Consider the following 71799-nt stretch of genomic DNA (forward strand, 5'->3'; position numbering starts at 1 on the left):
TTTCTGTCCCCTTCCCTTGAAATTGGGCAGGTCTTCATGATGGCCTCAACCAATCGAATGTGGTGGGATTAACAGGGTGACTCCCAATAGATCACAAACAGCACTGGCAGGCACTGAGGTTAAGATCAGAACGTCCCACGTTAAGCACAGGGAACCCCACAGTCCAGGCCTCTCTGCTCCTCTGCACCACGTTGCTCCTGTCATTGGGGCTGAGGTTTGTTGGGGTCCTCTTATGTCCCTCCCCCCAGTCCTCACCCCACCAGTCTGGTGGCTCCTTGCAGGCAGGGCTGAGTCTTCCATTTCCTGAGATCCTTGCAGCGCCTGGCAGGAACTGGAAAGAAACTGATATTTATTGAGCACCTACTATGTGCAGGCGCTGTGCTGGTTAAGCTGCACGTCTCCTCTCATCCCTGCATCAGCAACCCCAGGTGGATATTTTAGTCTTGTCTTGAGCTGAAAAAACTGAGGTTTGGCGGGGTGAAGTGATGTAGGCCACAGTCACCCAGCAGGAATTTAAGTCCAGGTCTGCAGGATGCCATTCCAAAACGCTGGTCAGGGCAGGCTTCTTTTGGGAGGCAACAAGCTGAGCAGAGGCCTCAGGGTAAGGAGCCAGCCTTTGGGAGGTTTTGGAGCAGGAAAGGCCTCACAGGTGCGTCCCCAGTGTGCCTAGGGGCCTTTGCTTCCTGGACCTCAGCCTGCCCAGGAGGGGAGGAGAGTGGGGGAGGACATTCTGGAGCACGAGGATCTTATGGGGACATAGATGTCACTCTTCCTCTGGCAGCAGTTTAAGGATGTCCCTGGCTGGGAGTCATTTGCAGGGGTGGGAATTTCCCACAGCAACAGCTTTTGGACCTTAGAGCTGCCACATGGCCCAGGCCTGGCCTCCATCCCTGCAGGTGCCCACTCCTGGCTAAGGTCCCTGCTGATGGCCCAGGACCCAGCAGAGGCCTCAGGAAGCAGCATGACCCCACTGCTGGTCAGAACCCCTTGGCCTTTCTCCTACCAGGCTGTCCATCCAATTCCACAAAAGCAACAGCTGCTACCACTCTGGCCACCACTCAGTCTTATTGCAGTGAAATAGGGACTCTTTTAACAAGGATGTTTATTGTGTTCTTGTGCAGGAGAGGGCCCCCAGAAATGGCAGTGCATCAAATGATGGACAGGCGATCATAAAACTGTCCCTCTGACATGATAAGTGGCCACGAATGGCGCCAAGAGGGAGAGGAATTCCCTAACAGATAGTTGACATCATCTGGGGCCAGCAAACCACAATTCCCTGGTAAGGTCTTAAGCATGAGCAGAAGGGCAAATGGTGGAGTCTGACTTGTGTATGACCTTTTTCTTGCGGCGACGGACCAATAAGGGAAGATCGCCCCAAGTGAGCATGCGCACGACCATAGTAAACACACTGCGCATGCGGCCCCTCCCCCGGGGTGGCAGGCCATTTCGCATGCAGGGATGACGCAGCAGCCCAACGAAGGGAGGAATCAAGGAGGAGAAGAAACCCCAGAACCAAGCCAGTGTATAAAAGCCCCGAGCCAAAGGTTGAGCGGGGCACTTGATCTCTCAATTGTACTTTGCTTCTTTCAATAAACCTTTGCCTCTGCTTTAAAACTTGCCTCCGTCTCTCAGTTGAATTCTTTCCTCTGAGAAGACAAGGGCTGGGAGTGTTGCGGACTCGCCACCAATAACATTCTTGACTACAAGTGTTACTGAACAGATTTTGAAAAACCCAGAATTTGGAATCCATAGTGTCTAGAATACTGAGCAGCAAATAGTAGATAATTGCCAAAGGAATAAACAAACCTTACGTTTATCTTTATGGACTCTGGGGCCAGATGGCCTGGATTTGAATCCTGACTCCCCCACGGGGTGACTTTGGGCACTTTGTGACTCAGTTTCCTCATCTCTACTTGGGTTCAGCCAGAGGGTGGCATGGCAGGAGGTCAGATGTCAGGGCACTTTTCCCTGCTGTCTTCTTCTCTTGATCACAAGTGTGGCAGTTGGCTGTGTCCGTCCTGATAAGCCCTTGTCCGTGGCTCCCATTACTTACCTGGGCTGGGATACCCAGATGCTTTTCTTTGCTGCTTGAGCCTTAGGAATAACAGTCCCTGGTTGGTTTCCTCAAGCTTGTCCCCCAACTCTAGAAATAGCCACTTTATTCAAATCCCAAGAACCATTGCAGTTGGATTCTCTTTTCTTGCCTGAACCCCGTTGGACACTAGCAACACTGAGCATTTTTTCTGCACGTATTCATCTTTTGTGCAAACGCCTGCCTCTCGCAGAGAGCTTTGAATCCTTTTCCAAAGTCTGTACAGGTTTTTGTCAAGGCTGCTCCTAATGGGCTGGGGGACCTCGAGCAAACTCCACCCCTCTCTGTTCCTCACCTTTCCCCCAAATGCAGATGAGGGCTGGGGACTAGGACAACTTTTCAGAAACAAAGACGTGCAGGCAAGTCCCCCAGGGATCTTGTTTAAATGCAAATCTTGATCCATTATGTTCCTCTTGGGGCTGAGCCTCTGCATTTTAACAAGCTCCCTGGTGAGGGTGATGCTGCTGACCATGGATTGTGCTTGGAGCTTCGGGAACAAGGTACTAAATGAGCTCTGAGTTCCCTCCAAGCTCAGCAGTTCTCTAACTCTTCACTCTCCTTTTAGATAGTTTTCTATGACGGTGCCCACACTCCTGAGAACACTGACTCTTGAAAGAGAATGATGTTATGAATTCCTGCAGTTCTGAATCTCTGCAGGGTACTTCAGAGTTGGGAGTTTAATATTTATGGCAGCCTCTCCCCAAGCCACATCACCTGCAGATCTGAACGTGTGCCTGTGTGTGCCTGTGTGTGCACACGCACACACACACACACGAGCCCTGAGACATGCGGGCTTACAAAATAAAAGTAATAATGTCAGTGACGATCCTTTGTGGCTTGAAGGTTGCGTGTCTTGAGATACCAGGAGCCCCCATGGAGCAGGGCTGGTCAGGTGGATAAACAGCTCCTTACTCCAGAGTGCCCTTGCTTTTACACATGGGGAAACTGAGACCTAGAGAGGGAGAACTGGCCCAGGTCACACTGTGAGCCTATTGCTGAACTGGAGAGGATAAATCCAGAGTTCTGGCCAGCCAGGGGCTCTGATTCTTGGGGTCAGGCCCATTCAGGCAGACAGCCCTGGATCATACTTTGAGAATCACTGGCATAAAGGTTTTGAGTTATGCAGATGTGGGTTGAAATCCCAGATCATTTTTAAAATAAATACTTATTGATCACCAACTATGTGGCAGGCATTGGGAATAATACTGTAGCCAGATATAGTATTTTTTTTTTTTTTTTTGAGAGAGAGTCTCACTCCATCACCCAGGCTGGATGGAGTGCAGTGGCGTGATCTCAGCTCACTGCAACCTCCGCCTTCTGGGTTCAAATGATACTCGTGCCTCAGCCTGCTGAGTAGCTGGGACTACAGGTGTGCGCCACCATGCCCGGCTAATTTTTGTGTTTTTAGTGGAGACTGGGTTTCGCCATGTTGCCCAAGCTGGTCTCTTACTCCTGGGCTCAAGTGATCCACCTGCCTCAGACTTCCAAAGTGCTGCGATCACAGGGCGTGAGCCACTGCACCTGGTCAGATATAGTCTTTACAGTATAGTAAGAAGAACTGCGTTTATTCAAATTAGAGCAAACTTGGATTACTCTTGTCAACCCCTGTACTGCAGATTTGACATGTATTTGATTCTCACAACAACTTTATGAGGTAGGTACTATTATGATGTTCCCTTTATAGATGAGAAATAGAAAACCTGAGAATTAAGTATACTGCCCAAAGTCATACAGCTGGTAAATAGCAGAGCTGGGATTTAAACCCAAGATATCTGGGATCACGGTTCATACTCTTAACCACTGTGCCACAATCCTATCAATCATACCTCTGATTCTTCCCAATAACCTCATGCCAAAGAAGACGGCAAAGTTTTAACTCTCCTTTTCAAAGGAGGAAATAGAGGGCCAGAGAGGTTAAGGAACATTTGCAAAGTCACGCAGCTCTTGAGGGGGCCGGATTTATGTTTGAAACCACCGCCAGGTGACTCCAGAGCCCAGGCTCTGAACAGCTAGCTTAGCAGGCCACACGACTTTTGTAGAGACTCCTCATCTGAAAAAAGAGGGCAACCTTGTCTACCTTTAGCGGTTGTCATGAGGATTAAATAGGATAATAAGCCTGAAGAGATAGACCCAGGGCCAGGGCTGCTCATGGCCACTTAGCGGGATATGGCAAAATGATGAAGACAGTGCTTAGTCTTCCTGTGCCCCTCCCCACCTTCTCTCCTTGCATAGGGTACTCCTCCCTCATATTTATTTAATAAGTCAGCATTTCCAAAAGGAACCCCAAGAAGGCAATGCTTATCCCAGAAAGGAAGCTGCTCTGTTGGTGAGCTTTTAGGCAGTTTGGAGTGAACACTTCTTTTTTTTTTTTCTTCAATTGTCTTCTGCCACTTTATTGACATGTATTTCATATACATGAAATTCACCCATTTAAAGTGTACAATCCAGAATTTAATTTTAGAACATTTTCAACATCACCCAAAGAAACCCTAAACACACGTTTGCAGTCATCTGCAGCAGACAACGCTTAGCCTGAAGGGAGAAGCTGCTCAAATAGTGGTTCTGTAGCCAACTTGGCAGAGCCTTTGGAGTGTGTTGGGGAACGCTGCTCAAACCCTAACCCCCAAGCAACTGCCTTTTCTCAGCCATTAGAGAGAAGTTCCCAGGCACAATGTGTTTCATGCACCAATCTTCAGGTCCAAGAAAGATGTAGGTTGATGGAAAAGTAATTATGTTTTTTTGCCATTAAAAGTAACAGCCAAGACTGGATTCAGTGGCTCACACTTGCAATCCCAGCACTTTGGGAGGCCAAGCTGGGTGGATCACTTGAGGTCAGGAGATTGAGACCACTCTGGCCAACATGGAGAAACCCCGTCTATATTAAAAAATATATGTACACAAAAAATTAGCTGAGCGTAGTGGTGTGCGACTATAATCCCAGATACTTGGGAGGCTGAGGCAGGAGAATGGCTTGAATCTGGGAGGCAAAGGTTGCAGTGAGCCAAGATCACACCACTACATTCAAGCCTGGGTGAAAGAGTGAGACTCTGTCTCCAAAAAAAAAAAAAAAAAAGTAATTGCAGTTTTTGCATTAAAAGTAATGGCAAAAACCGCAATTACTTTTGCACCAACCTAATAATTGCTTTTTTTTTTTTTTTTTTTTTTTTTTTTTTTTTTTTTTCTATAGAGCGTGGAGCAGGGGCTGCCTATATGTTACAGAAAGTAGAGGGCAGGTGTAGAAGGGGGCTAACTCCAAAGAGAATGAGGGTGGGGGATGGCAGGTGTGTGTCCATATTTACCAGCTAGTCTCCCCAGCAGCCAGAGGGCTCTTTTACAAATGTGAATTGGATTGTAACACTCTTCCGCTCAAAACTCTCCAATGGCTTGCCTTATCTTTTGGAACAAAACCTAGAGCCCTTAACAGTCCTCATGGCCTCCCAGTCTATCCCACGCTGTGCTTCCCTTCTCTCTCTTCCTTCCACCCTTGCTAGCTGCTCTTCTGTTCCTATTCCGGGCCTCCATAGCCCCTGGCTAGTGGAGAAAAAGATGCATCCTCCTGGTGGACAAATTAGAGAAAGACTTTTGTTTCCTCAACCTGGTACAACCTATGTTTTACAATGTACAATCTATGCCACAGAACAAAGAAGTTCTGCTTTAAACGTGCCAAGTCCCCCAGAACAGAAAATATTTTGACATCTGGGAGGAGCAAAAAAAGCATGGGCTCTGACGTGTGGGAATATATAAGGTGGGAATTCCAGCTCTGCCACCTGCTGGCTGTGTGATCAGGGGACGGTAACTCAATTTAAAATGTTTGAACAGCTGGGCTCGGTGGCTCACCCCTGTAATCCCAGCACTTTGGGAGACCCACGCAGGTAGATCACTGGAGGTCAGGAGTTCGAGACCTGCCTGACCAACATGATGAAACCCCATCTCTACTAAAAATACAAAAATTAGCCAGGCATGATGGCACATGCCTGTAGTCCCAGCTACTCAGGAGGCTGAGGCAGGAGAATAGCTTGAACCTGGGAGACAAAGGTTGCAGTGAGCTGAGATCGCACCACTACTCTCCAGCCTGGGTGACAGAGCAAGACTCTGTCTCAAAAAAAAAAAAACCAAAAAAGTTTGAGCAATTGCCATCTTGGGGGATGAAGAATGCTATCAGCATTAAATTAGATCATTCATGCCCTTCGAGTGTGTTTGATCAATGGCCCTCCCTTCTTGTGTGGCCCTAGAGCCTCTACCTCCATTTAACAGAGAATCAATGATGTTGGCAGAAGTGTGTACGTGTGTACACTTTTCTTTATAAACAAAATAAATACCCTTTATCTGCTTTTGTTTGCTACAAATGCTTCTCTTCAATTTTACCATCACCAACCTGGTTGAAGCTTGAATAACAACACATTCCTAATTTGTGCCCATCCCTTGCCCTCTTGTCCTTCTGATGCTTTCAGAAGTCACAATAAAACATTTTAAAAACTAAATCTGGTCAAGTGGTCCCCCACTCCACCATCTGCATCAAACTCCTCCAGTGTGTTGTTGCTCATCCTTATGGTCTCAGAGCAAATGTCAGCAGCGTAGAAAGGCCTTCCAGGACTCCTCAATCAATTTGAAGCACAATCCATAAAACCCCATCTAATGGGCTGAGATAGCCCCCTCTGATGTCCCATGGCAGGAAATGGCCCAAAGCCCCCAAGGAAACTCCCCAGAATTCCAAAGACAGTTTGGGCTGGTGATCTGGCTTCCACACCAGGGCTGGGAGAGTCATAGGGAAGTGCTAATTGCACCCAAAGATGTGACTGAAGCAGAAAACCCCAAAGGACTCTGTCACCTGGCCCATTGTTCTGCTTTTGGGGACAACGGATGGGCAGGAGAACATGGATGAAGTGGGGTCATCACCATGGAGCCCAAGTGTGGGGCAGGGAAGGTGGGCTGTGCAGGCTAGCTTTTCAACAGCGACACCGTGTGGTAGTGACGGGAGCAACAGTCCTAGTGGATGGGTGACTACGCAGGACAATGGGCTGTGCAGAATGACTGGTCAACAGCGACACCATGTGGTAGTGGAAAGAACAACAGCATAGTGGACTGACCCACTCTCCAGACCCTCTCTGTGTGACATTAGGAATTTGGACTAAGAAAATCCCAAGGACATTTGGAACAATGAGACTTTCTGTTAGTGGAGGCTGTGGGGATTCCAGAGATTAATTACAGAAATAAAAAGAGATGATTGTGTCTGTGCTATAAAATGGCATTGCCGGCCACATTGGTTACAGCCAATGAATAATAAATAAATGAACATAAAACAAGAAACAATATCAGCACACAGAATCCACAGGAAAAAAACCAGAAGTTTTTTTTTCGTGAAGCACAAATGGAAATTTCTTGGTTACAATTGAAACGCGATTCCTGGAGGAAATATCTCTGCAGCCTTAGCCCTTGAAAGAAGCTCATAATCCCTAAAATACACACACCATGCACTTTTCCAATGAATAAAGTTTCCTCGTGTTTAGATCATTTCTGAATCCGAGTTGAAGAAGTTTGCAAGGGGCTCTTGGTTAAGATCTGGAGAGGATTCCCTGGGGAAAGGCAGCCTGTGCCCCACAGCCCATCAGGAACAGGTGTGGCTGACAGCCCCCGGCACCCCTGGTGCCTTCATTTGTAGACAACATCTGCACCAAACAGCAGGAAGTTCTAGGGAGAGATGGGAATGTTGTCACCAGTTGAAGATGCACCCCTTGTTTGTGAGTGTGGAGCTACTGGAGTTTTAAGAAGGACATTCTGGGAGACTGCCTCTTGGGAAGGAGAAAGGCAGGGCCAGTGGGGGTCACTCAGTGTCTCACTGCCCGGATCTACACATCAACAGCTGCCAACGTCTGCGAATCTGTCAGCAGCTTCCCTGGAAGCTGCCTCCTTCTCAGACACGTAGACCCCCCGGGCCATTTTAGAGGCCTTCATTTGTCATCCCTGCCTCATGGCAGCTCAAGGGAGCACTTGTTCCAATCAAGGCTGCAAAACCACTTCTCTCTGCTCCTTTGTGTCCTTCACTCAGGATTTTTAGAAACGAAGAAATTAAATTGTGCCATGGGTCATTTTTTTTAAAGCACGGGCTTGGTAAAATGTGGGGAACATGCGGTATGTGTTTCCTATGCACTCTTGGCTATTTTTCTACAGTCTCTCAGCCCCACTAATTAGCTCCCTGGTCTAAAGAATTGAGGATTGATGGGTTGGACATTGGGGGAAAGGGAGAGGGAGGGATCTGCGTGATGAGAGGCTCCCCATGAGGTCCACAAGTTATCAGGAAAGCCTTTGACCAAGATGAGAAATGCAATGCTGGGTGATGGTTTCGCTGCTGAGGTGACAGCTTTGTGGGGACATGCTGGGTTTAAGAGGCCTCAGGGTGGAGACATTGAGGGAGACTGCAAATGCACAGGCTGAGAGTTTGGAAAAAATAGAAAGACTGGAAGCATGTCTGGGACATTGGGTGGCACACAGGTGGCAGCTAAGCCTGAAGAGGTTGACAGGAGTGACGAAGGCTAGCCATTGGCGGGGGAAGAGAAGAAGCCTGAGGAAGGGTCCTGGAGATCTCCAGCTTGCAGAGAAGGGGCAGGAGAACAAGTAGAGGAGGTGGCGGGTAGTCAACCAGGAGCTAGGGGAGTGCTGGAAACTAAGAGAAGAAAGCATGCCCAGTAAGGGCATCAGTGTCAGATGCAGATGGAGGTCAGCCTGGGCGAAAGCCACAAGGGAGCCTTCTGTGCTGTGTCTAAATCTGCCAGACAAAGACCACATGTTATACCCCACAGTGCCTAGTACAATGCTGGGTGCAAAAGGCGTGCAACATATATTCATTAAATATTTAAATGCACCTTGTGAAAGAGGCTCTTTGGCCCACAAATGCATTTCATTTTTGCCGAGTGTAGTATGGAAACGATGCAGTGATGGTTCAAAGCCGGGAGCCTGGCTTTGAATCTGGACTTCATTTAACACTGTGTGGCTTTTCTGAACCTTGGTCTTTCTTCTCTGTTTTTTAACAGCACCCACATCCCAGGGTTGTTGTAAGGGTAGAAGGCGCTTGACACAGGGCTTGGCATGCAGGAAGCATTGCAACCATAGGCTGCTATTGGTCACTGTCATTAGGGGAGATTTGTGGAAAAGACTCCGGGACTCACCTGGTGAGGCTGAAGCACCATGTTGTAGAGCTGGACTCTGGCCGGCATCGGGAGAGGGAAGCCTTTCTGCAGTTTCTCTGTGACAGAGACCAATGGTGAGGACCAGGAGCAAAGAAAGAGAAGGGCAAGGGAGGAGGGAGGGCCAGAGAGCCTGGGTAGACAGCCTCCCTGAACCGGCATGCCTGGCCCTAGGTAGGGACTGGCATGGGCATACATGCCTGAAAGGAAGGCTGCCCTGGAGTCCGTACCTCCCACCTGTTGTCCATCAACCCCAGGTCCACTTCTAGCACCTGCGTGGACTCCATCCCCATGATGGCCCTCCTGAGGGTGCAGCACCGCTGGTATACCCTAAACCAAAAATCCGCTGCTTGCAATGGTGTGAATAGAGCATGGTGTGTAATAGGGGTATTTATGCATGTGGGCATGAAACCCCTCAACATTTAGGATAAAGCCAGAGGTGGACAGTGGCCAGGGCAAGTGCCCCACATACTGCCACATTCTGACATGGAACTTTGGAGAACTCTAAATTAGAATGTGGCCTCCCAGGTCATTACGAAGCTACATTTGTCAAGGTAGGAGGACAGATCCCAGGACTGATGTATCATATTTCATATGATAATTTGTTGGATTAATTGGTAAGTTCTAAATATCCTAGTCACAGGTTATATGGGCCTCTATTTGTACTTTTGCCCCTCGCTCTCGAAGGTCAGGGGCTGGCCTGCCTGAAGCTCTTACCAGCGTGGTGATCTAAGCTCTGGGAGGGGTTATCAGGGAATCCCCTCATCCTTCTTCCAGAGTTGGAAAAAGACCATAGGATTTGTTTTTCCTGCTAGGATCAAACCCATGCCCCACCTCTTGCCTGCTCTGTGACCTAAGTCACTAAACCATTCTGTTCTTCCACTTCCTCCCATAAAAGTTGGAGATGTTAATAATCCTTCATCTCATGGGGGTTTTGTAAGGGCAAACTCATGCAATAATGAATCAACCCATGTGTAGTAAGTCAACCCATGTGAGTTCCCTTTTTGTTCCATCCGTTTCTGGGTCGGATGCCATTTGAAGTTCACTTGACATCACCACTGCCCAGACCTCATACCTGGGGCCAGGTATTAGGTGGCTGTAGGTAATCAACCCCATCCTCTTCCCCCATGACTGAAAATGAATGGTTTCTTCAAAGTTCCTTACCGTTAACCCTGGGCAGCACAAGAATGGGTACCATGTAGTTCATGATATCCTGCAGCAATTCAACCTGGAAATCAGAGGGAGGATGGGAGGATGGCCCTGCATCGCCAGAACCCTGCGGGACCGGCAGTCCTCATCACCCCATCTCTGTCACCCTCCTTTCCCCTAGCGCTGCTCAGCAACCGTACAGTTGGGAAAACTGCTGAGAGGTGGACACAAGTGATATGTGAACACTTGGCAGCCCAGTCAAGGCCATGGAAGTACTTTCTTTTGCTCCAGTGGTTCCAGATGTAAAGCATATTCTCAATTGTAAGATGCAAGGCCTTACAGCTCACGACAATGATGAAGAAGGTCATCAGAGAGTATTTAAATGGGAAAAGCTTGGCTTAGAAAATGCATCCTCTCAGACACTGCAGTAAGAGGGCAAATCGAATCAACCTCTTTGAGGGCTATTTGACGCAATGTTCATCAAAAGCCTGTGTGTGCCTGGTTGGGCTCGGTGGTTCATGACTGTAACACCACTGCTTTGGGAGGCTGAGGCGAGAAGATCACTTGAGACCAGGAGGAGTTCAAGACCAGACTGGGCAACATAGCAAGACCCCTGTGTGCCTTTTGGGCTAGCAAACATGCCTCTAATGAATTTATCCTAAGGAAATAATGTAGGGTGTAGGAAAAAATGTGGATGCCAGAATGTTGACCAAAGCAACAAATTTATCCAGAACAATAAATTAAAAGCAACCTCCATGTCCAACAATAGGGGAATCACTTGGTGGAAAATGGCAATACTTTAATAGAAGGAAATATTATGCAACTGTTACGAATGATATTGTAGAAACGTAAGTAACAACACAGACATAACCATGATATGTTTTTGAGTGAGGAGAACCAGGCTATAGAAATCACATCATTTCATTTTTTAATTAAATAGGCATAGCAAAAGGTCGGGAAATATATACTCCAAATTATTAACTAAGTGATGAAAATATGCATGGTTTTTATTTTCTTTCTTTTGCAAATCCGTAGGTTCTGATTGCCTTATAGTGCATATATTTTTCTTTGGCAATAATAAAAAAATTAAAAATAGTGTAAAACCCTCAAGATGCTTGCCTGTAGTCTTGACATTTACAATTTGTAAATATATACATTTTTGTTTCTGGAACAATTGAGTCTCTTTTCCTGGCCTGTTATTCCCTGGCCTCACCAAATGCAGTGCCCTCCTTCCTATGAATCCTGGGAACTTAAAATTTCTAGTTTCTACAGAAGCAGAAATTAGTTATGGACTTAGTCAAGCCACCAAGAAAGCCTTGGAACAAGTAAGTCCATGAAAATACGATGAGGTTGCATTTGGTCCTTTCATTAGGAATCTCATTTGGTAGAAATGGCTGGCTGGATTTTTACCAGATTTGAAGGGGACACTGGGCGGTATGACTTTGGGATTGGGGGGCTTACAAGGCACGCACTTGGTGGGGAACTTGGGGGTATCTCAGGAATCTAAGGAAATGTTCTCCAGAGCAGCAGAAACTGGGATTCAACCAGAGCCCACCAGGAGATTCAGGTCAATGTGGCAAGACTCTGGACAGGATCAGCAGACTGCAGCTTCTGACGTTAGACACAGGGCAGGCGCTCTGTGTGGCTGGTGTTGAACAGCATGGGCGACTACTTACTACTAACAGGGGCAACTCGTCATCAATGCCCCTCGTGAGGGCAGCAGGGGCAAATCTACTTAATAATGAGCAGTGATTCCTGGGCAGGGGAATCACCTACTTGAGCTGGGTTTCTCCCTGCTCCTCCCTCTCCTACCAGCCCTTTCTCCATGTCGGTACATAGCTCTGCCATTCATCCAACTGCTCCACCCAAAGCCCTAGAAGTCACCTGGACAATCCTTTGCCTCACCACACAGCCATGAGGGAGGCTTCTGTGCTGTGTCTAAATCTGCCAGACATTGACCACATGTTATACCTCACTGTGCCTAGTATGGTGCTGGGTGCAAAAGAAGGTGTGCAACATATATTCGTTAAATATTTAAATGCACCTTATAAAAGAGGCTCACATCTCTCACTACGTTCTGTCTAAATCTACTTCCAAAATATGTCTCCAATCCACCACCTTTCTCTTCTTCCTGGCTGAGTCCCAACCCCCAGCATCTCACGTGGACAAACACACCAGCCTCCCCACTGACCCCCCTTGTCTGTAATCCATCCCCCCACCCCAGCCAGGGGAAGCTTTTACAAAGGTATAAATCCACTCACAGCACTCCCTGCAGGAAATAGCACACTGGCTTCTCACTGTCTGTGCAACATAACAATCTCCCCTCCTCTAGCCCAGCCCGGAAGGCCCTAGATAAGCCAGCCCATGCCTGCCCCTCTGGCCACATCTCTTCCGATGCCCCGTACTCGCTCTGCTCCAGACACACAGGCTCCCTTCATTCCCCAAACGCACCAAGCTTGTCCCCACCACAGGGCCTTTGCCCCTGCTGTTTCCTCTGCTGGCTCCTTCTCCTCCTTCAGTCCAAACATCACCTCCTCGGAGAGGCCCTCCCTGATCACATCTTCTGACTCTTCATTCTCCCTCATCACTTTCCGCCCATCCCCGCTTTGGTTTTTATAGCTTTAATTGTGACTGAAATCATCTTCTTTTTTTTTTTTTTTTTTTTTTTTTTTTTTTTTTTTTTTAAAGACAAGATCTTACTCTGTCACTTAGGCTGGAGTGCAGTGTAGCGTGATCTTAGCTCGTGTAACCTGGAACTCCCGGGCTGAAGCTACCCTGCCGCCTCAGACTCCCGGGTGTCTGGGACTACAGGTGCATGCCACCACACCCACCTAATTTTTATTTTTTATAAGAGATGAGGTCTTGCTATGTTGCCCAGCCTGGTCTTGAAGTCCTAGCCTCAAGCAATCCTCCTGCTTCGGCCTCCCAAAGTGCTGGGATTATGGATGTGAGCCACCATGCCTGGCCTTTCATTTCTTGTTGTGCTGTCTTCCCACTGCCATGTAAGGCTCTGAGAAGGCATCACTTCCCCGTCTTGTGCATCAGTCTACCCAACACTTGGAAGAGTACTTGGCACATAATAGGTGCTCAATAAAATAATTCATTTGTTCATCCAACAAACATTTGTTGAGCAGATTTTCTCTACCAGATCGTGCATGTTTAATCCCATTTAAACCATACTACACTCACTCAGGTGGGGAAGGTCTGGAGTTCAAGAAAAGGGAAGTGACTTGCCCAAGGCCTCACAGTTAGTAGGCATGGAGCAGGGATTCTGGCTCAGATCCCTCTGCCCGCCAAGCTCCTCAAACCATTAATTCACAACCAAATTAAATGCAAATGAGCCAGTAGCCTCTTAAATAATGCCTCGAGCCTATGACTTGTCCCCCTCCCACCTGACAGGTCAGGAGGAGGAAGAAGCCACCAAGGGCCTCAGACTCACCGGGAAGGGGCCAATATCGGAGTGCTTCAGTTCCAGGAGCAGCCTGTGAGAGGGGGAGGAGGGGACTGAGATTACCAACTGCCTGACTAGCGTGAGAACCCAGTTTCTAGAGAGGAGAGACCCACTCTGGCGGATACTGCCTGGTTTTCCCACCCACTATCCACTCCCCTTCCACGGGTCACAGCCCCCCGATGTTGCCCTTGGAGAATTCACACATTCCCTGCATTGTTAGTGCCGATGACCCCATACTGAGCTCTGGGTCATGCTGGCCAAAGGGCATAGTCCACCTCTCCTGCCACAGTCATTGCTGCAAAGATGTACCTCTGACCTATGCTGGCCCAGTGAAAGTCAGTCCCAGGACTTCTGCTGGGAATATTGGGAATGAGGTATTCTCTTTTCTCTGGGAAAATAAGGAAGCTCCTGGTGACTATTTTGCCGCCACTTGGTGACAGCCTGCTGGGCAATGAAGCCAGCACAGAGGATAGTAGAGGCAAGAGATGGAGACAGATTCCCAAGGAATCCGGGAGACAGATTCCTAAGGACATCATTTGAACACCTGGGTCTTTTCTTGCCTGAAAACCTTGGATTTTTCAGTTACTTGAGCCAATATACTATTTTCCCTTTATGGCCTTTATGACATTTTTAACAGTGATCTCAGAGGAAGGGGGGAACATATGGCTGTTTATTGAACCCCAACCATTCATTAGCTGTGTTGGGTGCTTTATCTCACTATATCCCAGTAACATTACAAGAGGCAAGGGCCATTACACTCATTTTTACAGATAAGGAAACTGACACTCAGAGGTCAAGCAATGGTCCAAGGTCACACAGCTAACAGCAAAGCAGGGTTTCTTTTTTTTTTTTTCTTCTTTGAGATGGGGTCTCATTCTGTTGCTCAGGCTAGAGTATAGTCACAGCTGTACTACACAGCAAAATCACAGTTCACTGCAGCCTCAACCTCCCTGGGCTCAGGTGATCCTCCCACCTCAGCCTCCCAAGTAGCTGGGATTACAGGTGTGTGCCACCATGCCCAGCTGATTAAAAAAATTTTTTTTGTAGAGACAGGGTCTCACTATGTTGCCCAGGCTGTAATAAAGCAGAGTTTTGGCCAGGCATGGTGAATCATGCCTGTAATCCCAGCACTTTTGGGAGGCTGAGGCGGGCAGATCACTTGAAGTCAGGAGTTCGAGACCAGCCTGGCCAACATGGGAAACAACGTCTCTACTAAAAATACAAAAATTAGCCAGGTGTGGTGGTGCGTGCCTGTAGGCCCAGCTACTCGGGAGGCTGAGGCAGGAGAATTGCTTGAACCCAGGAGGTGGGGGTTGCAGTGAGCTGAGATCATGCCACTGCACACCAGCCTGGGTGACGGAGCAAAACTCTGTCTAAAATAAATAAATAAATAAAATAAAGCGGGGTTTCAAACAGAGCTCCTTGAAGGCAAAGCCTTGGTTGTCTCCAACACTGTACAAAGCTTGAAAACTTGCCCTTGCTCCTCAAGAGTCAGTAGCCTCAGGATTTCTGCTCCATGGATTCTCACACCCTATCCCCATCCCCTGCATATTCCAGGAAGCCTGTGCTTAGCCCACACCCAGCTGTATCCTCTCTAGCTCCTTTACTTGAGAGGCCTATGGGTGTTTAAGAGAAATTAAATCTATGCATTTCTGAAGCAGTAATGTTTGTCAACATGATGCCAGGAGAAATGAGCAGCACGTAAACCTCTGGGGCCCGTCTCAAGGTGAAGGACGGCTCGGTGCCAGGGAGAAGGCGGGACTGGGCAGGGATGTGGGTCAAGGCTGCATGAAAACAGCACAAATGTGCTGAAGAGGTGGGTGCCAGGTCTCACTGTGGGGGGCCATCACATCTGCTTGCGTACGGTGTTTCCTTCTCTCTGCCCCTCACTCCCTCCCTCTGTCTCCACCTTTCCTTTTCTACATCTCTGCCCTCCCTTCCTTCCTTTGTGTCTGTCTCCTTCTCTGAGTGTCACTCTCTGTATCTCCATCTCTTTCTCTATGTCTCAAACTCCCTTTCTGTATTTCTTTTAAAAATCTATTTATTTATTTATTTATTTTGAGACAGGGTCTTGCTCTGTTGCCCAGAGCGGAGTACAGTGTCTCGAATATAGCTTACTGCAGCCTTGACCTGCCAGGCTCAAGTGATCCTCCCACCTCCGCCTCTCCAGTAGCTGGGACCCCAGGCATGCACCACCATGCCTGGCTAATTAAAATAATTTTTTTTTTTTTTTTTATAGAGACGAGGTCTCACTATGTTGCCCTGGCTAGTCTTGAAATCTTGGGCTCAGGCGATCCTCCCACCATGGCCTCCCAAAGTGCTGGGAGAGAGGCGTGAGCCACCATGCCTGGCCCTGTATTTCTCTCTTTCTGCATTTCTGTTTCTCTTTCCCTCTTGCATACTGAGTGTTTATTCTATTCCTGGAAGTGTTCTAAACACTTCAACACATATTAATACCTCATTTCAGCTCACAATGATGCTGTTGGCAAAGTAATTACTGGGCTTATTTTTTATTTTTTTGAGACAGAGTCTCACTCTGTCTCCCAGGCTGGAGTGCAATGGGGCGATCTTGGTTCACTGCAACCTCCACCTCCCAGGTTCAAGCCATTCTCCTGCCTCAACCTCTCCAGTAGCTGGGATTACAGGTGCCTGACCACGCCCAGCTAATTTTTTATTTTTAGTAGAGACAGGGTTTCACCATGTTGGCCAGACTGGTCTCAAACTCCTGACCTCAGGTAATCCACCCACCTCAGCCTCCTACAGTACTGAGATTACAGGCATGAGCCACCACACCAGGCCTTACTGGGCTTGACAGCCGGAGAACTGAAGTTGGCAGCGTTTCGGTGCTTGCCAAGGTGAGCCACACTTCTAACGCAGGCAGCCTCACGTCGGGGCCACACTCCTAACCACAAACTCCCCTGCTGGGACTCAAATCAGGGCCATGTGGATTCTAGAGTCTCCCAGCAGAGGATGTTGGTTAAAGTCCCAAGGATGGGGTGAGAAGAAGTTGAAGTGGGATTTCCTGGTGTCAAGGAAAGCCAGGGACATGGAGCGGCTGGATGCTGTTGTGGTTCAGTGGGAATCATCAGCTGACGCCTCCCAGCCATGAGGACTGGCTGTGTCCCAGAACACAGAACTGTCACTGCTAGAACTGAGACATTTATGGGTAAGCTGAGATGGTTGGTCACCTACAATGTGTGACCTCGAGCAAGTCGCTTTTTCTCTGAGCATCAGTTTCATGGTCTGCAAAATGGGGATACTGTGGCCATTGCACACTCTTTGAGGTTTTAATGTGATACACCAACATGAAAACAACAATGCAGTGCTTCTGTACATCACAGGGCCACTGCCATCCCACAGACACCAAGGACAGAGGGGCAGCCCCCTCCTCCTCTCACAGGCCCGCTTACCTATTCAGCTTGACCTCTCCAACAAGCCTGTCGGACTTGGTGCTGACCTCCATGGAACCAGTTGTGTGCTGCCAAAACAACAACCCGGGGTGAAGTGCCCCAACCCAGGCGCCTGGCTGCAAGGCCTTCAAACCAAGAAGGGTCAGCTTCACAATGGCTCAGCAGGACAGCATACACCGTGGGGTCAGGCCTGCAGAGCCAGAGGAGTGGGGAGACTTCCCTTGGCTTTGTGACTGTTGAGTCCTACACTGTCAGCCAATTTCCATTTTCTCTCTCTACTTCCAGGACCATTTCAGAGTTCTTGGGCCACTCTCAGAGGGCTGCATAAGACAGGCCAGCCCTATTCTCGCAACCCCTCATTCATTAATTCATTCAAAAAATATGAGGAGGAAGTCCCGGGTTCCCATCTCAGCTGTTCTGTGCAGTCTTTGTGGCCTTGGATGACCCCTCAGGACCTATTCTGTCTGCAAAGTGGAAATAACAGGTCTCACCTTGGGAGACCCAGTAGACCTGCCTAAGGCCTCTAAGTGCTTCCTGGTGCGGAGAGTGTCTGAACCACGCCCTCAGTGGCCATAAGGGTGCCACCAAATCTTTGTGGAGTGATGAAGTGATCAAAGGGATGAATGCATAAATCAACAATGGAGTGAAAACTGAGGCAAATGAAGGATTAAAAAACATGTGAATGAAAGAATAACAAAGATATGCATGAATGAATAAATGATGGACGAATAAATGAACACATATGGAAATGAATGATCAATTGAACAAAGATATAAGTAAATGAATAATTGAATAAATGAATGCATGTGGGAATCAGAAAAAGTATAACATATTTCAAGCCAACAATCTAATAAATAACCGAGTGAATTAATAATTGAATGAATGAACAAATACACAAATGCATAATTGAATGACTAAAAATATAAGTGAATGAATTGGAGCAGTACACATATTTCAAGCCAACATGGAATGAATAATTGAATGAATGAGAAATTGACTGAATGAATAATTGAATGAATAAGTAAACAAACGCACTAGCGAATGGCTAGGTGAATGAATACCTTCAGGAGCCGGCACTGTTGAGTACAGTGACTCAAGCCTCAGGCTCTGGAGTGACACAGTCCAGGTTTGAATCCAGACAGGATTCACATGGTCTCCTGACTCCAAAGACAGTGCTCTTGGGACTGTCTGGGACTCCTCATCTGTCTACACCCAGGAACTGCTTACCATGCCAATCAGGAAGAGGGAAGCCAGGGAGGAGTTGGGGAAGACGGCAAAGGCCTGGACGTCCACGGCTGGATAGAAGGTAAGGCCAGTGGTCTGCACAGACAGGTGTGGCGGGGTAGAAGCTGAGACATGGATCTGTATCTTCATGTTGGGAAACCTCTTGGCCACCTGCAGCCCCCAGTGGAGACAACCAACGAAAGGAGAAGTTTCTGTTAAAATGTTTCTGAATCCTACCTTGGCCTGTCCCTGCTTAAATACCTTCAATGTCTTCCCATTGCTTTTAGAATAAATCCAAAGATTGCACTGTCTGCCAGCTGGCACCCTGCCAACCTCACCACATGTGCCTCTGCCTCTTGTCTTCCATCTCCAGCCACATGGAACTCTTTCTGTGCCTCAAACTCAACAAACTCTCTTGCCATCTAAAATCCTTTGCACTCTCTGTTCCCCCTTGTTAGATACTTTTCCTTGCATTCTTCTCTCTCGGCTCTTTCCCTTCCTTCAGGTCTCTGCAGATGTTACTTTCTCAGAGAGCAGTAGTGGCTTCAAGGGGGAACCAAGGAGGGCCTTGGTGAGCTTCTTCCCCTCTCTCTTAGTCTCTGATCTTCCCCCAGGTAAATCCACAGTCCGGGTAAAAACAATGTGATTGTTATGCAAATGAAGCTTCAAGACAACACTCCCGGATACCCCTACCAGCCACATCTCTTCCCCCAACCAGAGCTTCTCTGTATAGAAAATTCTGGGGTTTCACCACCAGAGACGCTGCTATGAACAGAATGTGTCCCCCCAAATTCATATGTTGAAACCCTAATTCCCAGTGTGGCTGCATTTGGAGAAGGGCCTCTAATGAAGTAACTGAGGTTAAGTGAGTTCATAGGAGTCGGGCCCTGATCTGATAGGATTAGCGTCCTTATAAGAAAAGACACCAGAGAGCTCTCTCCCATCCGCCACCATGCACACATTGAGAAAAGGCCCTGTGAGGACACAGCAAGGAGGCAGTCTACAAGCCAGGAAGAGAGCCCTCACTAGAAACCAAATCTGCTGACACCTTAACCTTGAACTTCCAGTCTCGAGAGCTATGAGGAATAAATTCTGTCATTTATGCCACCTGGTCTGTGGCATTTCGTTATGGTAGCCTGAGCAGATAAAGACAGAGGCCTTCCTTGACCACCTTGTCTAAAGTAACCTCATCCACCTGTTGGTTTCACTGGTAACAGTCCACATTATTTTTGCTATTGTTTTGGGTATCTGGATGATATTTTTCTCTCTCCACTGGTCTGGGGAGCTCCAGGAGGGTAGGGAGGTGGCCTATTTTGTTGCGTTCCCAGCACAGGGCCCCAGGCACATGGTGGGCATTCAATAAAAATTTATTGCATAAAAGACCTCCCTCAACCTCCTGCCAGCATCTACTCCCACACCTGATCAACTGGGCACTTGGAGCCTTTCTCTGTTCTGGGGATGAAGCTATTTCCACCCTTTCATGCTGGGTTGTTTCTGGATCTTGTGTGTGTTTGTTGGGTGGAGGGCTCTCATCATCCAGTCAGCAAAGCCCTGTCCTCCCAGAACCCCCGGGCTCACTAAAGGAAAGCAAGGTCTTCCATACCTCAGGTAGGAAGTTTCCAAAGAACTTGGTTGTCAGTCGAAATTTGGACTCCTTTGGAATCTGTAGCAAGAGATGAGGAAAGGATCTCGGAGGATGCTGTTATAGACGGAGCGGAGGGGGTGAGTTCTGCATGGGGGTGAGAGGCTGACTGCACACACAGACGGTGGCCAGCCCCTATGTGACAACAGAGCACTGACCCACAAATTCTGCAGCAACCAGCCTGGAAGCCAAACCACACCTTCTGCAGCAGTTGGCCCAGAATGGTCAGGAGCTGGTCAGTGACCGCCTGCTTGTTTTTTGCTCCTGAGAAAGCCCAATCTGCCCTCAAACCAATCTCATAGGATGCCCCATTTCCAGCAAGTCTGCCTCTGCCTTAGCGTGATGCTAGGACTGGATGACAGAATCTGACAAGTACTCATCAATGTAGCCCTTACGTTTCTTATTCATTACTTCCTACATTCAAAGCTCTGTGTTTGGTCCTCTCATAGACTAATATCTCATTTAATCAGGCATTACTATCTCATTGAATCCTCATGACACCCTTTGGAGAAAACCAGTTATTGGTGTTTTACAGATGACAAAACAAGTTCTGAGAGGTAGAGTAATTGACCTGGGTCACCCAGCTGGAGAGGGGTGGGGCTGATATTGGAACTCAGCTCTAGCTGACTCTAGAGTCAACACTTTAACCTCCCCCAATGTGAGAAAAGCTTTTTCCAGATTTGTCTGGAAGGTCTGCAGGACTCTGGGTCCAGTGCTCTTCCCACACCCACCCACAGCCCGGCCTTACCATGTCATCTCTAAGGGTCATCTTCAAGACCCCAGCCTCTTGGTATACAAGCCCGGCTGTATTGAAGAAGTAGTCTGAGAGGCCCAGGTATACCATGCGGTCATGGGCAGCGGGAAACTCCATCACTGGTGGAGCAAAGGGAGGTGGATTGTGGTGGTTCTGACTGTAAAACTCCCCCTGGGGGGTAGAGGCAACAGAGTGAGCTCAGATATTCTTCAGGAATTATAAGTCAACATCTCCATCCAGGAAAAAATGGGCTGAAGACACCAATTGTACACTCACAAAGGAAAAAGCAATGACCAGAAACTAACAGTAGCATCAAATGCCTCCTGGGCGTTACTTTCTAAGTGCCTTTCATGCCAGTCCTGGGAAGGCAGGTATAATTATGCTCATCGTATAGGAGAGGACACTGAGGCACAGGGAAGTGAAGTGACTTGCCCAAGGTCACACAGCTGGTAAGTGGCAGAGCCAGAAATTGAACCCAGGCCTCCAATGTCCAGTGAAGGTTCTCCTAACCACTCCATTGTCTCAACCTCAACCTTGCTAGTAAGCACAGAAACCCTATGAAAAGAACAGTGAAATCCTGTTTGTTTCGTCTGTAAAGTTAGCAAAATGGGAAAAGAGGTAAATTGTTTTGAGTGTTGTGTGTGCTTTAAACTGATGCTACCCAGTGTTTGGTGAGAGCATTCATAAGCTGTTAGGGTTGTTCTTTATGTTTCTGAAAAGCAATTTGGCAATATGTTGCAAAAGCAGATCATTTATTTAGCAAATAAATGTTGAGCTTAAAAAACCAAATTATAGATGGATACATATGGTAGGATACCACTTATGTAAAATTTAAAGGCCCATAAAAAGTATAAAAACACAGGCAAGAAGGACACACACCAACATCATCAGCATGGTTCTGGGTTGGGGGGAGAGGCACCCAAGGGGGCCTCATTAGTTATTTCTACAATGTTTTCATTTTTTTAAAAATCAGAAGCAAATATGACAAAATGGTAAGATTTCTTAAATCTGTGTGTTGGGTACTTAGAAGTGTGTAGCATTCTCTGTACCTTAGAATTATTTTATTACTTAAAATTTATTACTTAAAATTATTACTTAAAATTACTTAAAGTCGCATGTACTCCATATTATGGGATACATGCAACTCTTAATAATAATATCAGCTGAGGGTGGTGCTCACGCCTGTAATCCCAGCACTTTGGGAGGCCAAGGCAGGTGGATCACCTGAGGTCAGGAATTTGAGACTAGCCTGGCCAACACGGTGAAACCCCATCTCTACTAAAAATACAAAAAATTAGCCAGGTGTGGTGGCCGGAGCCTGTAATCCCAGCTACCGGACGCTGAAGCAGGAGAATTGCCTGAACCTGGGAGGCAGAGGTTGCAGTGAGTGGAGGTCGCGCCACTGCACTCCAGCCTGGGTAACACGACAAAACTCCATCTCAAATAATAATAATAAAGATGGATGTATGTACTGACTAGGAATTATCTTTAATACATATTGTTAAGTGAGAAAAGCAAGTGGAAGAACAGTGTGTATCCATTCATGTAGATCATCAGCAAAATCTAGATGGATTTTCTTATGCATTTATGTGAGTGCTTAGAACCAGGGACCTGGGAGGTTAACACACTCCATGGTTGTCAGTGATCAACTCTGGGCAGGAGCCCAGGAGATAAACAAGACCTTTCTTATTCACTGAGGATAATTACTTATTGTTTTAATCTTTTACTCTGTTGTATCACTTAGATATATGTGGGTATTCATTTTTTTTTCTTAGAATGCCATTTGGTCTAGCAATTCCACTTCTAGGAAATACTCAAGGATGGACAGAGACACTACTGCAAGGATGACCACTGCAGCTTTGGTTACATTTGTGGAAAAAAAATGGAGAGCCCAAGTGTCCCAGGAGGGGGCACTGTCCTCGTACCTTATCACAAGCTGTCCACTGAAAATCCAAGCAGCTAGTAAAGGGCTGCAAGAGGACATTTCATGGATGGCAAAGATGTTCCTATGATACGTGTCGAGTTTTTAAAGTTATAAAGCAGAATATATAATATGACACAAGCAAAATATATGTCTGTGTGTATTTTGTTGTCTATATGTGAGTACATATGTGTGCATTTTTTCCTGTTTCTATATTGTGGGTTTTGTGTGTATTTGTTTTTGTATCTATGTATGTGTACATTTGTTTCTGTCTCTCTCTCTCTCTCTCTCTCTCTGTGTGTGTGTGTGTGTGTATATCTTCCTCTGTTTCTGCAAAGACAAGGGTTGGAGGGATCTACACATATTTATTGATGATGCTTATCTCTAGGTTGTAGACTTGGGTAATTCTTCTCTCTCATTTTTTTTCTTTCCTTTCTTTCCTATATTTATTTCTGCATTCCTCTGCAGTTTCTAAAGTTTCTTTTTCACATTGAATGTGTTTTGAAACAAACAAATAACTGTAAACAAACAAGCAAATCACCAATGTGGAAGGACTGAAGGAGGCACAATCCAGGATGAATTTCAGAGTGGGACCCACTCTTGCTGGGGTGGTAGGGAAGGCTGCTCTGGGAGTGACAGCTGAGCGGAGGCCCACGTGGTACTATAAGAAGCCAGCGGGGTAGAGGTGGGCATTGGGAGGGAAGGGAGTACCAGGCAGAGGGAACAACTAGGACAAAGGCCCCGAGGTGAGAGGAAGCTTAACCTATTTGAGGAAGTGTAAGGCCAGTGTGCCTGGTTGGAGGGTGGTGAGTAAGGGAGGGAGCAGCATGAAATAAAACTCCATCCATCCATGCATCCATCCAACCATCCACTCACCAATACACCCACCCACCCATCCACCTACCACCCACCCATCTACCCACCCACCCATCCATTCATCCACCCACTCATCTGCCTACTCATCTATCCATGTATCCATCCATCTATCCATCCATCCATCCATCCATCCATCCATCCATCCATCCATCCATCCACCAATACACACACCCACCCATCCACCTACCTGCCCATCCATCTACCCACCCACCCATCCATTCATCCACCCACCCACCCACCCACCCACCTACCCATCTATCCACCAATACACCCACCCACTCACCCATCCTCCTACCCACCCACCCATCCATTCATCCACCTACCCATCCACCCACTTATCCATCCATCCATCCATCCATCCATCCATCCATCCATCCATCCACCAGTACACCCCCCAACCCATCCACCTACCCACCCACCCATCTACCCACCCACCCATCCATTCATCCACCCACCCATCCATCTACCCATCTATCCATGTATCCATCAATCCATCCATCCATCCATCCATCCATCCATCCATCCATCCACCCATCCATCCATCCATCCATCCATCCATCCACCAGTACACCCACCCGCCCATCCACCTACCCACCAACCCATCTACCCAATCAACCATCAATTCATTCACCCACCCACCCACCTACCCATCCATCCACCAATACACCCACCCACTCACCCATCCACCTACCCACCCACCCATCTACCCACCCACCCATTCATTCATCCACCCACCCATCCACCCACTTATCCATCCATACATCCATCCACCCACCAACACACCCACCTCCCATCCACTTACCCATCCACCTGTTTACCCACCCACCCACCCATCCACCCACCCACCCACCCATCCACCTACCCATCCATCCATATATCCATCCACCCATCCAACAAATAATTTATTGAGCACCTAGTATGTGCCAAGCATTGGTCTAGGTGCTGCACATATGGTAGTGAACAAAGCAGTCGCAGCCCCTTCTCCCTCATCATAGTGAGGGAGACAGACTAGAGACTGTGTGTGTGTGTGTGTGTGTGTGTGTGTGTGTGTATTGGTAATAAAGCAGGATGTGGGGGAAGAGGAGAGAGCTATTTCAGTGAGAGTGGTCTGGGAAGGCCTCTCTAGGGAGGGAATATTTGAGCAAAGACTTGAAGGAAGCAAGGGAGAGCTGTGTGGAAACCTGGGAGAGAGTACCCAGGCAGAGGAAAAAGCAAGGGCAAAGGCCTTGGGGAGGGGCAGGCATGGTGTGTTTCAGGAATGGTGGGGAGCCCAGTGTGACTGGAGCAGGGAGAGGCGGGGAGAGTAGAGAGGGTGGTGGTGAGTCAGATAGGAAGTGGGGGACATTGTAAAATTTGTTTCCAAGGACTGGGGAGCCCTGGAGTGTCTGAGACAGAGGTGTGAGGGTGTATGATTCTCAGTGTCAGCCTCACCTTCATCTGTACATCCAGGGTCTCAGCCGTGGTTGTTGGAGGTGCCACCAGACCATAGTTGATTCCAGCCACAGCATCTATTTTGGTCATTACTAGAGAGAAAGAAGATGGACCATGAGCTGGCTCCCATGGCAGCATCGCTGGAAGCTGAAATGCAGGATCAGAATCCCCTAAAATTGAATCAAGAACTGTAGTGCAAGTTTCATTCCCACCTCCTCCAGGGAGCTCTCCTTAAGGGAGCTTGCCTTAAGGGAAAATGAACCCACACCCCACATTCACAGACACCCCCTTACTCTCTTCTTCCAACAGCCTTGAGATCAGTTGCTAAGACACAGGGTCAAGGGCACAGAGAGACCTAGGCTTGAACCAAACTCTGGATGACCTTGGACAAGTCCTTGCACTTCTCTGAGCCACTTTTTGTAATTTGTAGAACGGAGAGAATCCTAGTGACCTCACAGATGCTGGGAGGGTTTTGAGAGACGGTGGATGCCCAATGCCCTGTCCATGAAGAGGCTCAGAAGCCAGAAAGGATCATTGTTAGGATCATTGATAATAGCCCAGGCTGAGCCCTGGCTGGCTCAAGTCTGAAGATTTTCTCTGTTTCCCAGTAGTAATCAATGAGAATTAAAGAAATATCCCTTTTCTCAGTTAGCAGGGAAGAAACCAAGGCTCAGAAATCCAAGTTGTCCAATGGTTGGTGAGTGATGAAGCTGGGATTCAGACAAAATCTTTTTCCCGCTTCTTGAGGCCAAACCTTGGGCACTGCAGCTGCATTGAAGCTGCCTAGGATGGGCTCCTGTTCTGGAGGAAGAAAATGCTTCTTAAATGGGCATATACTATGTGCCAGCCATGCCAGGCTTCACAGCGATGTAGTCCTGAGAGCAGCTGAAAGCCCAGGCTCTGGAGTGAAGGAAACCTTAGCTCCAGATTTGTATCTTGCTTCTGCCTCTTGATGGCTTCATGACTCTGGACAAGTCTCACCTACTGTCTGAGCCTCAGGTTCCTCATGTTTTTTTTTTTTTTCTGAGACAGAGTCTTGCTCTGTCACCCAGGCTGGAGTACAGTGGCATGATCTCTGCTCACTGCAACCTCCGCCTCCTGGGTTCAAGCGATTCTCCTGCCTCAGCCTCCTAAGTAGCTGGGATTACAGGCACCTGCCATGACACTTGGCTAATTTTTGTATTTTTAGTAGGGACAGGGTTTCTCCATGTTGGCCAAGCTGGTCTTGAACTCCTGACCTCAGGTGGTCCACCTGCCTTGGCCTCCCAAAGTGCTGGGATTACAGGCTTGAGCCCGGCCAGGTTACTCCTGTGTAAAACGGGGAGAATAACGCCTCTCTCAGGGAAGTGTTGGGAGGCTGAGAGGGGACAATTTCCTGAGTGCCTGCCACAGTTCTTTGCAGCTTGCCAAGTACTTGGGGGTGAAGATTATTGTCCCCATTTTAAAGACATGGAAACTGAGATCCAAAAAGAAGTGACCAATATCAGATCTCAGGCCAGTCATGTGTCTCTGGCCTCAGAGAGCTGGGGGTATTTGGCTGTTTGGCTCTTGCAGAGCTGAGGGAATGAGGCAGTATGGGCTGTTTGTCCTCCTCGCTTCTGGACCTACCACAAGGACTTGATCCAATGCTAGCTGCCGCATGAAAATAATCTACTACTCTGCTAATTCCCACCCAGGCCCAGGGCTGTCTGGGAAACTTGCCGGCCCCATCACATCCACCCTGATGTCCTCATCCCCTCCCCTTTCTGTTCCATTCTATCCTTGATCCTCATCCAGCCCTCACCTGGCAGAGTCTGGAAATAAGGTTGCAGCTCGGAGGATACAGAATTGGTCACTTTCTCGCAGACCTGGGGAGAACCAAACAAGTAATCAGTAAGGTCTTCCCATAGTGAAAAATGTCCCTTGGCAATAACGGGCCAGATAGGCCTTGCTTTCCTTGAACGTTTTCTTGAAAATTATGTAGCCAATCAAGTTTCCCTTTTCTTTTTGGCCACCACGAAGCTCAGAGTTGAACATGTAGCTTAGAAATAATAACTGTATATAACTGTATGGACTACATAACTGCATTCTATTTCCTGCCCTGGTGTGTGGAACGTTCCTGATGGGTGTTTATGTTTTCTATTTTATAAGGTGGTTTTTGTTGTTGTTGTTGTTTTGTTTTTTCTTTTGTTTCTGTTTGATTTTGCTGTCTCAGATCCTTTGTGGAATGAGGTAGTAAACGAATACCAAGTAGTCAATGGCCAGCCCTCCCTTATCTGGGCTTCTGGGAGCATGGGCAGGCTCTCTGCTTAAGTCTGGGTGGGCACCCTCACGTTTGGTATGTATGGCCAGAGAAGCCATTCCCTACCTGCCTTTGCCACCCCACCCCAATCCCCCTGTCCCCTAGCCCATGACTCACAATGGAACAAACACTAGCCTGAGAAGATCTGTGTTGGGTCACACACTGACTTTGACACTGAGGAAGTTGTTCCATTTATCTAGACCTCTGTTTCTTCATCTGTAAAATGGAACGTGGCAAATCACATTTTCCATTCCATTTGCTTTTATGTAATGTGGCCTTGCCACACCCCCACCAAGAGATGGAGTCTGTGAACTTGCCACTAGAATCTCGGCTTGGTGACTTGCTTCTAAGCAACAGAACACAACAATACACCTGACCTTTGTGTAACTTCAGAGGTGAGGTCATAAAAGGCTGTGCAGAACCCACTCAATGCTGTGAGAAGCCCAAGCCTTGTGGAGGGACCACGGAAGTGGCTTGGGTCAATAGTCCCAGCAGAGCTGAGCCTTCAAGTCTTCCTAGCCCAGGTACCAGAGATGGGAGAGAGGAACCCTCCAGGTAATTCTAACATGGAACTTTTGAGTCTTCTGAGGTGAGGCCCCAGACCTCATGGAGCAGAGAGCTCAGCCATCCCTGTCATGCCCATTTCCTGATACACAGAATCCATGAACGTTAACAATGGTGGTTGTTTTATGATACCAAATTTTGAGTTGTTTGTTTTCAAGCAATAGATAGCTAGAATATAGGATTTAAACCACAGCCTTCCTCTCACTAAGAGATTGGGGCTGGGGCTGGTGGTCAGACAAGCTCCTTCCCTCCCTCTCCTGATGTTGCTCTCGAATGACCTTCCCCTCAGTAATCCAGCAGTCTCTTCAGTCCTTGCCTTTCTTGACTACTGGGCAGCTCCTGGTGTGGTTGTCCATTCCCTTCTAGAAACACTCTTTCTAGAGTCCTGTGACCAAGGCCTTCTGCTTTCTTCCTAACCCCTACAGGCTTTTCCCCAGACTTCTTTGCAAGCTCTTCCTCCTTCACTGAAGATGTGGGAGCTTCTCTGGGCTCTCTTCCTGGCTCCCTGTCCCTTCCACTTAGGCCCTCTTCTTGAGCCATTTCAGGCATCCCCACGGCCCCTGTGGCAGATGCTGCAGCGCCACACCCACACTCTCTGGACTGTGCTCAGAAGTGCCAAGCAGTTAGGACCCTAAGAACAGTTTTCAATGAAAGAAGGGTAGGAGGTGGCAGAAAAATACCCCAGCCTTCTTTCTGCTTCTGGGACAATTCTGAGGTGTGCTCCCCACCATTCCTCTGAGAATTGCCAGCAGGACTGAGTACCAGTTGCCCATAGCAGCAACCCACTCAGTAAAGGCCCTTCCCTGCCTCCCGACCTCCTCACTGTGCTGCCTGGGAACCCCTCCCAATAAATGACTTGCACCCAAACCCTGACTCAGCATCTGTCTTTGGGATCCCAGGGAGAGTCACCTCCACTGCTCCCAACATGTGGCCAGTACCCAGGCCTTACTTTGCAGCCCAGGTTTCTCCTCTGAACTTCAGCCTGGGGACCCAGCTGCCTCATGGACAACTGTCCCTGGGTGTCCTACTGGTCCCCAAGTCTGGCACATCCCAAACCAAACTCCTCAGGTTCTTACTCTTCCTTAGGGTTGGCTGCACCATCTGCCTAGAGGTCACCTCTATCCTCCCCTACCCCTCCTTCTACACTGCCAATCAAGTTATTTTTCCTGGGGTATGGAGGGAAGAAAAGGGGAAGGAGGGAAGAAGGGAAGAGAAAGAAGGAAGAAAGGGAGAAAAGGAGAAAGGGAGGGAAGGAAGAAAGAAAGGAAAGAAAGAAAAGAAAGGAAAGAAAGAAAAGAAAGGAAAGAAAGAAAAGAAAGGAAGAGCTGGGTGCAGTGGCTCATGCCTGTAATCCCAGTACTTTGAGAGGCTGAGGTGGGCAGATCACTTGAGGTCAGGAGTTCGAAACCAGACTGGCCAACATGGTGAGATCCTGTCTCTATCAAAATATACAAATATTAGCCAGGCATGGTGGCAGATGCCTGTAATCCCAGCTATTTGGGAGGCTGAGGCAGGAGAACCTCTTGAACTCAGGAGGCGGAGGTTGCAGTGAGCTGAGACTGTGCTACTGTACTCCAGCCTGGGAAACAGAGTGAGACTTCATCACCAAAAAAAAGAAAAGAAAAGAAAGGAGGAAGAGTGGGAAGAAGGAAAGGAAGGAAGGAAAGAGGGAAGAAGGAAAGGGAGGAAGGAAGGAAGGAAGGAAGGAAGGAAGGAAGGAAGGAAGGACGGAAGGAGGGAAGACAGCAGTGAGAAGGAAGGAAGGAGAAAATTTGGTTTCCCTGAAGAGTGTTTCTACCACGTAAGGCTCTTGAAGTCCTAAGAGGAACTGGACTGGCATTCTCCAAGGAACCTGCGCCTCTTTTCCAAATGACCCAGGAACAGAGGACAGCTCAGCTGGCAGCTGGGGCCCTGCTGGACTCCTGAGCTGCCCCTCAGGCATTGTCACCAGTGTTGCTCCCCCATCAGGGCCAACAGATGGCTCCAGATCACAGCAAATCCTGGTGGGAGCCCAGCTCCCTCCCTGCTCTTCCCTTCATGCACACTTTGTACTGACGCAGGCTCTTCCTTCCCTCAGACACAGGCCCTACATGCTGTATTCCCTGGGGGCAGACTCCCTGGCTCACTCCTCACCATTTCCAGCCCCTTCTGGCATCATGACATCTCATTCCTTCATTCATTCATTCAGGCCAGTACTTGCTTCTAAATTGGATCTTATGATTAAGAGCGAGGCTCATCTCTGAGGCAGGGTAGCCTGGATTTGAATTCAAGCACTATTACTTCCGCTTTCTGTATCTCAGTTTACTCACCTGTAAAATAGGGATAATCATGGAATCTCTCTTACAGGGGATTAAATGCCAGAATGTGTGGATTAAATGCTGGTATCCATGGAAAGAGTTCTTAGCATAGTGTCAGATCACTGTAAACACTCAGTATATTATATGGGCCAACATCATCACCATCCCCACTATCACCACAACCATCAACCTCACTATCACCATTGAAACTGCCCAGGATGAGCTCCTGCCTTGGAGGAAGAAAATGCCTATTAAATGGGCGTATATTTACCACCATCACCGTCACCATCAACAGTCTCACCATCACCATCACCATCACCATCATGATCATCATCATCTCCACCATTACCATCACCATTATCATCATCCCCACCATCACCATCATCAATCTCACCATCACCACCATCATCTTCATCATCCCCACCATTACCATCACCACCATCATCATCCCCACCATCAACATCACCATCACCATCATCATTATCATCATCCCCACCATCACCATCATCATTATCATCATCCCCACCATCACCATCATCAATCTCACCACCACCATCATCATCATCCCCACCATCACCATCACCACCATCATCATCCCATCACCATCACCATCATCAACCTCACCATCATCATCATCACCATCACCATCCTCATCATCTCCACCATCACTATCACCATCATCAACCTCATAATCACCATCAACCTCACTATCACCATCAACCTCACCATCACCATCAACCTCACCATCACCATCATCACCATCATCGCCATCATCATTATCATCCTCACCATCACGATCATCATCCCACCATTACCATTACCATCACCAACCTCACCATCACCATCATCACCATCACCATTATCATCTTCATCATCACCATAGTCATCATCATCCCCACCATCACCATCATCATCCCCACCGTCACCATCATCATCATCATCCCCACCATTACCATTACCATCATCAACCTCACCATCATCATCATCAGCAGCAGCAGCAGCAGCATTACTACTTATTAGCTTGGCTGCTATAGAGGGGCCACTTTTAGATGGTACTAAGAAATAATCGTTGTAATTGTTCCAAATGTTAAATATATCTCAACACTCCTCTCAGACTGTTACTTTATTATACAGATAGCTGAACTGTGGGTGAGCTAGCCTAGTGAGTGAGCACATTTTCTGGATTATCTCATGAATCCTTACAGTGCCTTGGTGAAGAAGGTATTAATGTCCCCCAACTCTTTTTTTTTTTATTTTGAGACAGAGTTTCACTCTTGTTGCCCAGGCTGGAGTGCAATGGCGTGATCTTGGCTCACCGCAACCTCCACCTCCCGAGTTCAAGCAATTCTCCTGCCTCAGCCTCCCTAGTAGCTGGGATTACAGGCATGCACCACCATGCCCAGCTAATTTTGTATTTTTATTAGAGACAGGATTTCTCCATTTGGTCAGGCTGGTCTTGAACTCCTAACCTCAGGTGATCCACCTGCCTCGGCCTCCCAAAGTGCTGGGATTACAGGCATGAGCCACCATGCCCAGCCTAATTTCCCCATTTTACAGATGGTAAAATTGAGTTTCAAGAAGGTCAAGTAATTTCCTCAAGGTTACACAGCAAGTTAAGCCCTGGAGCCAGAGCCAAAACTTACCCTGAGACCCTACCCTGAGACTTTGGCTGGGGATTGTCCTGCTCATTGGAACTGTCCCATCTAATCCCAACCGAGCCACTGGCTCCACTCTTGCCATATGACTCTAAAACCCATTCTATAGTCCACTGTGTTATGCATTTTGACAAACATGTATTGATTTCTTGCTTTTTAAGCTTTTGACACAGTATCTTCAGATAGATGATCTCACTTGATTGATGCCCTCCTATCTGTATGTTCAGTGTCTTTAACAAGGAAGCCAGCGTCTTCCACCTAGAAGACCGCACGAGCCTCCTCAATGGCCTCCTTGCGCCTACTCTTGGCCCCTCCAGTCATTCCCAGAGCGGACAGGGAAATTGTTGTAAAGCACAGATCTGGCCAGGTCACCCACTTGCCTAAAACCTTCAGTGGCTTCCATTGCCCTCTGGAGAGAGCCAGAACTCATTGCTTTTTGAGACAGGCTCAGATGATTCTTAAAAACTGATCATTTGTTAATGGAAAACGAGCCAAATGAATGGCCTTGTCCCTTAGCTGGAGTATCTGGGTTGCAGGTTTAGGCTATGGGCACGGTTCGGGGAGTGCTGGCTGATACCTGTCTCTTGTACTAGTTGCAGCCTCAGGGAATGGGCTACGACTGGGGTTTGGCCAGAGCCCAGAACTGCAGCTTCATCAGTGGCATTTGTTCTGAACGGGGAGCATCAAGGAAGGAACTTGGGGTGGGTGGGGTGGAGGGAGGCTAGCAGGACTACGGGAAGAGAGGGAGGCAGAAAGAGAATGGCATTTTCTCAGCAGGAAGGAAGGCTGGGGAAAAGCAGAGGTGGCCCAAGCAGGCATGAGGGAAAGTTTGCTGGGAGTGTGGGAAGTGATTGTCTCTTGGTCTCTTGGTGGACTCTTCAGCAAAACATCCATGACCGGCTTTTAGAGCTGGGGTTGTGGTTTCAAAGGGCTATAAGGGCTACCAAGGGGTCTGGAGTGACAGCAGAGCGTCCGTAGAAGGGGGAGGTGTGTGGTTACTAAGGGCCCTTCCCCTCTGTTCGCTGATGGGACTCCGAGCCCCTCCTACCCGGCTGTTCATCTTGTTTCGAAGCGCAGACTCAATTTTTTTGCGGAAGAGTCGGATCAGCCACCTAGAGATGGACAAGTAGGGACATAGATGAGGCTTTTTGGTTGTCCCTGGGCTGGATTCAGGAGGCTGCCTCATCTCAAAAGCTTTCTTCCCTCCTAGAAACAGGCCTTGGTACCCTCTCCCCTGAGCTCTAACTGCACACACCCCATCAGACCCTTCTCCCTGATTTAGTGATGTGTTCATGAGGCTATTTCCTGAATCCCTGCATGGCTGGGCCCCTGCCCCAGTGTCATTCCTCACCAGTCCCCTCCCTTGCTGCACACTAGCCACACTGGCCTGCCATGTCCTCTCTCCTGTGCGTCCTCCCACCACTGTGCCTTTGCACATGCTGTTCCCTCTGCTTAAAACACCCCGGTCCCCAACACCTCCCTAACTAATGCCTACTTATCCTTTCATCTCACTTCAAATGTCATTTCACCAAGGAAGAATTGGCCTGCCCCCAGATGGGGTCAGAGCCTCCGGTTCTCTGCGTTCATAGAAGTTTGTACCTCTTTTTCTTAATTCTTATCTCCTTTTGTAATTCTGTGTGGGCCATTCATTCATGCAATGCTTTGGTTAATGATTATCTTCCCCACTGGGCTGAAAACTTTAAGAGAACAGGACCGTGTGGCTGAGTCTGGGGTGAAATAGATCTGGACTTGAACACTCATTAGCTGTGGCAACTTAAGTTATTGCCTATCTCTCCATGCCTTGGTTTTCTTCCCAGAAAATGAGGTAATAACAGACCGACCTCACAGAGTCATGGTGTGGCTTGAATGAGATAATGAGTGTGATCAAATCAGTGTTGGGCACAGTCAGCCTCTGACCAATATTAGCTCTTACTAAGTTTTCATTGGTCACTCCTGTTTCCTGACCATGTTGCACAAGCCTAGTGCAGAGCTGATTCTCGCTAGATATTTGTTGAATGGATGGATAGATGAATGCCTACAGATTTGTGATGAGGATATAATTTAGTGCATATGTAAAGTGCTTAGTATGAGCCTGGGACATAGTAAGTGCTCAGTAAAGTCTGCTGGATGAATATGGAATGAACAAATGACGCCTCGAGAAAGAGAGAGTGTCTGCTTCATCTGTGGGCCCCTGGCTCCCGTACAATGCCTGAGGCCTCTGAGCAAGGCCTGGCATGCAGGTGGCATTCTGGATGTGTTTTCAGAATACAGGGATGATTGGGAGAGTTCTTCTTTAGGTTCCTCCTCCCAGCCACAGTCCCGAGAGTCCATACCCCACTCTGCTGTTTGAGATGTGCACGTGGACACTGTTGATGTGGCTGCTGCAGCTGGAGCAGGTGACGGTGGGCTTGCCTGACGTGGGGTTACTGCCCAGCTTCAGATCAGCCGAAATGGACATGCCTTCTACGTTCAGGTCAAAATTGCCGCTCGTTTTTCTGAAGAAAAACAAAGAGGAACGTGGGACAAATCCTTTCTTCCCACTGCCATTCAAACTGTACCCCAGTGCTGGAAGGCGGGTTTTGTTATTATCCCCACTCTAGGTGAGGAGGTACAGTTCAGAGAGAAGAGGCAGCTTGCCCAAGATCACACAGCAGCTGAGTGGGAGAGTCAGGAATCCAATCTGAACTCGGAACTCATGTTTGCCTGGGAGAAACCTGCTCTTAACCACTGCTTCAGCCGCCGCCCTAGCTGTGTGGCCTTGGGCATGTTTCTTACCTCTCTGAGCTTCCATTTCCTCCCTCAGACCCTGGATCAGCAGTTGGACACCAGAGTGTGTGTCTCAGCTTTGCTACTAAAAAGCTGGGTGTTTGGGGCCAATGACTTTCATTCATTAATGCCCCCATTAATTCAGTAATGAGGTTAATAACTCCTCCTTCAGGGATGAAATGGGTTTTGGGTAAGACAGTGGACATTCTTTTGTTTTTGTGTGTGATCAATAAGGGAGAAGACAGATGCAAAACAGCCCAGAGAGAGAGTTACGTGATTCTTACTGTGGGGAGGAGACACATCCAGCAGTTCTTGCAAGGGTGGGGAGACTCACGCCCCTTTCATCCGCCAGGGCGGTTTCTCCTCCATTTTCCTCCCTAGATTCCCCAGAAAGGAGACCTTCCTAAAGCGACGGTCAGTCTGAACCACTATTGCCAAGGGGCAGGGTAGCTGTGGGGAGAGCCCAGGACTTAGATTTGGAGTTGTAGTTTGGGTTATTTACCTCTATTTTTCACCCTCCCCTGCATTCATACCCTCACCATTGCCTATCATGGCAGGGTTGAGGAGGGTGCCTTTGCTTGCCCTTGACTTTGGGCTTGACCACATGAAATGATTTGGCCAGCGGTATATAAGTTCTGAGGCTGGGCCTTAAGAGGACCTGTGTGTTCCTGCTTTCCCTTTTTGCACCTCTGCTATCACCAAGAATATGCTCTGCATAACCCACTGGTCGAAGGAGCAGGAGACACAGGTGGAGCCAAGCCTCCTCTGCTAAGCCCAACCCAGATCAGCTGAGCCCCAGCTGGCACACAGATACATAAGTGATGACAGCTGATTGTTGTTTTAAGCCACAGAGTTTGGGATGGTTTGTTACACAGCAATAGCTAACTGATAAACAGAATAAATTAAAGGTTCCACTTAGCTTTCCACCCTAAGCCACATGCACCAACTCAGCCTTGCCAGTATCCTGCACTGAGATGTGGATAAATGCTCAGCCATTAATCAAGGGTTATGTTGAATCTTCTCATGTGAAGAATTTCCTGAAGAACACTGTGGTGATAGGTGGTGACAGGCAAGGCAAAAATTGGGCATTCCAGAGACGCTGACTCTCCAATCCCGTCCCAATATTACCAAGAGCGCACCCAACAAACTGCAAGCATGGAAACGCACAAGAATCTTTTTCGTGCCTTCCATTTCCCGCTGATCTTGATACTGGCGTTGCTGATGGAGAACTTAAGGCCCACATTGGGCACCATGCTTATCTGGGAACTGGGAAGCTGGAATTCACCGATGTCCATGCTGCAAAGGAGAAATGTGAATTTCATATAATTTCATATACTCCCAGGTGCCCACATGAGGACTTCGTTAATGGTTAATACAGACTCATCCCCCACCACCTGGTCCTTCACTCCATCCATTCCAGGAGGAGCCCAAAGCTAAGAAAGCAGCCTTGGCAAATATGTAGGCAACTGGAGTGGCTTAGGTTTTGAAGTCAGAAAAAACTTGCATTTAAATCCTGCTCTTTAATATACTCTTGGGTTACCCTGGGCATAATTACCCTGAGCCTCAGTTTCCTCATCTGTAAAATGGGCACAATGATCTCTATTTTGCAGGGTGTGTGACAATCAATGAAGATAAAATAGAAGACCCTTTAACTGGAAGCTCTGTACAGGAGAGCGCTGTATAGCTCTGTCTTGTTTCACTATTGCAGCCCCAGATACTGCTGTGTCAGACATACAGTGGGTGCTCAAAATATCTGTGAATGAATGGGTGTATAAAACTCTGCAGAGGACTTTTATGGGTTTTCTGCCCAGTGCACAGCCCCCTTCTTGTGATAACAGAACTACCAGATTATTTAGGGGGAGCCCCTCCCCACATCCGTTCCGTGCCACTCCAAAGAAAGTCGACCTCACGGCCATCTTCAGGGGGTGGAGCTTGCAACTTAGGCTCGGCCAAGTAGTGTATTTCATTCCCTGGCCACAGTGATTGGCTCAAGCGAGACTTACTGGTGGCTGTCTTGTCTCTGGAGGGGACACACTGCCTGCGAATTAGGCCTGTCCAAGGAAGTGATGCTGAGAGGTGGCAAGAGAGAAACAGGGCCCAGTGACATGTAAGCCTGCCTCAAGCTGAACCTGAAGTCAGACTCTTCCAGAGACTTTTCGGTCACGTGAGCCAATGCATTCTGCCTTAGCCATTTTGGAAAAGATTTTCTGACCTTGAAACCTTGCACATTCTAATTGACATATGGCACAGAGTTTGGGGGTTCATGACACATTTCCTGGGAGTCGTGGTTTTTGTGGCTTCCTCCACGCTCAGCTGGGAGGTTGCCTTCCCTTGGGATGATGTAAACGCAGGCTTTGGGATATGAAACTCTGTGAGGTGAGGAGTTTGTGGCTCTGCATTCTAGCTCTTGGTGGCCCCAGAACACTACAAGTCCTGCGAATCGAGGATTGAGCTCTCACAGGCCTCACCTGTAGAAGCTATAATGCCCCTTCCCAAGATGCTTGATCTTAAAGCTTCCTGAGTAGTCAGGAATCTTGATCCTCTTCAGCTCCTTCTGCAGCGTGGCCGTCCCCTGCTGGCTGGCTGAAGGGAGAAGGCAGGGGTGACAGTCAGAGGCACAGCCCGGAGCAGGGAACAGAGGAGCAGGGCAGGCTGTGGACCCTGGGCCCCTGTTTGTAGCATGGACAGTGGCACTGGAAGGGTCAAAAACAGGGATCAATTAAGGTTTCCTAGAAAAGGCCAAATAGTAAACTGACCCTTTATAGGAAACCATATTGCCTCTGTCACAAATACTCAGCTCCGCCATTAGTGCACAAAACAGCTGTAGACAATATCATGTGCTTGTATGTGCCTGTATTCCAATAACACTTTGTTAGCATTGAAATGAGAATTTCATATAATTTCCACATGTTGTGAGATAGTATTTTTCTTCTTTTGTTTTTGTTTTGAGACAGGGTCTTGCTGTGTCACCCAGGCTGGAGTGCAGAGGCATGATCACGGCTCACTGCAACCTTCACCCGCTGGACTCAGGTGATTCTCCCACCTCAACCTTCCTAGCAGCTGGGATCACAGGTGTTCACCACCACACCAGGCTAACTTTAAAAAAAATTTTTTTTAACATTTTTGCAGAGATCTGGGGTTTCACCATGTTGCCCAGCTGGTTTCGAACTCCTGGGCTCAAGTGATCCTCTCGCCTCAGCCTCCCAAAGTGCTGGAGTTACGGGCATGAGCCACCATGCCCGGCCCTTTTGATTTTTTCCCATGATTTAAAGATATTAAGACCATTTTTGTCTTATAAGCCATACAAAAACTGAGGGCTGTAGTTTGCTGACCCCTGGTCTAAAATATCACCCCTGAAACACCCAGTTATGCTTCCTACTAGTATTTATTGGATACTTAGTTATTTGCTCTATGCTACACCCCCACAGATCTCCCACCTCTCTGGGTTTTGGACTGTCTCCCCAGGGCCTTTGCACATGCTATTCTTGCTCCCTAAGAAATTCTTCCCTCACATATTCACCTGGTCAGCTTCTAGTCAGCTCATTCATCATTTCCTCTGGGAACCCTCCCTGGCCCAGTAGATCAGAGCAACACCCTGTGTTATTCTCATGATGCTGTGGACGGCTCCTTCGGAGCCCCTGTTACCATTTGTAATTATGCATTTATTCACTTGACTCTGACTAATGTCTCTCCCCTATTACATGTAAGCCCCCTGAGGTCAACAGCAATCTGTTTTATTTACTAATGTGTCCCTTACATTCCCATTGTGCCTGACACTTTGAAGGCACTTAAGATTTGTTAGATGAGGCTGGGTGCGGTGGCTCACGCCTGTAATCCCAGCACTTTGGAAAGCCAAGGCAGGTGGATCACTTTAGGTCAAGAGTTCAAGAGTTCAGCTTGGCCAGCATGGTGAAACCCTGTCTCTACCAAAAATACAAAAAATTAGCTGGGTGTGATGGTGCACGCCTGTAATCCCAGCTACTTGGGAGGTTGAGGCAGGAGAATCGCTTGAACCTCGGAGGCGGAGGTTGCAGTGAGCTGAGGTGGCACCATTGCACTCCAGCCTGGGCCACAGAGCGAGACTCAGTCTCAAAACAAAACAAAAAAAGATTTATTAGATGAATAAATAATGTCCTCATGGCAGGAATTCTACCACCAGTTATGATGTGGCTAACAGCAACAAAGAACCAATTAAAAGGCAGACACATTACCTGAAAAGGAGTAAGTAGTAAGATGAGGGAGCCCAGACTTTGGGTTTTCTCAGAGCCAGTTGGGAAATAATAATATCAATGAAATGTATCGAGCTTTACTCTGTGCCAAGCACTGTTCTAGGCTCTGTATATGTATGAATTTGTACAATCCTAGGAAGTAGGTCCTGTCACTACCCCCATTTCACAGTTAAGGAAGTTGAGGCTCAGAAAGCCGAGGTGACTTGCTAGGGGCCACACAGCTGACAAGGTGCAGGATTTGAACCCAGGCCTTCTGATCGCAGAGCCCATGCCCTAGAGAAGGCTTTTTGGGGGTTCAAAAGTAAATGACACATAACTGGTCACTGTGTGGAGGGAAAAAAAAATCTGCAGTGGCCAGGATCTGTAAGTTGACAGGGGCCAGGCCTCGAAGGGTCTCAAATGCCATGCCAAAGGGTCAGGATAGCTTCTGAAGGCAGTAGGGAGCCATGGAGAATGTGAGCCAGGGGAGGACATGAACGGATTTGCTGCATTTCAGAAAACTCACTCTGATTGGCACAAGGGGCCTGGGTAGAAGGGGAAACTGAGGAGCATAAATACCACTGAACTTGAAGACCCTGACTGAGCCTCTGCTCCGACAGGCTTCAGGGCCATACTCCTTCATCCTAGCTCTTCTGTCTTCTGTGGCCTTCTGTCTGCGGCTCTAGGATTCAGAGACATCCTGCTGTGCTGGGGTGGGAATTCAGGGGTGGGATACCAGGTCCCCAGAGTCCTGTCTGTTTCCCCAGTGCACCCAAACTGGTGAGGCTCTGCCCTCCCCTTGGTCTGATTTCCCTGGGGCTGGGCGTCACCCACTGCTCTGCAGGTAATCCCTCTGCCACTGGGAGGCAGCATCGAGCAACCCCGCGCTGAGGCATCAGGCAAGACCAGAGCTCAAATCCAGGCTGCCCACTTCTCGCGTGTAAATGTGGATAGCAGCAGTTTGTCTTACACGAGGCTGAAGTGAGGGTAAATGAGATTGTGTGCGTAAAGTTCCTAGCTCAATGCCTGGCACAGGTTAGAGCAGGTCTTTCTCTCCTCTGCCTGGGCCTGGGTGAGTGGTCTGGGGGAACCCTCTTTGCGTCACCCAGCGGAGCACTGTGCACAGTATGGCCGCCAGCCCCTGCACTGGGGAGAGCACGGGGTGGGGAGGTCCTCCCACACTCTCCCTCTGACCCTGCTCAGCCTCCTCAGCATCGAGAGGCTGCGAACTGGCTTTGGAGAGAAGAGAAGGGCTTAGAAGTCCAAGGTGGAGGTTACATAGAGGGAAGGAGGGGGGACCATGAGGACCCTCAGGGGTCTGCGCACTGGATTTGGAGTCTCTAGACCAGTGCTCCAATCCCAGCTCTGCCATCCCAGCCCTGCAATCTTAGGCAACTCGCTTTGCCTCAGCTTCTTCATATATAAAACGGGGGCAAGGGGACCTGCCCTGAGGAGCTATGAGTCTGCCAGGTGCTAGATCTAAAGGGCTGCACACAGTAGATGCTCAGTAAGTGCTCCTTAGGGGTGGAGAGGAGGGAAGGGAGGCATCCAATTACCGTAGTCCAGGCCCTTCTGGGAGATCCTGACCACGACGCCAGGGTTGACGGCCGCTGTCACGGTGGTGCCTATGGCGACCAGCACCAGCAGGGACGCCCATCTCGGCGCGTTGTGAGGGCCCCTGGCCACGTCCTCTCTCATCCTCCAGAGCTGCCAAAACCTCAAGGCCTTGAGGTGGAACCAGGGAGCTATAAAAGAGTCGGCTGGGGAAATGCAAGTCAGTAGAATGTGGAAAGGAGGAAGGAACCTGGCGAGGGTGGGAAAGAGGGAGGTCAGCTGTGGTTTTCCATTGTGGTTAGGGCCCCACAGGCAGGGAGAAGTGCAGCCTGGGAGGCTCACGTGTGCATATATGCATGCATGTGTGTGCGCGGGCGTGCATATGTGTATGTGTGTGTGTAGATTGGTTCCCCTCCCTAAGCACCCCATCCCCCGCTCTGTGTCCCCACCCAAATGCCACCACCTACAGACTCCCTTGAAGGTGAGTGAGTGGCACAGACATAAGGATTCATATTTTGCTTTCTACTTTTGATTTCTTTTGTATTTTTGATAGTAAAACATTTAAGAAAACAGATGCTTTAGTGTTTTCTTGTCCTGAGAGGCAGTAGTGGTAATGATTGAATGCTCACATTTTAGAGTCTAGTATCTTGGCTGTGGTTTTAAATCTTAGCCCTGTCATTCTCTAGTGGTCTGACCTCAGGCAAGCCCTTTAACCTCTCTGAATCTCAGTTTTCTCTTCTGCAGAAGAGAAATATATAGTACTGCTCCCTGTCTGGATTGTGGAGAAGATAAAATGAGCTTAAAACCACGTAAAGCATTTAGCACAGTGCTCATGCAAAAGAAATATCCAAATGCTAGCTATTAATGTTATCCTGATTTCAAAAGTAACCCATGTTTATCGGCCAAAATTTGAGAAAGAAACAAGAGAATACAAATTACATGTAACTCCCTCCTCCAGAGACAAGCCAAAGTGTATTTTAGAGTATTTCTTTTCTCCCTCTTTTGTTGGTAAGCATAGGTAGAGAGTCCATGTTTGTTTGTTAACCAATATGGGATCACCTGGTCAGTTTGGTAAAGTTCCCTTTTTTCGAGAAACAATATGTAGCAAATGTTCTTTTCCAGCATTAACTATTTCATTGCTTCCTCATCCCACAGCTTTCTTATCCAAGCTTCTGTTTTTGTACATTTTTACTCCTTCCTTTGGCAGATGTAGAACTTGAGGCTTCACCAGGGGAAGGGTTCTTCCCACAGTCACTCAGCAAGCTGCTGGCAGAGCGAGGATCAAAACACAGCCCTCCAGATGCATCCCACACCAGCCCGAATCCCTCAGCACCTTGGGAGTTGGGGGGATGTAGACACTCCTCACCGCCAACCCAGCTTTCCAGACAGGTCCCTGTCTGCTCAGCCCCTGCCCCTCCCTCTGCAGCAGCCTCAGGCCTTGGGTGGGCAGGAACCCCACTGGGCAGCCTGCTCTGTCTCCATGGTGATGAGAGGAGGGGCGGGGCTGCAGAGGGGGCAGCCGGCTTCTCTCCCGCTGGGTCCTCATCAGCCCCCTGGTGCCCTGTCTCCCCGACTTTGGATTTTATGAAAGTCTAATGAAGTCCGCTGAGCCCGGAGGACGTGAGACCTTCTGAAGTTTTCTTCTTTTTTTCTTAAAAGTTTTTTTCTTCCTCTCTTCGTTTGGTTCTAAAAGAGTCTCCCCTCCCGCTTCCATCTGCAGCAACTAGAATTCTTCTGGCTTGCTTCAGAATGACAGCAGTGGCCGTGTGTGAAGCATCCACTGTGTGCCAGATGCTTCACACGCATCATCTCCAAGCCATAAAACAACCCTGAGAGAGGGATGATTCTTCCCCATTTTGTTTTATTATTATTATTATTGTAGAGATGAGGTCTTACTATGTTGTCCAGGCTGGTCTTGAACTCCTGGGCTCAAGTGATCCTCCTGCCTCAGCCTCTCAAAGTGTTGGGATTAAGGCTGAGCCACACCGTGCCTGACCTCTTCCCCATTTTGGAGACAAGGAAACTGAGATGCAGCAATCACATCACTGTCATGGTCATTCCTCCTTTCATAGAGAGAAGATTTTCCCTTACCTGAGGCAGGTGCCAGGAGGACTCATGACTGTAGGCCCTCACCCCAGCTCTCCCTTTTTTCAAGTGATTTGAGCCCCTGGACTTAGCTGTCTGCATCTGTACCAGGAAGGTTGCTCTAAGTAGCAACCAGAACACATAGATTGATGACTTGTCACAAAAATTAGATTTTTGAAAAATCATCTTGCACATTTTTGAACACTTCCAGGTCTTAGTTGCTTGAAGTTCCTGAGTTCCCCGAGGCCCAGGTAGATGTGGTATCAGTGAGGGTGTCAGCTAGGAAAGGAACATTAAGATGAAATCACATGACAATGACCTACATTGCTATAAAATTAGAATCTTAAAACCAGCTGATGGCTGGGGGTGGTGGCTCACACCTGTAATCCCAGCACTTTGGGAGGCCAAGGCAGGTGGATCACTTGAGGCCAGGAGTTCGAGACCAGCCAGGCCAACATGGTGAAACCCTGTCTCTACTAAAAATACAAAAATTAGCCAGGCATGGTGGTGTTCACCTGTAATCCCAGCTACTCAGGAGGCCGAGGCATGAGAATCTCTTGAACTCAGGAGGCAGAAGTTGCAGTGAGTCAAGATCACGCCATTGCACTCAAGCCTGGGCAATAGAACAAGACCCTGTCCCCCCACAGCCCCCCACCAAAAAAAAAAAAAAAAAAAACTCAGCTGGCAAGTTTCTGAACAAGCAACCCCACTGGCTTCCCTGGTGTCTCATGCCCAGCCACATCTAGATGAGCCACATCAGTGACTTTCCACAGCCTCCTTGTCAGCACTGCTGCCGGCCATGGAGCTGCCCCACTGCTTCAGATCTGACCCCATATCCTGTATCAGTAACAGTGTCTTCAACCCAAGTATCAGAAACCATCAACTCACATTGCTTCAACAATAAACAATTATGGCAGACAAGAAGTCCAGAGGGAGGAGGACAGGTTTGAGATTCTGATTGATTCAGCAACTGACCGACATCTGCAGGATCATCTTTCCATCTCTCTGCTCTCCCATCCCTGTGTCTCAGATTTGCTCTTACACTGGCTTCTTTCATGGTTGCAAGATGGCTGCAGCAGCTCCAGCCATCCCATCTAAATAGACTTTTCCCCAAATATCCTTTTCCTCTTCCTCCTCCTCCTGCTTTTTGTTTTTTTCTTTTCCCTAAAATTATTATAAAATATTTCAAACCTATAGACAAGAATAGAACACCTGGGTTTATAAAACCTTAACATTCTGCCATATTTGCTTCGTGGAGGAGTTCCTTTTAGTTCTAGGAATTTTGATACATGTATAGATATGTGTTGTAACCAGGACCACAATCAGGATATAGAAGAATCCTGTCATCCCCCAAAACTCTCCTCCTGCTATTTTAATTTGATGCAGCTTAAATCATAGGGAAAATATATTCTTCTCAGTAGAAATTCACAGATGGGGTGGATCAAGAGTTGGTCAGTTCAAGGGCTGGATCTGTCTATTTTCCTGCTCTTCCGTCCCTAGGCTGTCGACTTTTTCCAGAAGAAAGTGAATTGGGTTTAGAGCCAGGCAGACCTGGGTTCATAGTCCCAGCCATGCTACCCTATTCTGTGAGCCTGGCCAAGTTCCTCCACCTTTCTGAAATTTGGGTTCCTCATTTAAAGATGAGGAAACAGTGCTCATCGTGGCAGTTGTTCCTGAGGATGAAATGAAATAATAGGTGTGAATCGATTTGCACAGAGAAGGTGCTCAGTAAACAATCATAAGTCAACCTTCATCACTAGCTGGCCAGAGAGCCTCAGAGCCCCCAGGAAAACATGCCAGGGGCACTGGAAACTGAGCTCTTGGCCTTCTGGCCTCTGGGTTTGGACTGGATAGGTGCAAAGATAGAGGAATCTGTGGCTTACATTGCCTCTGTGAGCCTTCCACTCCGCGAGGGCCTTGGAGGAGAAGCAGCCACTCCCTGCCTTATGTGAGCCCCTGCAGCACAACAAGGCTGCTAAGGGCGTGGTTTGGAACCTGACAAACCTGGGCCCAGATCCCAGCTCTGCCACTTCCTCACTCTGTGACTGTGAGCTTGCTGCTTAAACTTGCTGAACTTGTTTCCTCATTTGTCCCCACACTCCATCCTCAGGCACAGGTCTTGCTCGGGTTTAACATGAGGTCCCCTCTGTGGTCACCTGAGGCCTTGTACTCTCCCTCCCCTCAGCTCTGATTTTCTAGCCCTTTCCCTCCCTCACCCACCAAGGTCCCCCTTCCTCTGTGTGTCCGGCTTCCAGGCTATGCTGCCAGCCATTCTTTGATCCTGAGTGGGGGTTGCAGGTGAAGGAAGAGCTTGTGGTAGATGCTGGAGGGTGAAGGGGAGGAGAGGAGCAGGCCCACCTGGAGATCCAGCCTCAAGGTGCAGTATGGAAAAAACAATCAGGCCAGCATGGTGGGAAGCCAAGGTGGGCAGATCGCTTGAGTCCAGGAGTTTGAGAACAGCCTGGGCAACATGGCGCAACCCCGTCTCTACAAAAAATACAAAAATTAGCCAGCATGGTAGCCCACACCTGTAGTCCCAGCTGCTTGGGAGGTTGAGGTGGGGGGATCACTTGAGCCTGGGACGCAGAGGTTGCAGTGGACTGTGATCTGCACTGCAGCCTGGGTGACAGAGCGAGACTCCATCTGAAAAAAAAAAAAAAAAAAAAAAAAAAGACAATCAGACATTTTGTACATTTTGTATTAATTTTGTATTATGGCATAAACTCTTAAGAGGGTGTCTCTCCTGCTTTGTTATGCTAAAAAACACTGTCTGTCTCCTTCCCACCTTCACGTCTCATAAGAGGGCTCCTTTGAGTAATCTGGTTGGAAGGATATGAGCCTCCAAGGGGCACAGGGTGGGGGCTGATCTTCCTCATTATTATTAATACTAATATTAATTATTATTATCACAGCAATCCCAGAGTGGGACACAAGATATACTCAATAGTGAATAAATTGAAAGAAGAGTCAGAGCATAGTTCTAGACCCTGAGTGCTTGGCGACTAAGGATAAGCTCAGTCTGGCCTGGCAAACCCCCAATGCTTCCAGGGGGAGGCGTCTGCCTCGGTGCCTGGGGGCTGATGGAAGGAGGGTGGTTTCTTAGACTGAAGGCCTGAGCCCTGCACAAAGGGCAGTTTCTGGGACAAGCTGAAGGCTGAGGGAAAGGAAAACAAGATGGAGCAGCTCTCCAGGGGTGGGTGGAAGGGAGGGTGCCTCTCTGGCTTCTTTTGCTCGGGGAACTGGAGAGCTTCGCCTGTGTCACAACGTTGGCTCATGGTAGGCCTGGCCTCCTCCAGCCCGAGGGAGGATCACGGGAAGAAAAGCAATACGGGCAGTTGGCTGTTGCCAAATGTGCAACGGCCTCTGACACTTGGGGCTGTTTCCCCTCGGCCTCATTAGGAAATATGTGTGTGCCCAGCCAAGCCCCAACAGGCTGAGCCCCGAGAGAACCTGGGCTGGTAGAGAGCTGCTCGCGGCCTGGCTCTGCCCTATGCTAGGGAGCGCAGGAGCTGGGAACATCGGCAGGCTGGGGTTAGGGGGAGGTTAGTGGCTACCAGGGCCTGCATTGCAGCCTTGGTTTTGCCTCTGCTTGGCTGTGTGAACCTGGACCAGTCTTTGCCCCTCTCTGGGATCTAGGATCCTCATTCATAAGAATAGCCACCATCTTTGACGGGCTTAATCCATATCAGAAACCAAGCCAAACCCTTGGCTGACATTCTCTTTTAATCCTTATCTAGCCCTGAAAGTAGGTATCATTGGCTCCATTTCACAGATGAGAAAATTGAGGCTCAGAGAAGTTATGCAACTTGCCTAAGGCCACACAAGCAGAAAAGTGGCAAAGCGATGCTGAAGGCTTCAAAATGAGGGGAGGGGGCACCTCCTGTTGCATTATGTGATGGAGGTGACTGTGGATTGTGGACTCATGGAGAAGCATGAGGGGCACTTTGTAGGCAATGACAAAAAGCCAGTGACACTTAATGTAACCACGTTTTTACCCACAGGTTGGTGAGGCCCAGAAAAACAACCTCCAGGGACCTATCCTTTCACGCTTCTGCGCCCTTGACTATGCCATTTCTTCTACCTGGAGACTTTCTTTCCATAACTGGAAAACTCCTATACATGCTTCAAGGCCCAGTTCAAATATCGCCTCCTACATGGAGCCTTCCAGGTTATCTGGGCTCCCTTCAGAGTCTGTCTCCATAATTGCCACCCTGTGTAATTGTCATCTGTTTACTTCCCCATTTCTCCATCTCTCAGAGGTTGACAGCATGGGTTCTTAAGCCAGTTTGGCCTAGGTTCAATTCTGGCCTCTGTTGCTTTCAAGCTGTGTGACCTCAGGAAAGTCACTAACCACTCCGAGACTCTTTCGTTTTCTGTAAAACAGGATTAATAATATCTACCTTGTGTTAATGTTAGATTAAATGAGCCAATGCATTGGAGTCCATACTAGATTCTCAATTATGGTAGCCATGTCTATTATAATTTGTGGTTGTTAAGACTCTAAAGTTGCTTTCAATTTTTTATTTTGGAATAATACCAAACTTACGGAACACTTTCAAAAATAGTACAAAAATTCCTTTATTTATCTCACACAGATTGTCCAAGTTAGTACTGTTTTACTATCTTTGCAGATGTATCTATATATGAATATATATGTGTATAGATGTATGTATGTGAATATTTTTCCAGAATTATTTAGGTGTAAGTGCACGCATAATATTTTAGTTTGTATTTCCTAAAAACAAGGATGCTTTCCTGCATAATCACAGCACAAACAGCACTTTTTTTTTTTCTTTTGAGACAGAATCTAGCTCTGTCACCAGGCTGGAGTGTAGTGGCGTGATCTCGGCTCACTGCAACCTCCTCCGCCTCCCGGGTTTAAGCCATTCTCCTGCCTCAGGCTCCCAAGTAGTTGGGATTACAGGCACGTGCCACCACGCCCAGCTAATTTTTGTATTTTTAGTAAAAACGGTGTTTCACCATGTTGGCCAGGATTGTCTCGATTTCCTGACCTTGTGATCCATCCGCCTCGGCCTCCAAAGTGCTGGGATTACAGGTGTGAGCCACTGTGCCCGGCCTATCACAGCACAAACATTAATACAGTATTACCAGCTAATCCACAGATCGCATTCCCATTTCACCAATGGTACCGATAATGATGTGAATGGGTCTAGGGTCCAATCCAGGACCTCCTGTTGCAGCTTCTTTTCTCATGTCTCTTGGTCTCTCTCTCTCTTTTTTTTTTTTTTTTTTTTTTTTTTGAGACGCAGTTTCACTCTTACTGCCCAGGCTGGAGTGCAGTGGTGCGATCTCGGCTCACTGAAACCTCCATCTCCTGGGTTCAAGCAATTCTCCTGCCTTAGCCTCCCGAGTAGCTGGCATTACAGGCATGCGCCACCACGCCTGGCTAATTTTTGTATTTTTAGTAGAGACGGGGTTTCACCATGTTGGTCAGGCTGGTCTCGAACTCCTGATCTCATGAGCCACCCACCTCAGCCTCCCAAAGTGTTGGGATTACAGGTGTAAGCCACCACGCCCAGGCTCTTGGTCTCTTTTAAGCTGGAACAGTTTCTCAGTGTTTTCATGACTTGACATTTTTGGAGCGGACAACCCAGCTACTTTGCAGAATGTCAGTTTGGGTCTGGCTGTTGTTTCCTTGGGACTGGATTCAGGTCGTGCCCTCTGAGCAGGGAAACCACAGAAGTGATGCTGCGTTCTTCTCAGTGCAGCAGATCATGCGACATCAAATGGCCCTATTGCTGGGGATATTGTTGTTGGCTGTGTGATTAAGGTGGAGGTGTAATACATGAGGAGGGGCCGGCAGGTGGGAGTCACTGGCCAGCGGGTGCCAGGGTGGCCTCCCCAAGGACCTCACCTGAGTCACCCCATCTGGGGTGGCCAGGGTAGCAGGAAGGCACCCAGGGATCTCAGGGCAGTGTCTAGGTACCAACCAGCAGCAAGTGTGGCTGCAGCCATGGCTGTCCTTAGGTAGAGCCCTGGGCAGGCAAATATTTGGAGTCACCTCAAATCAGCATGTGAGGACCATTCTGGCAGCCCAATTTCACATGACCCCACCAGAGTAACATTGCACTGGCCAGCAGGGATGATCAGCTCTCCAGGCACCCTCCTGAAACTGGGACCTGGCCCCAGGGCCCCAGGATACTTCATAGGATGAGTTCCAGAGCTCTCAGGGCACCTGGCAGACCCCATCCTCAAGGTCCAGGGCTGGAAAGTGTCCCACAGAGAATAAATGAGGAACGAGACGGCAGATCAGGCCCTGACCCTGGGCCTGGGGTGCCCACACCGATGACACTGCCATGCCTAGCTCGTTGTAGGTGCCAGGTGGGACCTAGAAAGTTCTGAGGAAGGCACTCTAAGGTGTGGGGCACCCTGAGGCATAGGGCCTGTGGGGTCCTGACCTGCCTGGGTGTAAGGGCTGCACTGCTGGCTCGGCTCCACTAGTTCTCCCAACCCAGCCCCCTGTCGCCTCCTCCATAAAGCCGGAACCTGGAAGCCCTCCTCAAGCCTTCCTTCTCTCTTTTTCTATTCTTTCTATCCTCCTGACCACTTTGAAGTCCAGATCTTAATTCCTGCTGTCTGGCCTCCTGATGGCTGCTCTGGCCTTGTCTCAGGTGCCCAGGCTCCAAGCTGGTCACCTACACCTGCCAAAGAGATCTCTCTGAAGCCGACACCAGCACCATGCCCCCTCTGCTTCACATCACCAAGGGGCAAGGCCCACTTCCTTAACAGGCTCACAGGGCCCTCCACATCCCACCCCATGGGTTCTCGCACTGCCACTTTGAAGTACAACCACCTGAGAGCTTGTGACCATGCAGATTTCCAGAAGCAAGCCCCACGCCCTGATCCTGAGTACAGGGTAGGCCACATGGCTTGGGAAGCTCCCAGTTGATGCCACCCCTTGAGAAACACTAACTTAGAGAAATAACCTTGAACATGTGAAACTTTGTCACACCTCCACACCTTTGAAGATGCATTTCCCATTGCCTAGCATGCAGCACCGCGTCCTCCAGGAAGCCTTCCCTGAACTCCCTCCCTCCCACGGCATCTTAGGTTTATTCCACACAAAATGTACAGCCTTTGGCAAGCCAGGCCTGGGCCACGGGGGCAGTTATTACTCTTTGTTAGGGGGATAAACGTTGACTGTGAGGCTCAGTTCAATCCCACTCCCACCCATTAGGAAAGGTCGCTACCTCAGCCACCCTCAGTTTCTTCATCTGTAAAGTGGGATAGTAACGCCAGCCTTACGGGGCTCACCGGAGGAGTCAGTGTGATCAAATGTATGTGTGGCACTTAGCAGCCAGTCTGAGTGTTTGCAAAGGTTTGGGTTCCGTTTTCCTTCTCTCCTGAGACTTCCAGTTCCTGCCACTGACTGGAGCCATTGGGGAGCCTCTCAGTGGCTCAGGTGACTGAATATATTCAGGCTGGGAAACTTAAGGGGCACTTTTTTTTTGGCTGGGTATCCCTGTGTCGCCCAGGCTGGAGTGCAGTGGTGCAGTCTCGGCTCACTGCAACCTCCACCTCCCAGGTTCAAGCGATTCTCCCACCTCAGCCTCCTGAGTAGGATCACAGGCACACACCACCACATCTGGCTAATTTTTTTTTTTTTTGGTAGAGATGAGATTTTACCATATTGGTTAGGCTGGTCTCAAACTTCTGACCTCAGGTGATCCGCCCGCCTTGGCCTCCCAAAGTGTTGGGATTACAGGCGTGAGCCACCACGCCTGAACTTGAGGGACATCTTACAGGCCAGGAAGCGGCAGGACTCATGCCTCCTCTGTCAGCCTGGGCAGGACCCTCCTGTGGAAGGGGAAGGAAGCGAGGGTCAACCTGCTTTCCCTGTTGCTTCATCTTCCTGATTCTGAGAAACCTGGGCCTAGGTCTGTCACCATCAAACGGCCACTGTCCCAGAGGAAGATGACTAAGCTAAATGGATGCCTGGTGGAAAACCCAGGTAACTGACTGCTGGGCAGGGCTCAGTGCAATCAAGGTGACCAGGTGTGCATTTCTGGACCCATCTCTCTGCCTGCTAGATGTATGGGTGGGGTCAGGTAAGGAGCAATGAAGGCTAGAGGCTGGTGGCACAGCCCAGGGGGGACACCATGCAGCCGGCAGGAACTGCCCCTCTGAGCTGGCATCTGTGATGGCCTAGGAGGAGCATGGGGGAAGGGCAGGCCAGGTGAAGGGAACTGTTTAAGCAAAGGCACTGAGAGCCATGCTTTGGGCTTGTTCTGGGTGGTGGGTGACCCTCCAAGTTTTTCAAGTACAAAGGTCCTCCCATGATAGTAGTTAGATCTGCAAAACACTGACTGAGAAAAAGCCACTGCAAATTTAGCAACTCTTTTAAACACATTTGCATTTTGTAGTCCCCAGTTTACAGACATCTAAAATGGAGAGCCAGGGGCATGTTGGATGACATTTGATAATGTTTGGCTAGAGGGACCTTGGAGCAGAATGCCCCAAACTTGCCCTGCCAGTTCCCTGCCCCCTGCCTCCACTCTACCTGGGGAAACAAAGTACTGATTCATTGGCAGCTGGGCCAGTGGCCTTTAAGCCACAGAGCCTCCTGCCCACTAGAAAACAAGGCTCAATCAGTGTCCCCAAATCCAGCCAATCAGAGTGGCAATGCTGAATTCCTAGAGGAGGGAGAAGGAACTAGGAGAGCGGAGAAGCAGGCAGAGGGGTGGAGGACGTGTGCTGGCCTACAGACAATGCTTCATGGCTCTGCGGGTTTGCAGACTCTTGGAAAGAATTCGGAGCCTGCACCACCTCCCCCATCACAAGTATCCACAGCCAAGAGGCCAGGGTTTCCGTGGTAGACAATTGGATCTATGTAAAGGATTTTGAGAAGAGGTGTCACACTGTAAGACGTGCTTTCATTATTATTGGATAATATTTACTGAGCACTTACTCTGCAAGGCACAGTGCTAAGTGTGCATCTCAACTAATTTTAATAAGGTTCATTCTGCCTTCCAGGTAGAGACCTGGATAATTTCCTGTGATTCCATAAATCAAATAATATCCGTTTGCGAAATTCCTTTTCTGCTTAAGTCAGTCATGGTTGCTTTCTGTTCCTTGCAGCTAGGAACCCTGGTCGATACAACGCCCGTGAGTTTCTGTGTATATGTGGGGGATACATGAACATGCATGTGTGGCTTGAGTAACTGAGGTGACCATGGGTGGTAAGAGCCACAAAAGGCAGTGTCCTGGGGTCTGTCCCCAGGTGCCTGATAGTCTGAAGGTGGAGGCTTTCTTCCTGAGGGAAAAGGGAGAATGAGCACTTACAAAACTCTCACATGCCTCCATATGCAACATCTCATTTAATCCTTTCCACCAAGGAAGAGACTAATATATGCATTTTACAGATGAAGACACAGAGGGTCAGGGTTGTTGCTGATGTCTCACAGGTACTAAGAGGTAGATCTGAGGACAAGTCCACACCCTCATCTCCTCCCATTGCACCCACTACCTGACCCATGGGACTCACAGATGTACCTTGAGGACTAATGGATGGGAGATGAGCCAGGGGAGGGCATAAAAAGGGGTGAAGCACTGTACTGGCTTCGAGCCCTGTGGCTTTTAAGAGGAACCCTGGCTGGGCCTCCAGGTCACCCCAGCTCACCTCCCCAGCACATTACTGGATTCTGACATGGGCCTTCCATGGGCTCAGCAAGAGATTCACCCATAGGGCCCTGCCGGCCACCAAGTGCCTACTGTGCACCTTGCCCTGTGCTGCAAGCTCCCCAAGGAGTGAACAGTCGTTCCTCGTGCCCCGAAGCTGCTGCCAATCCAACTGGGTACAAGGCAACCACTGTACAACGAAGCCACCCTTGATGAACTCCTACTGTTTGCCAGGCCAGGGCTGGCGCTTTCCACAGGTAATGGGACACAGTTGCTGATGGCCGAAGGTGCCCAGCCTCTGCTGGAGCCCTGCCTGCTGGAGAGCCTGGCTTGGCCAACTCAGGTCTTTCCTTTCCCCCGCCCTCCCAGGAAGGGCTGCAGAATGGGTTCTGGGTGCAGAATGAGGAAGAAAGGGGCAGGGCAGAGGAAGGCCAAGGGCCTGGGCTTTGCTCTGGGGAGACCTCTAGAATCTACATGTGAACAATGGGCATTTTTCATTTATTTTGTTTTCTGATTTATTCTAAGAGCCTAGAACAGCAGCTGGCTGGCACATAGCAGGTGCTCAATAAACACTGTTGGCTGAATGAAGGAAGTCTGGAGAAGGGGGACCTCCAAAGACATGACAGGGACTGTGCTGAGGAAGTGGACAGTTGAACTAAGGGGAGCATTAGGAAGTAGTTCTGTAGACTCTGCCTATTTCCTTCAGGATGCTCAGAAGCACAAGTGAAGTCCTTGAGTCATTTTAACATTATTTTTGGGCTGTTAGGACTACGATCCTTTGACCTCCACATGCCCCGAGATGGGACAATAGGCTTATACATCAGTCTGCTGGGTAATCACAACCATCCTCCGAAACATTTACTGAGCATGTAAATGGTACCAGGCGTGGCTCTAAGCTCTTTGCACATGTGTGTATGCATGTATACACACACAACATCCCCACAAGGCAAGCGCTGTCTTTATCCCCATGTTCAGAGGGGGACCCGAGGCACAGAGAGGCTGAGTAGTTGGCTCAGGGTCACACAGTTAAGTGATTAATTGGGAGTCGATCTGGTGGGCACCAGAGGGTGCCCTCTTGGCCTTCCACTCATCCACAGGAGTCCAGGCAGAGACAAGGGGCCAGTGAGTGGGAGCCACTGGTTCAGAGAGGGCCAGGCTGCCTGTGGCCTCTGGAGGGGGCTTCTGTGTCTGAATTTCTGACCCCTTCTTCCAGTCTCCCGTCTTGTCTGCCCAGGGAGGAAAAGTAAACATAGACAGGTCGTCAGCCAGGGTTCATCGGGAGGCTGCGGTTTTCCCAGCTGTGGAGTGGCCACCTCCTCCCAGCCTCCCTGAGCCAGCCATGGACTCCAGCGGGAACACATTGTGGGAAACGTCGTGGGAAAACAGCAAACCCAGGGAGCAAAAGAAAATAAAGACCAGCAGTGACCCCTTCACTCAGAGAGACCTGTGGACACAATTTGCGGCTTTTATCCAGCAGTCTTTTTCTTTCTACCGGTGTGTGCGTGTATGCATGCCTTTGTGTACATAGACTTGTGTATTATAGCATTGTGCAACATGGATATTCATTTGACAATACGGTGAATATTTTTCCATATCATTAAATGTTCTTACATCACATATTTTTCTTTAGCTTTCACATTGTTGGTGTATTTTAATTTACAAAAGTATAACCTGCAACACCTTTTATAGCTTGCAATTCTTTATTGAGGTGTAATTTACATATTGTAAAATTTACCCTTTCTAGTGGGTAGTTTCTAGTTAGTAGGTTTATGAGTTTTGACAAACCCATAGTCATGTAATCATCACCATAATCAAGATACAGAACAGTTCCTTCACCCCCAAAATGTCCCCGTGTCCCTTTATAGTAAATCTCTCCCACCATCCCGCCCCTGGCAACCACTGATGTTTTGTTTTCCTTTAAGTGTGCCTTTTCCAGAATGTTCATATAAATGGAATCATAGTGTATGTAGCCTTTTGGGTCTGGCTCCTTTCACTTAGCACAGTGTTCTGAAGTTTATCCATGGTGTCGCATCCATCAATAATGTTTCTTTTTGTTGCCGAGTAAGATTCCACCGTGTGGATGAACCACAGCTTGTTTACCCATACACTGGTTGAAGGACATCTGGGTTGCCTCCAGTTTTGGGTGAATGGAACTGTGATGAATATTCACATACTGGCTTTCGTGTGAACATAAATGTTCTTAGATTCTTAAGAAAATACCTAGGAATGGGTTGCTGGGTCCTATGGTATTATCTTAAGCATATGCAACATCATTTTTTTTAACATGGAGAGCGTGAACTATGTTTTATTTATAATTGTCTGATATAACTATAAAAATTCAGATAATATACTGGGATGCTAAGAGGACAATTTTTTTTTAAAGTCAGATAATACAGAAAAACCACTTGCAGTTTGGTATATATCCTCCCTCTTTTGTAATTTGTCTAAGAGCATACCTCTAGATTACATAGTGAGGATTATACTGTATTTGTATGTGGTTCCATAGTCTGCACTTTTCAATTTTTCTTTCCATGTCACCACCTTAAAATCTACCATATCTTTTTAAATTACTGCATAATGTTCCATTGTATAGATGCACAAAAATTTATTTAAACAATTTCTTCTGTTGCATATGCAATAAGATTGTTTGCTAATTTTTGGCTCTTATAAACCACATCTTTGCGATAAATCTTTCTTTCTTTTTTTTTTTTTTTGCATTTACAGTTAGTTCTTTAGGATAAATGCTTAGACATGGACTTGCTGGGCCAAAGTGTTGCCTACCATTTTATTTCACTTGGCTTTTTCTTTAACACATTTTTTTCTCATGCATATATGAAAAAGTGATAAACAACACAGCCTGCATCGCAAATCCAGGAGAAAAGGATGGTCTTCCCAGGAAATAGTGCCAGAATAACTTGCTATTCATATGGAAGAAAATGAAAATGATTCCGTATGTCATCCCACACATTAAAAATCCATTCCAGATGGATTAAGGATTTAAATATAAATGGTAAAACTTTACAACTTTATAATAAAATATAGGAGAGCATCTTTATGAAAAGATTCTTTAATGAAACTTTAAAAAACTGAGATTAAAAAGTTTAACCCATAAAGAAAATAGTTGACAAATTTGACTGCATTAAAATTTAGAGGGCCCTTTCATGAAAAGACCCCAATTCAGAGAATGAAAACACGAGTCACAATTAGCAAGATTTGCAACACACATGACTGACCGAAGAGTAGCATCCATAATATAGAAAAACACCTATGAACAATAAGAAAAACGTTGATAAATAACACAATAGAAATTGGGGAACAAAAGAACAGGAATTTCATAAAAGAAGCATAAGTGATTTAAAAACATGAGAAAAATGCTCAATCTCATTATCAATCAAAGAAGTGTGGATTAAGACCCACTGAGATATCATTACATACCCACTGGATTGGCAAAAATCTTAGTCAGGCTAGGCATCGTGGCTCACACTTGTAATCCCAGCACTTTGGGAGGATGGCTTGGGTCCAGGAGTTTGAGACCAGCCTGGGCAACACAGGAAGCCCCCATCTCTATAAATAAATAAAGTCAGACAGCACCAAAGGCAGATGAGTGTCTGGAGGGAGCTGGGCGAACATGTAAATACCTTTCATTTTTAAATTTTTATTCTTAATTTTATTTTTATTTTTGCTTGATAGTTACATCATGTTAGGCAAGTAAACTTTGGACAACAGTTTTCCATCTTCAGAAAGGTGTAGAGGCTGTGCTGTAATTTGACCAGCATGTCTATGCACTCCCATTCCCAGGGATACCCAGAAGAAGCCTTGCATCTGGATATCAGCCACAGACACGGAGATACTCAAAGAAGCATTGTGCACCTGGAGAGAAACCAGATAGCCATTAACAATCGAACATAAAAACATTGGCTGGGTGCGGTGGCTCACGCCTGTAATTCCAGCACTTTGGGAAGCCGAGGCCGGGCGGATCACTTGAAGTCAGGAGTTCAAGACCAGCTTGGCCAACATGGTGAAACCCTGTCTCTACTAAAAATACAAAAATTAGCTGGGTTTGGTGGCTCACACCTGTAATCCCAGCTAGTCAGGAGGCTGAGGCAGGAGAATCGCATGAACCCAGGAAGTGGAGGTTGCAGTGAGCTGAGATTGTGCCACTGCACTCCAGTCTGGGCGACAGAGCAAGACTCTGTCTCAAAAAAGAAAATAGAAACGTAACATGAAGACGATCATATACTATACAGCAGCCCCCGCTTATCTGCGGTTCCACTTTCTGTGGTTTCAGTTACCCGCGGTCAACCTCGGTCCGAAAATAATTGAAAAGTTCCAGAAATAAACAATTAATGAGTTTTAAATTGTGCGCCGTTCTGAGAGCACGATGTTTAGTCTCCCTCGCCTCGCCTTTCCCCTGGAAACTCCAGTAAAGCCTCTGGCCTGGTGCTGTCTTTGCCCCTGCTTCTACCTCCTCACCCAAGGGTGTACACTCCACAGGGTGTGCAGGAAGCATGACGCAGGCATCTGCACGGCTTCCTGGTGCTGCCCCCGTGGCCCTCTGTGGCATTGTGTGATGCCTTGTCTTGGAATTGTAAGTAATGAATTCTTTTCTTTCATGAGTCGCTCCCATAAATTAACATCCCTGCTTCAATCATTGAGGCAGGGGGGTTTGATCAGGAAGGAGCATGCAGAGTGTCAGGGGTAACAGTAGTATTCTATTTCTTAAATGGATTGGTGAGTTCAAGGGTGTTTATTGTTATTCTTCAGACCGTACATATATGCCTTTGTCTCTATGGCATGTTCCACAATAAAAATGAAAAAAATCCATAATTACTTTCATTTCCTACAAAAGTAACACATCATTGTACCAATGTTAATGTCTTAGTTTTGATAAATGTCCTATGGTGATGTAAGATGTTAACATGAGGGGAACCGGCGAAAGGAATACTGGAATTTTTCATACTGTCTTTGCAACTCTTCCATAAATCTAAAATTATTTCAAGACAAAACGCTGCTACAAAGCAATGCAGAAGCTGAAGCATGCAGAGCCTTGGAGGTCACTTTAAAGTGTTTGGGTTTTGTTCTCTGAGCAGTCGGGGGTCCCTGGAGGGTTTTCAAAAGATGGGCAGGACCCAATGGGTGTGATAACATAAAATGCAACTTCTGAAGAATTTCAAATATTGTCATAGATGTGGAGGCGGAACTTCCCTGTGGCCAGATGGAGATTGCTTTGACCACAGGCCTGTGCATCCCCCGGGGTGAGGCCATGGCCCCTGCGAGGCGGGGACACGTGGAGGGGAGCCAGAGAGAACACAGCATCCATTGATCAGCAGGACAGCTGTGGGGAGGGACAGACCCACGGGCCGTAGGAGGGACCCTGGGAAAGATGGGAAGGAAACGGAAGGACAGAAGCTGCCGGGGTGGGTCGGGGATTGGGAGGGAGGTCTGAGGGCTGAGAGAGGGCTTGGGAGCCCCCACTCCCTGCAAGCTTCCTGTGTCCCTAAGCCAAACCCTGAGCCTTCTCCCTCCTCAGGGCCCTTGCAGCCTGGCACCTCCTCACTCAGCAGGTCTCCTACCCCACACCATGCACACACACCTGCCTCTCCTCCCTCCCTCTCTTCCTCTCCACACCCAGAAGAGGCCCGACCCTCCACCTGCGGCCTTGCGCTCCTTTTCTGCATTTTTTTTTTTTTTTGTCTTTTCAGCTTACAAGATTTTTCACCATAAAATCAGATAAGACTCCCTCTAGATCCCAGGTTTCCCTCCAGCCACCACCCTGGACTCCCTGCTCAGCCAAAGCTCCTCAAAGCTGCATGTGTCTCCTGGTGACTCTCCACCCTCTGTCCACTTCTGCTCCCACCCACTTTCTACCCACAGGCCACCCCTGCCTTTGCCCATTGTGGACCTCCCCCTGGGCTGCTTTCTCCTCTCCAGCTCCCCGGGCTCCTGAGGTATGATAGGCTCCTTTGCTTGTCATCTCCCTCACTCGACGTAAGGCCAGTGTTACGAGTTCAATTGTGTCCCCGCTCTGAAAATTCCTATGTTGAATTCCCAACCCCCTCAATATCACAGAATGTGACGTTATTTGAATAAATGGTCTTTACAAAGGAACCCACATTAAAATGAGGTCATTAGGGTAGGCCCTAATCCAATAGCCTGGTGTCCTTATAAAAAGGGGAAATGTGGGCACTCGTACATATGGCAAAGATGCCACGTGAACATGAAGCGGCCATCCGCAAGTTAAGAAGCCAGCCTGCAACAGAGCCTCCCCTCACAGCCCTCAACATAACCGACCCAGTTGACACCTTGATTTCAAACTTCTAGCCCCCACAACGGTGAGACAATACATTTCTCTTGCTTACATGATTCCATCTGTGGCATTTTGTTATGGCAGCCCTAGGAAAAGAACCCAGTCCATGAGGGTGGCGAAGCTCTGTCCCTTCACCATTTCCAGTGCCAAGAACAAAGCTTGATGCACAGTAGGAGCTTCGCAAATATTTGTGGTTTGGATAGATGAAAAAACTTATTTCCAAACTCAGTGGACACTCCTTTTGATTATCCGATAATTATTTTTAAAATATATATTTATCAGAGGAGTAGAAAAATGTGAGATTCAAAAAGTTAGTGAAAAGTACATCCTTCCAGAGATGTTCTATGAAAGTATAAGCACACAGATTTTGTATTAGTCCATTCTTGCACTGCTATAAAGGAATACTTGAGACTGCATAATTTATAAAGAAGAGACATTTGGCTCACGATTCCACAGGGTGGACAGGAAGCAGGATGCTGGCATCTGCTTGGCTTCTGGGGAGGCCTCAGGAAACTTACAATCATGGTGGAAGGCGAAGGGGAAGCCAGCACTTCACATGGCTGGAGCAGGAGGAAGAGAGAGAGTAGGGAGGTGCCACACACTTAACCAGATCTTGTGAGAACTCACTCATTATACAGTACCAAGGGGGGATGGTGCTAAATCATTCATGGAAACTCTGTCTCCATGGTCCGATCACCTCCCACCAGGCCCTACCTCCAACCCTGGGGATTACAATTTGACATGAGATTTGATGGGGACAGAGATCCAAACCATATCAGCTATCGTGTGTTATGTAGTTGGGGGGCCTTTAAAAAGCTTCCACAAATCTTTGTGAAGAAACATACTGCTGAGAACTTCATGTTTATACTTTCTTTGTCTTGGGGATGCCAGCCTCAGATGGTCCCCAGGAATCCCTGCCTTCATGAATATCCCCTCCCACACTGGATAGGGCTGACTGTGCTAGGACATTGTGGAAATAGTAACAGTGTGTGACTTCTGAGGTTGGGTCATGAGACATGGTGGCCCATGGTGCTCCTTCTGGGATCACTCGATCTGGGGGAGGCCATGCTGTGAGGACACTCAGGCAGCCCTGTGGAGAGGTCTACAGGATGAGGGACTGAGGCCTCCTGCCAACACCAGCACCAGCTCATCAGCCACGTGAGTGAGCCATCTTGGAAGTGGATCCATCAGCCCCTGTTGAGCCTTCAGATGACTGCAGCCCCGGCCAGCAGCATTGTGACTGCAACCTCATGAGAGGCTCTGAGCCAGAGCCACCCAGCTAAGCCATTCCTGAATTCCTGTACCACAGAAACTGTTCATTGCCACTTTAAGCCCCTAGGCTGTGGAGTCATTTGGTACCTAGCAGTAGGGAACAAATACAACCTTTCTTTTAATTTAATTTTATTTTTTGAGACAGGGTCTCGCTCTGTCACCCAGGCTGGAGTGCAGTAGTATGATCTCCGTGCACTGCAGCCTCGACCTCCCAGGCTCAGGTGATCTTCCCGCCTCAGACTCCCCAGTAGCTGGGACTACAGGCGTGCATGACCATGCCTGGCTAATTTTTGTGTTTTTTGTAGAGATGGGGTTTCATCATGTTGCCCAGGCTGGTCTTGAAATCCTGGGCTCAAGTGATCTGCCTACCCTGGCCTCCCAAAGTAATGGGGTTACAGGCATAAGCCACAGCACATGGCCTCTTTTAATTTTTATTTTTAGAGATGGGAGGATCTTTTTTCATCACCCAGTCTGGAATGCAGTGGTGCGATTTTGGCTCACTGCAGCCTCCACCTCCCAGGCCCAGGTGATCTTCCCACCTCAGCCCGTTGAGTAGCTGGGGCTACAGGCATGTCCCACCACACCTAGCAAATTTTTGTATTTTTTGTAGAGATGGGGTTCGTCATGTTGCCCAGGCTTATCTTGAATGCCTGGGCTCAAATGATTTGCCTGCCTTGGCCTCCCGGAGTGTTGGGATTACAGGTATGAGCCACCGTGCCTGGCATTTTTAAATTTTTACTTTTAGAGATGGGGTCTCATTCTGTTGCTCAGGCTGGAGTGCAGTGGTGCGATCATAGCTTACTGTAACCTCAAACCCCTGGGCTCAAGCGATCCTCCCACCTCAGCCTCCAGAGTAGCTGGGACTACAGACACATGCCAACCTTGCAGATAGATCCACATCAGTCTGTTGAGAGCAATGTCATTCTGTTTACTGCCTGCCAACATTCCAGAGACATATTTTCGTCCTTGATTTAGTAGGTCTGGGGACAACCTTAACACTGCCTGTCTCTTTCCCATTGGAGCATCCTTTGGCACTCTCTCCTCATTCTCCTTGGGGCCTAGACAACTCCTTGGTTCCCTTCCTTGTGAGCTTCAATTCCACCCTTTAACCCTGGGGGTTTCGTGGGTTCTGGGGTTCTGTCCTGGGCCCCCTTATCTCCCAGTTCAATAGTCATGAGCCAAGGCAAAAGACGAGTGGGTCAGGCACTACTCCCAACCCCCCATCATGATGACAACTCCTCCACCTCCACTCCAGCTCAGATCTCTCTGGAGCCCCAGATCGTCATCCCTGAGACAGGGATGTCCCATAGGAGCCTCAGGCTCAGGCGTTCAAAACTAAATGTGTCTTTTCCCCAGCCTTGCTCACCCCTGCTTGCCTCTGTCTAAGAGGTGGGCCTGCCTTCCTCCCATGACCTGCCATCATCCTGACCAACCCAGCAACAGCAACCAACCTAGCCCTATGAGTTTGCTCCTTGATAGTTAGTTCAGCACCCCATTTCTCCTCCTCAGCCCCCCATGCCCTCCGTCCACATCCAGGCCACCATCACTTCCAGCCTGGATGACATAACAGATGCCTCACTGGCCCTCCTGCTGCCACCTGGTCCATTCTCCACATGGAAGTCAGAGGAATTTGAAAATCTAACCTGGGGCATGTCAGCAAAACCTTTTGCTAGCACAGGGGCCAAGGGAGAGCCCCCTAAAGGTTCTCTGAAAAATCACCTCACAAAAGGCACATTAACTGGAGAAAAGGTACACAAATGTATTTAACGTTGTTCATGGAGTCTTTAGAATGAAGACCCGAAGATACAGAGGAAATTGTTCATTTTTATGCTTAGGTTCCATGAAGTATATATAGCCATGTAGAAATACAACTGGACAGAAAGGGTCTGATCGAATGCTGATAGACTGAGTGGGAACCCAGCATGGTCTGTCTGTCTAGATTCTTCTTGGCCTCTCTGAGCCATGCTCCTTCCTTCTGGGGATGGGGCAGGACCTTTTCTGGAATGGGGGTCTTATGACTTACAAAGGAAAGATCATTTCTTTATGGCCAGTTTTTATACAGAAAGTTGGAGGGAAAATTAGAGTAGTATTTTTAGGTTTTATGACTAGCTTTGGGGAAAAGAGTTTCTGGTTTCTACAGCCCATGTTGTGGAAGAAGGATTCCAGTTTTTATGGCTAGGCTTCAGGAATAGGACTGAGAGCTAGAAGGGCAGGAGGGGGTCAGAGAAGAAACTCGCAACTGAGGCCTTCATTTTGGGGTATAGTTTTGTAAGTCTGATATGGTTTGGCTGTGTCCCCACCCAAAATCTCATCTTGAATTATAATCCTCATAATACCCAAGTGTCAAAGGGGGGACCAGCTGGAGGTTTCCCCCATGCTGTTCTCATGACAGTGAGTGAGTCTCATGAGATCTCATGGTTTTATAAGGGACTCCTCCCCGTTTGCTTGGCACTCACTCCATCCTGCCACCCTGTGAAGAAAGTGCCTGCTTCTCTTTTGCCCTCCACCATGATTGTAAGTTTCCTGAGGCCTCCTCAGCAGTGTGGAACTGTGAGCCAATTAAATCTCACTCCTTTATAAATTACCCAGTCTTGGATATTTCTTCACAGCAGTGTGAGAACAGACTAATTGGCCAAACAGTAAATTGGTACCAGGAGTGGGGTGCTGCTATAAAGATACTAAAATATGTGAAATTGACTTTGGAACTGGGTAATGGGCAGAGGTTGGAACAGTTTGCAGGGCTCAGAAGAAGACAGGAAGATATGGGAAAGTTTGGAATTACCTAGAGACTTGTTGAGTGGCTTTGACCAAAATGCTGATAGTGATATGGACAATGAAGTCCAGGCTGAGGTGGTCTCGGATGGAGATGAGGAACCTTTTGGGAACTGGAATAAATGTCACTCTTGCTATGCTTTAGCAAAGAGACTGGTGGCATTTTGCCCCTGCCCTAAAGATCTGGGGAACTTTGAACTTCAAAGAGATGATTTAGGGTATCTGACAGAAGAAATTTCTAAGTGGCAAAGCATTCAAAAGAAAGCAGAGCATAAAAGTTTGGAAAATTTGCAGACTGAGGATACAATAGAAAAAGAAAAACCCATTTTCTGGGGAGAAATTTAAGCCTTCTGCAGAAATTGGCATAAGTAACGTGGAGCCAAATGTTATTCACCAAGACAATGGGGAAAATGTCTCCAGGGCATGTCAGAGACCTTCATGGCAGCCACTCCCATCACAGGTCCCAAGGCCTAGGGGGGAAAACGGTTTTGTGGGCTGGGCCCAGGCCCCCCCTGCTCTGTGAAGCCTTGAGGCATGGTGCCCTGCGTCCCAGCTGCTTCAGTTCCAGTCGTGGCTAAAAGGGGCCAAGGTACCACTCACGCCATTGCTTCAGAGGGTGAAAGCCTCAAGCTTTGGTGGCTTCCATGTAGTGTTGAGCCTGTGGGTGCACAGAAGTCAAGAATTGAGGTTTGGGAGCCTCTGCCTAGATTTCAGAGGATGTATGGAAATGCCTGGATGTCCAGGCAAAAGTCTGCTGCAGGGGTGGAACCCTCATGGAGAGCCTCTGCTAGGGCAGTGTGGAAGGGAAATGTGGGGTTGGAGCCCCTACATAGAGTTCCCACTGGGGCACTGCCTAGTGGAGCTGTGAGAAGAGGGCCACTGTCCTCTAGATCCTAGAATGGTAGATCCACTGACAGTTTGCACCATGCACATGGAAAAGCCACAGACACTCAATGCCAGCCAATTAAAGCAGCTGAGGGGGGGCTGTACCTTCCAAAGCCACAGGGGCAGAGCTGCCCAAGGCTTTGGAAGCCAGCCCCTTGCATCAGTATTACCTAGATGTGAGACATGGAGTCAAAGGAGATCATTTTGGTTTACTTAAAATTTACATAGTAAACTTTAAGGTTTAATGACTACCCTAATGGATTTCAGACTTGTATGGGGCCTGTAGCCCTCTTTTTTGGCCAATTTCTCCCATTTGGAATTGGTGTATTTGCCCAATGCCTGGACCCCCATTGTATCTAGGAAGTAACTAACTTGGTTTTGATTTTACAGGCTCATAGGCAGAAGGGACTTGCCTTGTTTCAGATGAGACTTTGGACTTGGACTTTTGGGTTAATGCTGGAATGAATTAAGACTTTAGGGGACTGTTGGGAAGGCATGATTGTGTTTTGAAATGTGAGGATATAAAATTTGGAAGGGGCCAGGGGCAGAATGATATGGTTTGGCTATGTCCCCCCCCAAAGTCTCATCTTGAATTATAATCCCCATAATCCCCACTTTTCAAGAGCAGGACCAAGTGGAGGTAATTAGATCATACGGGCAGTTTCCCCCATGCTATTCTCGTGATAGTGAGTGTGTGTCTGATGGTTTTATAAGGGGCTCTTCCCACTTCGCTTGGCACTCCCTTCATCCTGTCACCCTGTAAAGAAGGTGCCTGCTTCTCCTTTGCCTTCGACCATGATTGTAAGTTTCCTGAGTCCTCAGCAGCAGTGTAAAACTGTGAGTTAATTAAACCTCTTTCTTGTATAAGTTACAAGTCTCAGGTATTTCTGCTTTTTTTTTTTTTTTTTTGAGACAGAGTCTTGCTCTATCACCAGGCTGGAGTGCAGTGGCACGATCTCGGCTCACTGTAATCTCCTCCTCCCAGGTTCAAGCGATTCTTCTGCCTCAGCCTCTCAAGTAGCTGGGATTACAGGCCTGTGACATGATGCCTGGCTAATTTTTGTATTTTTAGTAGAGATGGGGTTTTGCCACGTTGGCCAGGCTTGTCTTGAACTCCTGACCTCAAATGATCTGCCTGCCTTGGCCTCCCGAAGTGCTGGGATTACAGGCATGAGTCACTGCACCCAGCTGGGGATTTTTTTATAGCAGTATGAGAATGGACTAACACAAAGCCCCAACACTGGCTTCTTATACTTTACAAGAAGAAGAGGAAAGGGAATTCTGAGCATGTCACATAAGGTCCTTTTTTGAACTGGCCCCTGCCAACCTTCTCCAGCCTCACCTTGCTCAGGCCTCAGGACCTTTGTGCTCACTGCTCCCTCCTCCTTGAACGTGCTTTACCCAAATGCTTCGCCACTCACTACCTTGCCTCCTTCAGGTCTCCACTAAGGATGTATTCATCAAGAGGCCTTTTCTGGCTATCTGTCATGAAATAGCCCCTTACTCTGCATTATTTCCCCCCTGAGCACTTACCTCCTCATGAATATTATGCCTTGGTTTTCTTATTGGTTTGGTTTTTTTCTCCTCTTTCCCCTAGAATGGAAGAGCCATGAGAACAGGGGCTTTGTGTACATTTGCTCATGGTGCCTAAACCCAGTGCCTAAACGCAGTGCCTGAATAGGGCCCTGCATACAGTAAGCACTCAGCAGGTGCAATAAACTTCTTGCCTCTTCCTGCCACACAAATCTGGGCTCCTGCAACACTGAACTGCTTTTTGCTGCCCACCCACACCACTCTTACCTCCAAGCCTCTGCTCACGCCGATCCTCCTGCCTGAAGGGTCCTTCCTCCTTTGTTTCTCAAATTTTCATTTAATTAAAAAAATTATTTGTATATATATTTTCCAGAGATGGGGTCTCACTCTGTTGCCCAGGCTGAAGTGCAGTGGCACAGTCATAGCTCACTGGAGCCTCAAACACGTAGACTCAAGCCATCCTCCCACCTCAGCCTTCCACACTAGCCCAGCTAGTTTTGCATTTTCTGTAGAGATGAGGTCTTGCTCCTCTGGTCTCAAACAAACAAGTTCAACCAACTCCTTGCTCAGGCTGGTTTCAAACTTCTGGCCTCCCAAACAACCTTCAGCCTCAGCCTCCCAAAGTACTGAGATTATAGGCATGAGCCACAGTGCCTGGCCATTTGCATAGATATATTCTATGGCTTCTTTAGGATTCTGCTTGTGTTATCACCTCCCCTAGGCATCCCTCCCTGACCACTTCCCCTCTGCCTGGTCAAGTACCCTTCCTGGGCTCCCTGCGGAATCTCAGACATCTCAATTGCAGTCCTCATCACTGCACTTTTGAAGCATGTGTGTTGTTTACATGCTTGCTTATTGTGAGCATCTTGTGAGCAAACTCTCGCCCTGCTAAACCCTTGGCAAAGGGCTGGAAGTAGTCAATGCTGAGTGAATGTTTTTATGAATGAATGGAGTTAGCTTGGGTTTAGCCATAGGTCTTATTCAGTGACCCTGAGCAATCTCTGTCCCTCTCTGGGCCCAGTTTTTCTCAATCTGCATAGTCAAGCTGGGTCTAACTAACCGTCTGTGCTTATTAACACTGCAATTCTGGTCCTAGCCCCTGCGATTCTAATCCTACTGGGAGAGGCAGATGTCTACCTGGATTGCGCCCCCATGGGTCATTCTGATGTTTCAACAGCTGGATCCATGAAGACCCGTTCCCACTCTGCAGACCTGAGACTCTGCTTTATAAGAAACCAGGTGAAAGCAGCATGTGTGGGCTCCTGGAGGACAGTCTTGGAGGACTCCCTGGGATGGGGGAACACAGGCAGGAAAAAAAGTGACCGTCACCAGCTTACCCCCTCCCCTATCAGGGCTGAGGACTGAAATGGAGAAGAAAAACAAGCACAGCTGCACAGGACAATTTAGCCCTTTCACCATGAGTTAAGTTCCCAGCCGCCTGTTGGGTGAGGCCACAACATGACCCCGGCCCCCTCCGTGGCGCCACCGCCATAGCATCTGCCCAATTTTTTTCATACTGTAAGGAAGAGGCCTGTGGTGTCCTTGGGTAGCCCCAGAGCTCTGAAGTGGGGCCATAGAGGCAAAGGGGCTGTCCCCGTGGGAAAGGAGGGAGAGGAAGCTAGAATATTGGGGAGGGAGACATCTCAGTGCTGAGAATCCAGGGATGGGAGGAGGCTGAGCTAAGCTGTGGCTATTTGGGGTGTGTGTGGTTTGGGGAGCCCCTCTAATTTTTTTTTTTTTTTGCAGCTGGACCACTGCAAGGGGATGTGGGCAAATTGCGCAAGCCCTCAGGGTCCCCCTTACCTTCTCTGTGAAATAGGTGTGGCAACTCTGTTGATGCTGTGAAGAGGCCAGTCAGGTGTTTGCCACTCCCAGCATGCTGTGTGGCCTTGGAGAAGACAGTTACTCTCTCTCTCAGGACATCTTTGCAAGGCAGGTGGGGGCAGAGTAGAGATGTCTAAGGAAGCCTGTGTCTGAAGCGCCCCATCCTTACACAGCATATCGAGTATGTAGTATTAACACAATTTATTACTGTTGATGTTGGCCTTGATCAACCGGCCGAGGTTGTATTTGTCAGATTTCTCCACGGTAAAGTTACTCTTTCTCCTCTTTCCCATATTATAACTTTCGGAAGGAAGTCACTATGTGCAGTCCACACTTTAGGAGTGGAAGTTATTTATTTATGCTCTATCTCCTTGGGGGTGAAGTATCTACATAAACTATTTGGAATTCTTCTGCATGGGAAATTTGCCTAATCTCTCCCACTTACAGCCATGTGCCGCATAATAACACTTCGGTCAACAACGATGGTGGTCCTGTAAGACCATAATGGAGGTGAGAAATTCCCATTGCTTAGACCTTCTGGTAGGACAAGATGTGGAGGTAATAGGCAGTGATATTGATGATCCTAATCCAGTGTAGGCCTAGGCTAATATGTGTATTTGCATTTTTTTTTTTGAGATAGAGTTTTGCTCTTGTACCCCAGGCTGGAGTGCAGTGGTACAATCTTGGCTCACTGCAACCTTTGCCTCCCGGGTTCAAGTGACGCTCCTGCCTCAGCCTCCCAAGTAGCTGGGATTACAGGCCTGTGCCATCACACCCAGCTAATTTTTGTATTTTTAGTAGAGATGAGGTTTCCGCATGTTGGCCAGGCTGGTCTCGAACTCCTGACCTCAGGTGCTCCACCAGCCTTGGTCTCCCAAAGTGCTGGGATTACAGGCATGAGCCACTGCACCCGGCCTGTGTTTGCAGTTTAGTTATTTTTATTTTTTGTTTTAATTTTTAGCAACAAGGTCTCACTCTGTGGCCCAGACTGGAGGGCAGTGGAGGGATCCTAGCTCACTGCAGTCTTGACTTCCTGGGTTGAAGCCATCCTCCTATATCAGCCTCCTGAGTAGCTGAGACTACAGGCATGCATCACCATGCCCAGCTAATTTTTCTTTTAATAGATAGTCTTGCTATGTTGCCCAGGCTGGTCTTGAACTCCTGGCCTCAAACTATCCTCCTGCCCTCAAACTATCCTCCTACCTCTGCCTCCCAAAGTGCTGGGATTATAGGCACGAGCCACTGTGTCTGGCCTTCCATTTTAGTTTTTAACAAAAAAAGTTTGAAAATTAAAACAAATTTAAAAATAGAAAAAACTTGTGGAATAAAGATACAAAGAAAGAAAATATTTTTGTACACTGGTTTAATGTGTTGGTGTTTTAAGTTGTTATTACAAAAGAGTTTTAAAAATTAAAAAGTTTAGAAAGTAAAAAAATTACAGCTAAGTTTAATTTATTATTAAAGAAAGAAAAATATTTTTAGGGCCTGGCACGGTGGCTCATGCCTGTAATCCCAACACTCTGGAAGGCCGAGGCAGGTGGATCATCTGAGGTCATGAGTTCAAGACAAGCCTGGCCAACATGGTGACACCTCGCCTCTACTAAAAATACAAAAATTAGCCAGGCATGGTGGCAGGCATTTGTAATTCCAGCTACTTGGGAGGCTGAGGCAGGAGAATCTCTTGAACCGGGGAGACAGAGGTTGCAGTGAGCCGAGATTGTGCCACTGCACTCCAACCTGGGTGACAAGAGCGAAACTCTGTCTCAAAAAAATAAAAAGAAAGAAAAAGAAAAATATTTGTATAAATTCCATGTAGTCTAAGTGTACAATGTTTATAAAGTCTACAGTAGGGTACAGTAATGTCCTAGGCCTTCACATTCACTCACGACTCACTCACTGACTCACCCAGAGCAACTTCCTGTTTTGCAAGCTTCATTCATGGTAAGTGTATTTTTACGGTTCCTTTTGTATATTTAGATACACAAATACTTACCATTATGTTACAATTGCCTACACTATTCAGTACAATAACACAGTGTACAGGTTTGTAGCCTAGGAGCAGTAGGCTATACCATAGAGCCTAGATGTGTAGCTGGCTATACCACCTAGGTTTGTGTAAGTACACTAACGTTCACACAATGATGAAACTGCCTAACAGTGCATTTATCAGAACACATCCCTGTAACAATGCATTTATCAGAATGTATCCTTGTCAATAAGGGATAAGTGACGATTTATTTATGCACTCATTTATTTATATCAGTGTATGCTTTATTTTCTTGTTCAAGTTGTTCCATCCAGCTTTGGTCATTAGAAGCTCTTTCAGTTGTTTTCTGTGTCCCTTTCACATCCTTCCATCATTGTGGATTTCTTTGTCTTTTTTTAGGCACTTTCTTACCTTCTGTCACTGTACAATGCTCCAGGCTCATCTTGTACATTGTACATTTTCTATCCCAGTCCTTGTTTGAATCAGCCATTTCTTTCTCTCTCTCTCTCTCTTTCTCTCTCTCTCTCTCTCTCTCTCTCTAAGACAGAATCTTGCTCTGTTGCCCAGGCTGGAGTGCAGTGGTGTGATCTCAGCTCACTGCAACCTCTGCCTCCCAGGCTCAAGCCATCCTCCCACCTCATCTTCCTGAGTAGCTGGGACTACAGGCACATGCCACCACGCCCAGCTGATTTTTGTATTTTTTGTAGAGACAGGGTTTCACAATGTTGATCAGGCTGGCCTGAACTCCTGGGCTCAAGCAATCCACCTGCCTCAGACTCCCAGTGTGTTGGGATTACAGGCATAAGCCACCATGTCCAGCCTGAATCAGCCATTTCTCCAGGAATCCTTGTTTTCTTTTACTGGAGAATGGAATTAGACACCAAAATCTGGATGTTAAGTGTGCTTGTTGCTACCGCGATGTCGGTGCTTCTAAGTGCTCTCAGCTGATAGAACAAAGAAATATATGTATATATGAACTTCTGTATATACACATACCTATAAACATTTCTGTATGCAACTATCTATCAACTTACCTGTCTGCATTGGGAAGCTACTGTCTCCAACTCAAATCCATTGCCACATGGATCATTCTAGTCCTTTGCTTGTTGGTAATCTCTCACTCCAACAGTGAGAAACCTCATCGTTCTTCTCTTGAGAATCAAATTGTCTGGACTTTGGCTAGTGGGAGCCCCTTTAAGTTGGCTCCTTTAGACTTGGCCTCATCATTCATTGAGTGTTTCCTTGCATTTTGACATGAGATGCTTCAGATTCACCATGCACTTTCCCTGCCCAATCCTGGAATCAGCCATTTCTCTAAGGACACTAGTTCTGTTTAGTAGGGAATGGCATTTAGAAGACAAGATATGGGCCCTGGGTGTGCTAATTGCTATAGGTATGTTGCTTTTCCCTGGTCTGCTCATATCAATGTCTCCAATTAACACTCATAGCCATAGCCACAGATCCTTCCTCCACTGCATATTTTTGACTTCCTTTTCCCATAGTGAGAACCCTGAGTCCCAAAACATCAGCACATTTACTCATTTCTTCCATCATACAACACAGAGATAGTAGTTTTAGAATTATAACACTAAATACCTAGACTCCTGTGGTTACACTTACTTAAATTATTTTCTTTGTGTGGCTATATTATTATTTGACAATCAGTTAAGCTCATCTCTTTTCTCTTTGTTTACAAGTTTACAGTTTACATTTTTATCTTTTTATTTAATTTTATTTTTGAGAATGTAAAATATTTGCATGGTTAAAAAGTCAAAAATCCTGTACAAATATATTCAGAGGAATCTCACTCCCATCTCTTTCTTCTCCATTGATATTCCCACTAACTCCTTATGAGTAACCATTTGCAGTAAGTTTCTGATTTCTCCTTCCTGGGTTTCTTTTGCATAATTCTTTAAATATGTATGTAAATAAAGAAATGTTTTCTTTTTTATTTTCTTAAAAGTTTGCATAGTATAGGTAGTCCTTTATTTTGCTTTTACCTTATTTTGTTTTTTAACAATATATGCTGGAAATCACTCCCTGTAGGTTTATAGAGACCTTCCTTCTTGCCTTCATGGCTGCATAACATTCTCTCATGTGGTACCATAGTTTGTTCATCCAGTTTTCTACAGATAGGCATTTGGGTATTTTCAACATTTGTATTATAAATAATTCCTCAATAAATAACCTTGCATACACATTTTTCATATTTTTGGAATTATATCTTTAGGATAAATCCTAGAAGTAAATATCCTGGGTCAAAGAGTAAATGCATATGCTGTTTTGTTCTAGATTACAAATTCCTTCCTAGAAGGTTTATTGCCAACAGGCATTATTGACAATTTATAAGAGTAGCTATTTGCTCAAAGCCTCACCCGCAGGTATTGTCAAGCTTTTGAAATTTTGCCAATGTGATAGATGAAAAATGGCATTTCAGTGCAGTTTTGGTTTACTTAAAAAATTCTCATATGTGCCAGGCCCATTGTACATATGTTTCCCGAGGACATGTGTTGGGTCATTTCAAACAATACCAATATACTGTATCTTAGGGCTGACCTAATCCTACGGATGTTTGGTGGCTGTGGCTCTCCACCATGCCTTTGGGGCCAGCAGGGTCTCCACAGAGGATCCCAGCTTCTTAATACCCTCCTCTGGTTCCTGAAGGCTGCTGACCCTGCCCTGAGTCCCCCACCAGTTGAGAAACGGCTTCCTCCACACAAAGAAGACTCTGAGTGAGGAGGATGACTTGGCTTCTGAAAAATGCTGAAGTCTTGACCTCCTCCACAATTCTGAGGGCCAGCTGGGGCCGAGGAACGATGGAGCCAGGACCTCAGGGTAGGAAGGACTAGTATGGACTGCTGCTTGAGGAAGCTGGATTTGGAGACACAGGGCAGGCTGTCTCCCCAGGACGAGTGGTCTAGCCTCTGATGACCTCTTGGCTTCAAAACTCACTAGCTCTCTCCTCCTCTGGCTGCCTGAATAACCTCCCTAAAGCTTAAATATGACCAGGGATTACAAACTTCTTCTGGCTCTCCAGAC

At 47.7% G+C, this 71799-nt stretch overlaps 1 protein-coding gene across 1 annotated transcript; it reads right to left on the minus strand.

Moving 5' to 3' along the window:
* Positions 1-7417: 7417 nt before the first annotated feature.
* BPI (bactericidal permeability increasing protein) lies at positions 7418-40656 on the minus strand. Its single transcript, XM_055265186.2, has 15 exons — positions 40459-40656; positions 37163-37277; positions 35862-35990; positions 34262-34423; positions 32977-33040; positions 26915-26978; positions 25132-25223; positions 20898-21074; positions 20111-20170; positions 18511-18678; positions 17284-17351; positions 13862-13904; positions 10438-10501; positions 9256-9332; positions 7418-7780 (listed from the first exon to the last, which is right to left on the minus strand). Exons 1-15 carry the CDS (start codon positions 40598-40600, stop codon positions 7742-7744), a joined length of 1464 nt encoding a protein of 487 aa, XP_055121161.2. The 5' UTR covers positions 40601-40656; the 3' UTR covers positions 7418-7741.
* Positions 40657-71799: the final 31143 nt, after the last annotated feature.

This window comes from Symphalangus syndactylus, chromosome 24 (genome assembly GCF_028878055.3).
Source record: "Symphalangus syndactylus isolate Jambi chromosome 24, NHGRI_mSymSyn1-v2.1_pri, whole genome shotgun sequence".
NCBI classification, from domain to species: domain Eukaryota; kingdom Metazoa; phylum Chordata; class Mammalia; order Primates; family Hylobatidae; genus Symphalangus; species Symphalangus syndactylus.

Bases quoted from the DNA above. Each gene is read 5' to 3' on its own strand.
- BPI (XM_055265186.2), bottom strand. From the start codon at position 40,600: ATGAGAGAGGACGTGGCCAGGGGCCCTCACAACGCGCCGAGATGGGCG. The intron at 33,041-34,261 runs GTATGGACTCTC...GTCCATCTCTAG, and splicing joins ATCTCAAACAGCAGAGTGGG to GTGGCTGATCCGACTCTTCC. The intron at 17,352-18,510 runs GTAAGCAGTTCC...TTGTTTTGGCAG, and splicing joins CCCTCTTCCTGATTGGCATG to CACACAACTGGTTCCATGGA.